Here is a 58,794-nt window from a genome sequence, read left to right on the forward strand (position 1 = left end):
TGCAGGGAGGGACTGGAATCAACCCCACTTCTCAGATGAGGAAACTGAGGCTTAGGGGAGCATTTCAGCCACGATTGCAGAACCAGGACTCAACCCTGAGTCTCCTGGGTCCATTGATCTCCCTTACTTTGCCCTGCTCTGCCCCATGGGATTCGCTCCCCAGTCGCAGCTTGGAGGGACGGCCTCTCTGTGTCACGTGAGGGGCACCAGTGGCCTCAGAGACCTGATCTGCAATGATGTTCCCTGAGAGGCCAGCTGGGACCCTGTGGTGGGGCATTGGTTAGGAGGACGGAGTTGGGACTGAGGGGCTGGGCGTGGGTTGGAATCCAGGCCCCTCCACTAACCCACGCTGTGGCCCTGAGCATGTCACTTACCCTCTCAAAGCCTCAGATTCTTCATCGGTAAAATGGGGAGAAAAGTACCTGGCCTTGCTACTGCTGGGGGATGACATAGTTTAGACTACATCAGTCAGTCAACATTCCGGTTATTATTGCCCAACTCTGTCTGACTCCAAACCTCTGGCTCTGCCCATTGCACCATCGTAATTCCCTCAGCCCCTCGCCCACCCACATGACAGCGTAAATCAGAATGTGTTCATGCCCTGCTCAGAGCCGCCTAACAGTTCCCTGGTGCCCAGAGACTAAAATCCTTGCTCTTTCTCATCCCTCCTTGTCAGCCTCACACCCTCCCACTCACTCTCTTCCCTCCCCTTCCCCCTCGCTCACCCACACCGGATTCAGTTGCCTCCATGCAGCCTGTAGCGCATGGCCTTGTTCCTGCCACAGGATCTTTGCACATCCTGTGCCTTCTGCCCAGAAGTCTCAACCCTTCATCCCCACCAAGCTGCCTCCAAACCGTCCTTCAGGTCTCAGCTTGGCTGTCACCTGCCAGGGTTGTGAGAATTCACAGGACGCAATATGTAAAGCATTTAGCCCAGCATGCACGACCGCTGCAAACAGGAGCTGATAGGGCTCAGAGATGGGAGCCCCCTCCCCCATAAGCCACACAGCTAGGAGGTTGGTGTGGGGGGTTTGCCTGAGTCAGGATGGCCCCCACATTCTTTCCCCTTCATTTTCGATGCTGGGCCTACTTCTCCAAGGTTCAGCAAGGGACTGAGCTGGAGAGTCTCAGTGGGGAGAGGACAACCAGGAGTGAGGGACATCAGCCCATTTCCCAGATGAGGAAAACTGAGGCCCAGAGAGCTGAAGGCTTGCCCTGACCGCACAGTGCCTGTGTCCTCAGTCAGCACTCTGGAGGTGGGGTGATCTTAATTTCTTGGCTTCCCTTCCTCACCTGAAAGGCAGGCTTTGGAGGTGAGACTCCAGGCTCAGCCCTATGCAACTTAGCCAGGTACCTTGACTTCCCCACCTTCGAAAGGGAATAAGGACAGTCCCCGTGTTTAAGGCTTTGAGAGTATTCAATGTAGTTGGGCCATATAAAATGCTTAGTAGGGGACCGGGTGTGGGGAGGGTGGCACCTCCCATTTGGTGTCATCATTTCCCCAGCACCCAGTATGGGACTCACACAGACCAGGTGCCCACTGGACAACAGCTTTACGATTGTTCTAAAATCTCCTGGCTGTGCGAGCCTGGGCTGGATCATTGGGAACAGTTCATGGCAGCTGCTTACCCAGAGCAAGGGGGTTTCGGCCTCAGGGCTGTGGGGCCGGGACACTGAGGCCTCATAGCCGGCAGAGTGGGAGGGTCCACACGCAGACTGGCCCGCAGGGATCTAGAGCAACATGACTTGTAAGAGCTGAAAAGTAGAAACAACCCACGTGTCCATCATGGACAGATGGATAAACAAAATGTGGCCCATCCATACAATGGAATATTATTCAGACATAAAAAGGAATGACAGATGTTCAAACCTGGATGAACCTCGAAAACATGATGCTGAGTGAAAGAAGTCCAGAATAGGCAAATCAATAGAGACAGAAATTAGATTAGTGGTTGCTTGGGGAGGAAGGTGGGGGAGGGACTGCTCATGGGGACAGGTCTCCTCTGGGGGTGATGGAAATGTTCTGGAACTAGATAGAGGTGATGGTTGCACAACATTGTGAGTGTGCTAAATACCACTGAACCGTGCACTTTAAGATGGTTCATTTTGTATGATGTAAAATTCACGTCAGTAGATTTTTTTTAAAAGAGCTGAATAAATCCAAAGCCCTTGTTTTATAGACAGAGCTATTGAGGCCCCAAGGGGGTCGTAGCTGCACAGGTGTGAGTCTGGGGCTGCCAAGGGTGGATGCCCCAGAGTCACTGGTCCCTGCCCTCCACTCACAGCGTTCTGAGGGATGCCCAAGAAGTTCCAGGGCGAGAACACTAAATCGGCAGCAGCCCGGGCACGGAGGGCTGAGGCCAAGGCAGCAGCTGATGCCAAGAAGCAGAAGGAGTTGGAGGATGCCTACTGGAAGGATGAGGACAAACACGTCATGAGGAAGGAACAGCGCAAGGTGGGTGGGCCCTGGGCTCCCATGCCCCACCCATGGGCAAGGTGGTTGGGCCCTGGGCTCCCATGCCACCCATGGGCAAGGTGGGTGGGCCCTGGGCTCCCATGCCCCACCCATGGGCAAGGTGGGTGGGCCCTGGGCTCCCATGCCCCACCCATGGGCAAGGTGGTTGGGCCCTGGGCTCCCATGCCCCACCCATGGGCAAGGTGGGTGGTCAACCCAGTAGAAGGTGGTGAGAGGCCCCTGGGTCTTTGGCCTGAAGGGTGAGGAGTCATTGGACATGGAGCAAGGGCAAGAAGGGAGACAGAGACAGAGGCAAAGTCTCATGCAAAGGCCCTGGGGTGGCCAGGACTTGGCACATTTAGGGAATGGCAAGCCCTCCACGAGCTTCTTTCTCTCCTTCTTGTGATGCCAGGGCTGGTCTAGCCTGGCAGTACCTCACTCTGGAGTGATTTCGCACCCAGGGGACACTTGACAACATCTGGAGACATTTTTGGTTGTCACAACTGGCAGCTGGAGGGTGCTACTGGCATCTGGTGGGCAGAGGCCGAGGATACTGCTCAACACCTGGCAGTGCACAGGATGGCCCCACAGCAGAGTGAGCCCGCCCGACTTCAGCAGTGCCGAGGCTGACACAAGCTGATAGATCCTGTTTCTGACCTGCTGACCTGGGGCCTGCAGGCATTTCCAGGTGTTTATAAAAACACAAAAGAGGGCAAGGATGGTTGGCTGTCTCCTACCGGGCCGCAGTGCCACACACACAGTGGGTGCTTAATTGGTGTCTGGGAGTGGTTCAGGGCTGATGTTGACCCTCTTGGCCCAGTAGGTGGCACCAGAAACCATTCTTAGCCTCTTCTAGTCCCCTGGGCTGGTGAGAGGCTCCAGCTGGGACTGTTAAAGGTTCTGGAATAGCAGTGGTGACACACCATCCCTGCATGCCCAGTTCAGGGGGCGCCTGGGCACTTTTGTGAGTTTTTCCCATTGTCCTGTGCAGGGCTGGATCCTGCCTTGTTTTTAGTTGGAATTGAATATCACTGGTTCCCTCCCCTCAGTGTCCTCCATGTTGCACTGGGTCCATGGAGGTCTTTAAATTTTCTTTTTGTCTGTCAACATTTTGACAATATAGGAAAGTTGAAAACCCAAAAGGAAAACTAATGTCTGCCAAGGATCCATTATCTAGACAGAAAAGCCAGAGACCTTTCCACAGTCCCAAAGGCAGCAGCCCAGCCCAGGGCCCCAGGAGCCCTCCCCAGGCCTGCATCTTGGGCCTCGATGTCATCCCCATCCTCTAAATGAGGAAACCGAGGCACAGACGAAGCAGGAAGTCCAGGTCACAGGGCTGTGAGGAGGGGCTGGAGCCAGGCTGGCGCTAGCTGAAGCCAGGGATCTGCCTTCTGGTTTGTGATGAGGTTTGACTAATAGCCTTGCAAGCGTCCATGCCCCAGGGGTGTGGCCCAGGGAGCATTTGCCTGTCCACTCACCTGTGTAGCACACACCTGGAAGAACACACAGGGCAGAGGTCTGACAGGCAATAGGGGCCAGACAGGCTCTCAAAGCTACTCGACCCTGTTGCTGTAGCACAAAGCCACCGTATGCAAATAGGCTAAAACTTTACCAAAACAGGTGAGGGCCAGAGTTTGCCAACCCCTGCTCTCTAGAACATTCCCAGCCCCCATGCCCCTCCCAGGCAGTCCCCCCTCCTGAGTGTTTTTCTTTTTTTTTTCCGGCCATGCTGCAGGGATTGAACCTGGGCCACAGCAGTGAAAGCGCCAAATCCTAACCACTAGACCACCAGAGAACCCCCCTTCCTGAGTGTTTTACCTGGAGCTAGTGATGGTTCTCCTTCCCCATGGGGTGGTTTTCTGGGTTTTGTTTGTCCCTCTTCCTGCTGATGGGTGAGGGGGACCCACAGTCTACACAGCACACCCGGTCCCTCTTTCTTTCCTTACGTGACAGCTGCTTTAAAAAGATACTGTTTTTATGAAAAAGAAACAAATCCACGTTTGTTCCAAAACACTAAAAAATCCCCAGCATCTCCCGCCCATGGGACACCAAAGGCTCTTCTCACCCAATGCCATACCCTAAAGGCCATGTCCTCCATTAAATGGGATCGCACAGCCAGATTTCTGCCAGCCACCAGGCATCAGCCTTGGGCTGGGCCGTAATTCATCACTCCGCCCAGAGGTTGGCATTTCGTTTCCATTTGTTCCATACTAAGCAACTCAGCAATGAGCACCTGACTCTCTGGGTTCCATCTCAGTTATTTATAAGGCTCATTTTTGATGGCTCCAGAATATTTCGCCACAGCCTCATCCTTCACCCATCACCAGATACTGCCAAGTGCTAATTGGCCTTTATAAAAAACTGCGAGCTTCTTTTTCAAAAAAGTCTGCCGAATATCAAAGTATAAACGCTCATGTTCCCGCCTCAGTCCCATGTCCCTAAGACTAATGGCCCCATTCTGCATGTCCTTCCTGAGATTGGAGCCTTCTGGAATTCATTCACTCATTCATCCAGCCCACTTTTACTTAAGCACCTACTGTGTGCTGGGCCAGGGCCTGCCTCCTGCCTCAGGGACTAACCAGATAATCGGAAGACTAGAAAACAGAGGTTTGTGGAACACAGGAAAGAGCCGTGTGGTAGAGCAGAAGGACAGAGAGCCAGGAGCTCAGGATGAGCCAGAGTTAATCAGGAAAGGAAGCTGGCAGTGGTGCTCCAGCAGGGTAGAGCAGCTAGTGCAAAGGCCCTGAGGCAAGGCCGTGCTGTGGACAGGGTGAACATGGGCTGTACACGTACCATGTGGTCATGGAGGGTGGTTGGGGAGCCTCAGGAGGACATTACCTCTGACAGATGGGGAAACTGAGACTCAGAGCACTATGGCCCTACCCCAGGTGTCTGACCACAGACATGGGATCCTAGCAGCTGTGCCCAAATAGCCTTGATCTTTAACTGCCACCCTCCCTGTCCCCCGCCACTCTGGCTTCTTTCCTATCATGCAGGCAGGTTGGAGGTCAGAGGCCCAGTATGTGTCCTCAGGAACCCCTTTTCTGGGGCAGTTAGCCCTGTCACGGGGGACACTGCAGGCATAGGGCCTGTCCCTGAGGCCTGGCGGGCAGATGGCAGAGCTGCAGGCAGTGAGTGGGCGGGTGGGAGTGCCTGCAGTACAGGGCCCTTTGGAAGTGCTGGCGGGAGGCAGCAGAATATTCCAAGCCTACGGCCACACAGCCACACTGCACTACAAAGGAACCAGAACCTCGCTCTGTCCCTGGGGCAGTGGAGGGGCAGCGGCCAAGGACAAGTCCTACAGGCCACATGTCCCCTCGACCAGCTGGCATCCGAGCCTCCCTGGGGAGCCAAGGTGGGATCAGTCCCAGCCCCTGTGACGCTCAGCTGAGAACACTTCGATGGTGCCTCCCAAGTTCTCCTGGCTCATAAAGCCAGAAGCGCTGTCCCAGCTGGCAAATGGGTACAGACCCCAGTGGCTCCTGTCGCCTTTGGAATCCAGTACAAACCCCTCCCCATGCCCTTGAGGCTCCCCATGGTACCACCTCTGCCCTCCCCACGTCTTTGTCCTCCATACTTCTCCTTCCTGCAGCCACACAAGCCTCTGTGCTGTTCCTCTGTCATGCTAGGTGGTTCCTGCCTCAGGACCTTTGCACCCACCATTCCCACCACTAAGGACTCTCCTCTTCCCCAGCTCTTTTCCTGGCTGGCTCCTCCTCCAGCCCAGGTATCACTTTTTCTTCAGGAGCCACCCACCCACTGCCTTGGCCAAGGTTTCATGTTGTTCCCTAGTCATATAGGATGGGAGCCCCCAGGTAGGCTCATCGTGCTCCCATCCGTGTCCCCTACGCCCATCACGGGGTCTAGCACACAGCAAGGCCTCCATCCACACTGGTTGAGATGGAAACTGGACCCCATGCCGGTGGGACAGGTCCACTCCTGACTCCCAATCCCCCAGGAGGAGAAGGAGAAGCGGCGCCTGGAGCAGCTGGAGCGCAAGAAGGAGAAACAGCGGCTGCTGGAGGAGGAGGACTTAAGGCTTAAGGGCAGCAAGACCCCGCGAGTGGCCACCTCCAGCAAGGTCACCCGCGCCCAGATTGACGAGACGCTCCGCCGAGACCATCAGCACAAGGAAGCCCCGGACCCAGGTGGGGGCCTCGGCCCACTCTGGAGCTGCCCTTTTACCTGATAAACAATAGGCAGTGGGCCTACCCCCTGGACTGAGTCCAGACCCCCCTCCTCACCTCCAGAGAAGCTGCCTGGGCTCTGCAAGGTGAAGGGTGGGTGGGCAGTGTCTCTGCAGGGCTGGCTCTGATCACAGATGCCATAGGCACACACGTGTGTAATTACTCTGCACCTGACCCTGGCTTGTGCTCCCCGGGGTCCCCACAGCTGATGTGGTGCCCCGAGGTGAGGAGACAGCAGCCACGTATGAGGAGCCTCCTGAGTGGTGGGCTGCAGGGAAGTTAGTCTGGGGACTGGGCGGGCAGGACTGGCCCATCCCGAAGGTAGGACTGGGCGGGGAGCTCAAGTTGCGTTTCCATCCTCCCGCATCCCTCTCTGCCTGCCTGCCTCCCTCCCTTTCTCCCCTGCTTCTTCCCCTCTGGTGTCTCTCATCTCCATGGAACTCTTCGTCTCTGCTTATTTCTCTCTGTTTCTGGTATGTCTCTGTCCCCCGGCCGCTCCCGCCCCCAGCCGAGAAAGCCAAGAGCCACTTGGAAGTGCCGTTGGAGGAGAATGTGAACCGCCGCTTGCTGGAGGAGGGCAGCGTGGAGGCGCGCACCATCGAGGATGCCATCGCAGTGCTCAGGTACGGGGCAGAGCCTAGGTCTTTGGGGTGGGGCTTGGGGCCCGGAGGGGAGCTTGAGCCTCTGGGGGCGGGGCGGGCCACGCCCCAGCCCCCCTTGACGGCTGCGTCTTTACCAGCGTGGCGGAGGAGGCGGCAGACAGACACCCTGAGCGCAGAATGCGGGCGGCATTCAATGCCTTCGAGGAGGCGCAGCTGCCCCGGCTCAAGCAAGAAAACCCCAACATGCGGCTGTCACAGCTGAAGCAGTTGCTCAAGAAGGAGTGGCTGCGTTCGCCGGACAACCCCATGAATCAGCGCGCCGTGCCCTTCAACACCCCCAAGTGAGCCTGGAACTGGGGGAGACGCCCCGTGGGCGGCCAGGGTCACGACCCCACACGCCCTTCTGCTGGGTCAGCTCTGAGGGTTACAGAGATGTCTGGGGGCCACGGCGCGTGTCCTGGGGGCTAGGAGGCATCACTGGCCACACCTCCCGCCCGAGGGTCCCTGCTCCAGTGACACCCCTCGCCCTTCCCTCACGCGCCAGTGCCCTGGGGCTGAGTGCACAATAAAGGCAGTCGGTGAGGCAGTGTGCGCTTGAAGTCTACGTGACTGGGTGGGTGGTGGGAAAGAAGGGCTGGAATGAGGTGGAATGCACAGGCCACAGCCAGAGAAGACAGGGGCCCCCAACCGCGCTCCTGTCCTAGCAGCTAGCTGAGAACTGTGCTCGGCTCCCGGCCGGGCCAGTTATCCAGTGAGAGACCTGTACCATCATCCCCTGAAAGCCTTGCTGGGGGTAGCTCAGAGAGGTTGAGGCACTGGCTCCAGGTCACACAGCACTTCAGAGGCGGAACCAGAGGAGAGCTGGAGGCGAGTTGTTGGCACCCTGAGATTCTGGTTCAGAGTCAGCAGCCAGGTCACACACTGTGCTTGGGGTCAGGAGGTGCAGGCTGTTCTGCTGTTATTCCAACACGGGAGGCATCTGGAATAACAGGGCAGGCTTCCTGGTGGAGGATTTCTTTAGAGCAGGCCTTAGTGGAAGATGAGTCAGTTTCCATCGCAGAGGCAGGGCACTGGGCAGGCAAGGGCCTGGAGGCTGGAGTGGGCAGGTGGATCCGGGTAGAAAGGAGTATCCCATCGGAGGCCAAATATCTGGGAAGGGCTGGGTGAAAGCTCAACTTAGTTCTGGCTTCCTAGAGCTTAGTTGGCCTCAGGGAGTCAGTAGAGAGGAAGGGTAGCTGGGAGATGGGCCCAAGTGTCTGGGGCAGGGTCCACACATTTACCAGGTCACTGCTATGGGCTCCCATTCAAGTGACACCCTCCCTGCACTCACAAGCCTGCCCCTGCACCTCTGGCCCTTATCCCCCTCACTCTCCACCAGCCCCCCAGCTCTGTCCCCACTATCTCCTTGTTCCCAACTTCTCCGACACAGCAGACTTGTTCCCTCTCAGGCCTATGCCAAGAACTCTATTCTCCCAGGTGTCAAGTCTCGGATGCAGACCCTCACAGATGTCCCCAACTCTGTGGGGTCACGGCTGAGCCTAAGGGAGCCAGGCTCTGCCCAGAAGTAGGGAGGTAAAAGTCTTCATGGAGGGAGGGCCTTGAAGCAGGGGAGTTCTCCACACAGACAAGGGACAGAAAAGGCTGAAGGAACCACACATGCAAAGTCCTGGAGGTCACAACTTCTGTTCAAGGTTGCGGGGGGGGGGGTGCCATTAATAATTGGGTACAGCTGAAGTGCAGTATGGCAGGTACCTGAAACAATGGTAGCTGACATAAAAACTAACCAACATATATTGAGCACTGGCTTAGTTTGGGGATTTCTCCAGGAACCAACTCTGAGACAAGGACTAGGGGGCGTGTGAGGGATCTAGGATGGACCCCAGGAAGACCCCGTGGGGGTTGAGGGAAGTGAGACAGACGGAAGGAGCCCTACAGGGAGTGCCAGTGAGCTGAATCCTCACCAGGGAGAACTGTGAGAAGAATCCACTGTGAGATGCTGTGAGAAGCATCCACTGGATGCTGGGCCCTGGCCTAGCACATGGTAATGTCATTTAACTGAGCCCCGGGGACAGCCCTGTGTTATATTGATCTTCTTTCTAGATGGGAAAACTAAGTCATCTGCCTGTGTCACATAGCCAGGAAGCACCCAGACTTGGTGAGCCAGCGGGGTGGAGGTGGGGCCTGGAATTGGGGCTTGAGGTGTCAGCCGAATAACGGGTGGAGGAGCCCAGATGGCTCCCCACAAGTGGAGCCATTTGAGCTCCCCCTCTTACCTCTGTGGGCCTTAGGCCAGGGCCTTAATGGGTCTGAGCCTGTTTCCGCCTATATAAAACAGGACTGAAACGGTATCTAATCCTAGGCCATCTCGAGAATCAACGAGATGGTGCCTAGGAAGGGCAGATACTGAAGAAGAGCTTGGCAAAGGAACCTCCTGCATGGCCACATTGGGGTATTTGTGGCCGGCGATTAGGGAAGATCGGGGACCAATGGTGATTAACTGAAGGGAAGAAGCCAGCGGAGCGTGCAGGGCCTTGGACGCCACGCTGAAGAATGGAGCGATGAATGAGACTTCGCCCCAGGGCGACGGGGAGCCATGGCAGGTGTGTGAGCAGAGTAGGAAGAGCACCGGAGCTGCGCGTGGCAAGCTCTGCTGGGGACTTGTAGGGGGACGGCTGGTAGGCCAGAGAATGAAGGTAAAACTCAGGACAGGTGCTGAGAGGGCCGCCTTCATTCCTCACACATAAAGACGACGGTAATAACGACTGTTCTGTTTCAAAGAAAATCCTCTTCTGTCGCTTTCTGGTCTCATCCCCGCGGAATCCCAGGCTCGCGCATGCGTGCAGGCAGCAGGGAATCCCCAGCTTCGCCGCAGTGCGCGGGAGGGGGCGTGAGACGGGAGTTCCGAGCGCTCCCAGCCCTCCCCGCGCGCGTTGCCTTGACGACCAGGCGGTGCCGCGGGGACGCCGGACACTCACTGCGCCTGCGCGGGGGTTGTCTCAACGCCGCCAGGGCTTTCCCGTCGTGCGCGAGTCGGGGCGGAAAAGCCGCGCCCGGCACGCATGCGTGGACCCTCGCCCGACCCCCGCCCTGTGGGCCAGGGAATCCTCACCTGCCGCAGTGCGCACTGGGGGCGGGGCGGGGAAACCGGCTCAAACTGGAGTGGGGTTCGCTGAGGCTTGGGTTGGGGAGGGAGCGAGCGCAGGGTCTTCCCCGGGTTCCCGCTCCGGCCCTGGCCGTCGCCTTGGCAACCGGGCGCGCCCGCCGCAGTGCGGGGGCGGCGGCAGCCTCGGGGAAGCCGGGCGGCTCTGCGCCTGCGTGGGGCTCCGCGCCTGCGGCTGGGGTTTCCCTTCGTGCGCGTGAGGGATCGATGCGGGGGGCGGTGTGTGGGGAGGACTGGAGAAAGTGGGCACCAGGGAAGGGGGTGAGCGCGGAGGGAGGGGCTGTGGGATAGGGGAGGATTGTGGTGGAAAGAGGAGGCGGAGTGGGTGCCGAAGAAGGTAGGGGGAAATGGGAAAGGGTGGGGGTGGTGGGGAGAGAGGTACCGGAGGAGATCGGAGGAGGGGGTAAGGAGGGAGAGAGTAGAGGGAGGGGGACAATAGAGGAAAAGGAAGGAACGGAGGAGGAAGTTGGGGAGCAGTTAAAGGACACGGTCAATATGAGGGAAACAAAGAGAAGCTTATTGAAGGGAACACGGTGGGGTGTAGAGGTGACTGGGGGAGAGGACGGACACCTTCAGGACAAAACAAACCCCAGGTTTGCTGAGCCATGAAATCCAAGTCTAAGATTTCCAGATTTAGAAAAAAAAAAAAAGGTACAGGACACACCAGTTAAACTTGACTTTCAGTTAAGCAATGAATAATTTTTAAGTATGTCTCATTCCGTGCACTGTTTTTACTGGCAGCCCTAATCTTGGTCGGACCACTTCCCTGCCCTCCCCCGCCCCCCACCCCGCCTGTCCCTTGAGCCTTTCTGAAAGCCACTGGGACCTCTCAGATGATGCCTTTGTCTCTCACCTCCCTGGTGCCCCACAGCCCTGCATACTGGTGCCCTCCCATGCCATCTCCCATCCTCCTGGCTTCGAACAACACCTTGAGGTGGAGTCCTGGCCAGGCAGTGAAATGCTCAAAGGCACGTCTCCCACAGCACCTTCAGGTTCTCCTGCGGGCGCTCGCGCTCTCTCTCGCTCTCCCCCACCCCCGCCCCCCATAGCCCCTCCAAACCCTCTGCCTTGGGGCCTGGCCCTGCGGAGGTGACATAATGTCCCCGCCATGCCAGCTGCCATCACCTCCTTCTCCCTGAACTTCCTGGGCTCCTTACTCTCAGCCTGCGACCCAGGAAGCTCCTACTCCAGACTCCCCCTCAATCTCTGGGCACATAAGCATATAGTAGACACTCGGAAAAACATTGGAGGGTAGTTTTATGGAGGCAAGTACTGGGGGGAGTACTTGATTTTTCAACACAGCTGTATTTTCCATCTCTTAGGGGCACACACCCTCTCCGAGCTTTTGTACCCTCCAGCAAAGCAATTTTCCTTTTATCCTCCCCTTGGTTTCAAAAAGTATAAGATAATAAAACATTATGGGAAAGCTAATAACGGGAAAGGTCAGCCCCTGAGAGCCCCTGGAGCTGGGCTGCCCCTCACTGCCTCCCCCTCTCCCCACTTCTCATCTTTGCTCTTCATATTTATTTCCCACTGAAACAAGTCGCACCTCCCACCTGGCTTCTGCTTAACAGGCCAGAAACTCGGTCCCATGGATCATTTTTCCCAGGGGCATGTTATTCTGGTAACGGGCTAAGCAGTCCTCAGATGGGGAACATTTGAGCCCCTGATTGTGCTTTTAGTTTCGATGTCCTAGGTGACGCCCCTGCAGAATCAGGCCCTGCGTCTTTTGTGCCATGTCCTAGGGGTGCTTTCTGGGGCAGCTCACTGGGCAGAGGGTGATGCCATCCCTTTATTTGGAGCTGGGTAGCTCCTGGGGTGGTGCTGGATCAGAGTTGGCCTCCTCCTCTCATCAGCCAGGCCCAAGTTGCGCCAGGGGGCCCCCATTCCCCTGGGGGAAACAGAAGGTGAATAAGTGAACAGACCCGCTCCCACCAGGAATGAGGACAGTAACCTAGGATGATGTTGCCAGATAAGGAACGACTCTAGGCAGGAGGTGACATTGGACCGGGCTTCTGAAAGACAATAAGAGGTGAAGAGAGCCAGGAAAGGGTGATCCTGGAAGAAGGAACAGCAGATGCAAACGCCCCGTGGCTGGACAGGGTGACAGCTGAAAAGCTGGGGTAAAGGGCCCCCACGTGGGGGCCGGACCACGTGGCCTTTCCAGGAGCGGGCTGAGTCAGGATCCTCCTCTTGGTTCAAGCAGGAGATTGCCTGTAATGTGGGGCAGGACGTGACCAGTCACATGGGTGAGGATGGAATTCTGTGGCTGCATCACAGAGAAGGGACTGTGGGGAGACACTGGGGACACATGAGCTGCGGGACTGGGAGGGGACGTTCTGGGGGACCCACGGGGCAATTGTGGGTGTTCAAGGGCGGGGGACACCCCAAATGATGCGTGCCCTGCCACCACTGGCTCGCGACTCTCCCTCACACGGGCCTCAGCCTCCCACCAAAGGCTGGAAGCCACCCCCAGGGAGGTGTTGTGTGAGGCCCCTCCTCTGTCGAGTCCCCGCTGTTCCCGCAGCCCTCCCCGTCTCTGCCTCCACAATGCAGACCCCAGAGGCCCCCTGCCGCTTTGTTCTCTTTCCCTCCACACATGGTCACGGTCACGCTGGCGGCTCCCTCTGAGCGCGGCTTACACACATAATGGGAGGGGGGAGAAAGCGTTCCCAGTCGCCCCCCCATCCGCCCCGCCGTCTGCCTCCCCCAGCCCAGCCCGCACCGCGGAATCCCCGCCTCAGGACCCCGCCCGGGAGAGCATTACCTTTCACGAGATGCTAGGGGTGGGGAAGGGGGAGGGCTATTTTTAGAATGAATGGAAGAAAAGAGGGGAAAAAAAACAACAGAAAAAAGGATGGAGGCTTGTAGAAGCCTTCTGGCTCCCAAGAGGAAAGACCCCTCACCCCAGGCCAAGGCAGAAGGTGGTGGGGGCTGTTTCAGAGACGGGGCGGGCGGAGCAGCGGGGGCAGAAGGCGAAGAGGGAGAAGACAGTGGTCTGAGAGGGCGCCGCGCTTCCTGGAGGTAAGGGGGAGAGCTGGAGGAGACCAGCAAGACGTAGCCGGCAGCCCTACAGACTCCCGAGAGCTGTAGGGACCCCAGAGGTGGGCGCTGTCCGATCCAGACACTCCGAGAAACAGACTCGGATAGGGGCCTGGGCAGAGCCAAGGTCATTGGAGGGCTGAGCCCTAGACTCAATCTCCCATCCCCTAGTGACCCAGACCTCGGGAGCCGCATTGTTCTGATTTGGCAGAGTGACCTTCACAAACCCTGCCATCCAGGCCTCTGCGGTTCATGTTCGGCGGGGTCCCGGAATCGTGCGGGAAGAGGGCGGATATCAGGATATCACTATGCAACAATAACACGGAGAAGTTTTCTGTGGTTTGTTTTCTGACCACCCCGGGTTGGGACCTTCCAGCCCGGGCAATATCACCAGCTGCTCGAAACCCCCGGGTTCCCCCTGTAACTCCAGGCCCACTCAGGGTATGTGTGTGGGGGGAGGTTATTTGCCTTCTTCTGTCTCCCTGGCCTCTGCTCCTTCCCCGGACCCCGGGAGCGGCTCCCAGAGTGAGGGGGGCAGCCGTATTCTGTGCTGCTGGGTCTCTGGGCCTTGGCCAGAGGCTCTCCCGGTCTGGGTCTCAGTTTCCCCATCTATGAAATGAGCGCCGCGGGGTAGCGGCGGCAGAGGGTCCTCTCGGCTCTTTGAGCATCCTAGGAGATTTGCTGGCACGCCCCTGCGAGGAGGGGGCTTGCGCGAGACCAGAACGGGGATTCCCGCCCCCCACTTCTAGAGCAGCGTGGCGGGGGAGGGGGTCGCGCGGTGGCAGCCTCCGGCTGCTTCTCCCTCTGCGCGGTCGGCGCCCCCTCCCCGGGCGGCAGGGCGGGGCCCAGAACGGCGGGGAGGGGGTCAGCTCTGCGGCGGCGCGCGCACACCCTCCCGGCTCACACGCCCTTGCCCGGCGGTGCACTTGTCTTCGCGCTCGGGCCAGGCGCGGGGGCTCCAGCTGCTGCGGCCGACTCCGGCCGGTGAGTAGGCAGTAGGCGGGTGGGTTACAGGGTGGAGGTCTCAGCGGCGCTCCCCTTCTCCTCGGTGGGAGTATAGGTCTGGGTTTGCCCGACTCGGGGAATTCAAAGGGGGAGCTGCGGGAGGGAAGGAAACCCCTTCCATTCTCCCCCAACACCAAGCCCCGAGTCAGCTCCAGGGCCCCCAACCCCTGGAGAAGGGGGCTCCCGGTCCCAGAATTTGGGATGCGGAGACGTCCTCCCACGGAGGAGAGGGTGGAGACATGGGCACCCTCCCGCGCCGCCCTCAGTGTGTGTGTGTGGGGGGGAGGACTGGTCCCACTGCCCCTCCCCATTACCTCCCCCTCCCCCCAGGCCTTTCTCTCCCAGTGTGTGGCAGGGATTCCCCCGGCCGGCCTTGCTGCAGAGTGGAAGGGAACCCCCTCCTGCCAGCCTACTGTGCGTTTGAGCGCCTGCTCTTTGGAGCTCACGCTCTTCTCTCTTCCCTAAGCTTCTTCTCCTACCCCCACCCCCATTGACAGGGAGAAAGGCCCAGAGAGGGTTAGCACTTAGCCAAGGTCATGCAGCTGGGCAGGAGCAGAGCTGGGTTTGTGGCTCATTAACCTCAGAACCCAGCAGATGGTGTCAGCTCTAGGGTCCTCCGCTCCCTGCATTTAACCACAGGTGTGAGGGCCCTGTCTGGGGACCCTGGAACTGGAGGAGGGTTTCTCTCACTCTCCCCAAGTCTCTCCACCCTGCTAGAGGCCCAGACAGGAGTGAATGGAGAAGCCCCACCACCACCACCTGGCTCCCTCCTTTTGGCTCCGAGGTCCCTCATGCCCACTAGCCCCCCTCCCCAGGCCTGCCCAAGAGCTTGAAGGGAATCCCTGGGACGTGGCGGGGGGGATTCCAGATGGGCAAGCCGAGCATCGTGAGCCCATAGAATAGTGTCCAGTCTGATTCACCCATCTGCTGGTTGATGGGTTCTACCATCCCCCTGCCCTACCAGGGCCAGAGTCAACTCCAAAGTCCCCCTGGCTAAAACAGGCAGCCCCTGAGCCATGCAGGCGGCCATTGGCTCCCACCCCAGACGCTGGCAAAAGAAAGGACAGCTGTGATGTTCACAGCCAGCTGAGTTTTCCCTTCAGTCCCATTCTGGGATCTCCCCCACCCCTCTGCCCCATGGGGCTGCCCTGTGTCCCCTTCTGCTCCCTCCTCCAGGGCAAGACATGGGCACTGTGGTCATATGGGGATTCTGGAGACAGCCCTGTATAGACAGCGAATACTGTGAGGGAGCTACAGTTCCCAGGGCAGCTGCAAAAAGGGGAGGATTTAGGGGCAGCCAGGAATAGAGCCAGTCAAGCCAGAGGTTCCTGACTCCTTTATCCTCACACCAGCCCATCCTAGCCTCACCCACCCAGCTTTCCCTGTGGTGAAGGAATTGGTGGGGGCGAGGGGGGGAGAGGAAGACAAGGGAGCAGCCTGAGGAAAGGCAGATAGAGCATTCAGTGTCAGGGGAAGGAAGGGGTCCTCCAGGGAGGGGGCCTGGTATGGGGGGAATGTATCAGCCAGGGTTCACCAAGGGGCATGCGGGAGGAAACAGGGCTCCACTGGACAGACAATGCCACTGATCCTGAGTTTCCCTAAAACTTACAAGGTAACCCAGCTTGTCAGAGTGTAGATCTGTTCTAAAGACCACTGCCGTCTGGGAGCTGTCCGCCCCCTGCCCTCCTGGGGCCCTGCTCCACCCCACAACCCATGTCTGGTCCTTACAGGTCAAGGGGGAAAGAAAAGCAGCCACAACCCCCTGCCAGCCAAGTGGTAGCCCAGTGGGACTGAAGGGGACAGGCCGTTTGGTGGTGCCTCATCAGGAAGACCCCTGCACCCGAGGGAGGGTGAGTGAATCGCAAACTCAGGTCACATTTGGGGGTCGGGGGCAGGGGGCCAGGAGTTGGATAGAAAAACTGGTGACTTAAGAAAAAAGTGCCAACCTTTGAAACAATACTAATAATTTAATAATTATTATTATTATTATGACTATGCATTCTAGAGCCCCCTGGAGAGTCACTGTCCACTTTCTTTGATCACTGGTGGTGGTGAACCTGCTCAGAGAGGCTCGGTGATCCACCCAGAGTCACACAGCCAGAAGGAGGGAGTTGAACTGGGTTGGAGGGACCCTAACCCCCACAGTCTCCACCACCCTGATCCCGTGGCCTCACTCCCTGGGGACAGCCCTTGGGGAGGAGCTCCTTTGCTTCTTCTTTCTCCTGCAAATGTTGATGGACATTCTGGCGTCGGCAGTAAGCTGCCTATGTGAAGAGGACAGAAGTGCCAGTCCCAGATGTGTGGGATCATTTAGTCAAGCAACAAAGACTAAGCAGTTATGGTATGCCGGTCCCGAGACTGGGCACTGGGAACACAGCAAGGACTTAAGCAGGGCCAAATATGCCCTTGTGATATGTGCTGGGAGGAAAATAAAACATGGAGATGTATTAGAGAATGACTGGGGCATAGGGGAGGCTCCTGTAGTTGGGCAGAGGGACCTCTCCAGGGAACTGACCATGAGCTAAGACCTGAAAGAGAAGAGTAGCCAGAGAGGCAAGGGCCGGGAGAGTGGCATACCAGGCAAAGGGAACAGCATGTGCAAAGGTCCTGAGGCAGAAAGAAGCTTGGCATGTCTGAGGAACAGTGAGGAGGCTGGTGTGGCTGGAACAGAATGAGCAAGGAGGAAAGTGAGGGCAGAGGTGTCTGCAGGCAGGGGCTGAGGTGAAGGAGTGGACTGCAAAACACTGGGGAGCCATGGAGGGTGTGTGAGCAGGGGAGAGACATAGCCTGATTTATGATTCTCAAAAGCCCCTGTGGCTTCCGTGGAGAACAGGGACTACTGGGGCAAGAGTGGAAGTGACAGAAGCCCAGAGAGGAGGCCAAAGGGGCATCTGAGTAGTCAGCTGGGCCAGGACCAGGGTGGGGTCTCAGGGATAGAGAAGAGTGGGCAGATTCTGGGACTGAGCTGGCCATGGAGGATGAACTGTTTGTGGCCAGGTTTCTGCCTCATGCTGAGGGACCATGGGGAGGGAAGGAGGGATTCACTGTGCCTGGGGAAATCTAGGAAGGCATCCTGGAGGAGGTGTTCTTGCCCTTTGAGCTGGGTCTTGAAGGGTGAATAGGAGTTTGCCAGTGGCCAATTGGAGCCATGCCTGGGATCTATTCATACAGATGCCGTTCAGGCCACGGGGAGCCACTGAGTACTAGGAATTAGCAGCAACATGATCATATTTTAGCAAGGAAAGATCCCTCTGGGGGCCTAGCAGAGACTGGACTGGAGCCCGAGAGGTCAGGAAGGAGCTTTTGAAATGGTCCAGGTCATGATCAGGCCTAGCAACTGGGAGCATCCAGTCAGCCATCACAGTATGCCTGGCACATTTAATGGGGATTAGCTCCCTAGCCCCTCCCCCTGCCCTTGGAGGGTCCTCGTTGCCCTGCTGAGGAAACTGAGGCTCAGAGAGGGACAGTCCGTTGTCCATGACCACTGTATGAGCTTCCAGGGGCTGCTGTAATAAATGACTACAACCTGGGTGGCTTAAAACAGCAGGAATATATTCTCTCACATTTTGGAGGCCAGCAGTCTGAAATCCAGGTGTTGGTGGGGCCACACTCCCTCTGAAGGCTCTGGGAGAAGTCTCTTCCAGCCGCTGGTGGCACCAGATGTTCCTTGGATTGTGGCTGCATCACTCCAGTCTCTGCCTCTGTCTTCATGTGGTCTTCTGCCCTGTGTGTGTGTCTGTCTTCTCATGTGGTCTTCTTATAAGAACACCAGTCATCGGATTAGCACCACCCTAATCCAGTATGACCTCACCTTAATTTAACTACATCTTCAAAGACCAATAACGTGGCCAAATAAGGTCACATTCTGAGGTCCTGGATGAACTGGCATCTGGGAGAGATACTGTTCAAACCAGAACATGCAGCAGGGCGCTGTGCTTGACGATCGAGCCTTTGCCCCAGGGCTTATGCCAAGGCACGGGCTGTAGGGATGGGGACAGAGGGGTGGCCTGGAGCGAATTTAGGTGGACAGGGCTGGGGTCCCATTGGATGTGGGGGACTCTGGGGGGGAAGAGTTAGTCTGGAGCCTTCCAGATCGAGAGTGAGGAGGGAGGGAGGAGAAGTTAAGTGTCTCGAGCAGGGATGCCGCTGCCAGCTGAATGAACAAGACAGCCCCAGGGCAGGTCCCCTGGTGGATGTGGCAGGGTCTCCCAGACCTCAGCTGCTTGTGTGAACTCCGTGCTAATGACAAAGCCAATTCCCTGCCTGCGTGTCACCCCCAGGCTCCCACCTCCTCCTTCAGAGTAGGGACTGAGGGCTCCTCACTGGGCTGCTCGCGGCAAGGACTAGGGGATGCCAGGCACAGTCCCTTCCCATCCCTCCCTGGCCTCATTTCTGCTGTGAACCATCTGCAAGGGCCAGTTGTATATATTTATTGACTCAAGGTCTTATCTTGCCCACTGGCCTGAAACCGTGAGTTTGGGGGATTTTGTGTGACTTTGTCCACAAGTATCCCCCACTTGGGGTGCAAACCCTGCCTACAGGAGGTGCTCAATAAATGCCGATAGAATAAATGAAGCTTCTCCAGGTCCCTGAATACTGGAGAGCCCAGGAACAAACCCTCTGTGATGCCTGCCCCAGCTCCCCCCGCCCCCCTGACCTTCCTGTCCCCTTCCTGCCCTCATAGTTCACAGGACACTAGGGGGCTTAACCCTCCAGGAGTTGCGCTCTGCTCAGAGCCCTCCCACACACAGCCCCGTGAGTGGGACCCCTGCTCGCCTCTGGGACTCGCCCCACCCTGTTTACTCCTTCTCTCCAGCCCCACTGGTCTCCCTTCTCTTCCTCCAACACACCCTCCTCTGTCTCACCTCAGTACCTTTGCCCTTGCAGTGCCCTCTGCCAGGTGTACCCTTTTCCAGCTCTTCTGGGGTGGCCCCTTGGCCCCTTTCAAATGTTCTCTTTTCCGAGAGGCCTCCCCTGACCATTGTAGTTAAAGGCTCCCCGTCCCCATTCCTATTTTTCTCAACTTCATGGGATCCTTTTCCAGTGCTTTTGTGTGGAAGCCTTAGTAGTCCTTTACATGGAGAGGTTTGTTCCCTTTCTCTAGAAGATCAGCTCCAAGAGGAGCAGGTTTGTATCTGTCTCAGACTCTGCATCCCCAGCACCAGACTTAGAGAAGGAGCTCAGTGGGTATGTGAATGAATGAAGTAATGGGTGGATGAATGAATGAATGAATGAGAGCGTGAGTGAATACCTTCTCCACACTCACAGGGGACTCAGGGTCCCACCTCCTTCCAGGCAGTCATTGGTTAGACCCAGGATGGGTCTGAGATTTCTGTGAATGCGCAGCTTGGGGGTGAGGGGGGAGGTGGCCAGTCTTCCCCTCCTCAGGCCACTGCCTCTGGGTCCTTCAGTTCCTGGGAGGTTCTCCCAGGTCTCCTGTACTCAGACCCATGGCAATGCCCTGAACTTGTGGCCCAGCCCTCGGGCCCCTGGAGGAGGGGGCTTTGTGTTTAGCCTCCACCCCCTCACCAGTCTGTAGGTCATTTTCTGGGGCTGAGTCCTGAGGGCCTCCCAGCTGAAGTTCACTTGCATGTTCCTCAGGTCCCTTCCAGCCGACTGTGGGCTGTTGAGGGGCTGTCTGGAGTGGAGACTCAGGTATATCCCACCCAGAGCTTCACTTTCATCCACCCCCTACCTTTGTCCACCAATGCCAGCCTTGTCTCAGAGGGGTGAGATTCAAGCAGATAGCATGGCCAACTTGGGCAGGAGGTGACAGTCACCAGATTGACTGTCAGCTCCTTGAAGAAGGTCCCTGATCCCTCAGGGCAGGTGAACCCAAAAGGGAAATAGGGATGTTTCCAGAGAGAGAAGGTAGATGCAGAGCCTACAGGGCCTGGGTAGGGTGGGAGGGCTGGAGAAGGTTCTGGGGGCTGTGGCTGATGCTTTTGTGAATTTCTGGATGTTTACCTGTTGGACTTGAATTCAGAAAGCATCAGATGCGGCAGGGACACCACAGCAGTCTATGCAGGTCAGGGTCAACCCGTAGGCACGGTGTGAATGCTTCTCGTGGGACAGGGACCCATACGGGGGCAGGCTCAGGCTGTCAGGGGACAGGGCATTGAATGGGGCACAAGGATGTGTGCCAGACCCCGAGAGAGATGTGGGTGGCTCCATCACTGTTGTGCTTTAGAAAGAGTCCCCGGTGGCCCAGGCAAGGGAACAGCAAGTGCAAAGGCCTGGAATGAGCTGAGGGGAGTCTGAGGAGGCCTGGGATGGGGGGCTGGTGAGTGCATGAGTGGGATGCAGGATGGAGCATGGTTGAGAATGCATCCCTTTAGGGTTCCCACAACCCCACTCCTGGAGCCCCTGTGGATACAGCAGGGTATGGGTAGTCCCCAGGCCTCTGCTTCCCACCTATCACAGACCTGTGCACTGTCACCATGGCTAGGCCTTCTTCAGGGTGTCCCCGACAGCCTGGGCTAAAGAACAGGCTCTCTCGAGAGGAGGGAACAGGAGTCCCATCTGCTGACCCCTGGCCATCACCTGGCTGTGCTCAGCCTCACCGCCATCACTGCCCCATGACACTACCCGCTGCCCAAGCAGCTGTCCGCTCATTTATTCATTCAGCTCAGCTATTTTCTGGGTACCGCAGAAGAAACAAAACAGATCAGCTGCCCTCAGGCAGTGATGAGCAATCAGATGTTCCTGACCTGGTCCAAAGCTCAGGGCCAGGAATAAAACAGATGGGGGGCTGGGAGAGAGATGGGGGGAAGCTGCTGCCCCCAGGAGCCCCTGGGCTGGGGAGGACAGAGCCAGACTCAGTCACCCAGGTGACAGGGTGACAGGGTGGGGACAGGGTGAGGCTGAGGTAGTGAGGCTGCCTGGAAAAGGAGGAGGTAAGGGCTCCCCACCTTCCAGTCCCCACGGCTCCTCTGAACTGCCATTAACATTGAATGAATGTTGCCCAAGGCCATCCTCAGTGCCAGGGGAAAGGGGCACCATTTGCGGGACCCCCAAAATAGTCTCCTGCTGTTCTGCCATCCTGGCATTGGTTTGGGGAGTTAGGACTGGGGGAGGGGGCTAAGTCTGAGTGGGCTCTCTCCTTCCAAAGAAGATTACCTTTGCCCCAGCGGGTACCCCCTCCACCCCTGGAGGCCCCCATACCCAACTCCGAGGCATCTTCGACTTGCCAGCATCCTGCTTCTCACCCCAAGACTCCCCCACACGGAGAGGACTTTTATGAGGTCATTTCAAGAGGGAGATGTCCAGTCACTTTGCAAAGTTGTCCCCTCAGCAAGTGCGTGGTGTGATCAGCCCCCAGGCGCGCAAATGTTGAGAGGTGGCTGGAGTTTGGGGACCTGATTTTGGAAAAGGGGTGGTTAGTTCTCAAAGGCTGTCGAGGTCGGGAGTTTTCGCTTCGCTAAGGTCCTCGCCACGGCGCGGGGCAAGGGTGAGTTTGAGGAGCAGCAGCTCGCTGGGGAGCGAAGGGGGAAGCGGGGAAATGAGGGATCTTTAAATAGAGGCGGGGCTTGCGGGGTCGCCGGGGGCGGTGCCAACCCGAGCTCGCCCAATCGGCTGCGCCGCCGGCGTCGCACCGCCCCCTCCTCTCCCTGCCCGGGCGGGCGCTCGACCCCCGGCCGGGCCCGTGGGCAGGGCGGCGGGGGATGCGCACGCCGCCACCGCCCCCGGCCCCACCGCCCCGGGGCCTCGCGCCCGCCCGCTGCTGCCCGCCCCGCCCGCGACCCCGGCCCCGGCCCCTGCCTGGGGGTCCGCGGCCGCGCGGGACCCTCTCCCCTCCAGCCTCGTCCGCCTGCCCAAGACGAGTCCCGCAGGTACTGAGTGGGATGGGCAGGGGCACACAGGGCGGCATGTCCCGGAGTGAGATGCGGTTTGGGGCAGGGGCTAGGAGGGTTTCCGTGGGGTCCGCAACCCAGGGGATGCGGCGACAGGGGGAATGTGTGTATGTGCACTGCCCGAGTGAGTAAAGATTCACGGACCCCCATCCTGGAGGGGGAGGGTACTGGGTTCACTTTGGCGGGGGCAGAGCAGTGAGTCTCCAAACTCCATAGATACGGTGGGGGAGCTCTCGGGGTGGAGGCAGTGACCCAGGACTGACATGGTAATGGCAGGAAGGAGACCCTCACCACTGGCCCCTGTATCCAGCCATTAGGGGCAGCACGGCAGGGGTCGGAAAGCCGGGTCCCCCAACTCTCCCTGGACAGAGGTCGGGTAGCCAGCACAGTGCACTGCTTGGGCTGTCCTGGAGGGTGGGGCCACAAATGTGAGTGCTGAAGGCTGGGGGTGAGCCAGAGATGCTGATGGAGATGCATCAGAGTGGAGGGCACTGGGGACAGCAGGCTAGGGCAGGCTAATTGCACCCTGTTGGCTGCTGGCAGGTTCCTGACGGGTGGTGATGAGGGGAACGCCTAAGGGATGGGGCAGTCAGCCAACGACTTGCTGCACCCACTGTCGGGCAGCCCATGGGGTGGAAGGACGAACAGATCCTGTCCACCCTGCAGAGCTAGGGCCCCAAGAGTGCTGGTGGAGGTGTGTCCTAGGGTTCTACCCCACCCTCTGCAGGGATACACAACCCACAATTCACCCACATATCCTGGAAGGTTCTACCATGTGCTACTCTGGCCATGGTTCCTGGGAGCAATGGGGTGGGCATTTGCCCCAAGGAGGCTCTGCCTTGGAGACTGATGGGCAGGGGTCACGTTCTCCTGGTCCAGCTCTGAAGGACAGATCACAGTGTCCGGTAGTATCACCACAACAGGCGTACCCATGGCTGAGTGCTAAGCATTTTCCACATGAGATCTCACTCCGTTGTGGCCACCGACCCTGCTGGGATGGCACCGAGATGCCCCTTTACTAAAGAGGTAAATGAGGAAGTGGCAGTGACTTCGTCCTGGCTGGGACACCCAAAGGTCCCTCTGCAATCAACCCATCATTTGTAAAAGAGTTCACTCGAGGGCCTTTCGGGTCTGGCCATTTTCTTTCTCTTCCTGTTGGGTGGGACAGTTCGGAGGAGTCGGCCTCCTTGCTCCCTGCTCTCTGCACACCTTCCCCCACTCCTCAAGGGCCCTCCTGGGTCCCCCGGCCCTGCTCGCCCTACAGGTTTCCCACAGCATCTTGTGGGATGGTAGACGAAGGCGGGGTTTTGCTCATCCCCTCATCCCAGCATTCAGGGAACAGAGGTCTTGTGCCCCAGACATGTTAGACAATTTGGGGAATTCCAGGAACCCTCAAAACCAAATGCAGCCCATAGGATGTTTGTTGCTTTTTAGAGGAACTCCTTGGAGAACCCAGGGCCTTCACCCGGAAGAACACACCCTTTCGTGGACATCCAAACCTTGGCTGGGGTTTCACAGGGACTTCTGGTTCTTTGGGAAATCTCTGAGGGTCCCGGGGACCCCAGCTTTAGGCCCAGGTTGCATTGGAGGGGAAGGTGAATCTGGGGAGGGGTGGGGTCTCTTGTCCCCAGGGCCCTAGGATCCCACCCGGTCTTTAGAAACGGGCTGCCCCCTTCTCCTGCGGGATCGCAGGCAGGCCACTCTGTCCTTCCATTTCCTATGAGGTCGTGGGAGGGGTGGAACAGTCACCATGCCTGTGTTCTGAGCTCTGTGGCCCCTCAAGGACAGGGCCAGGCTGGCTCCCTTTCCAAACAGCCGCTCATCAAGAGGGACCCAGGTAGATCCTGCCATCCACTGCCCCCAGACTGCACTAACTTAGTCCCTGCCTTTCCTGGCTGTGTGACCTTGGGCAAAGTGCTGAACCTCTCTGAGCCTTGTCTCCCCTCTGTAGAATGGGAGTAAGAATGCCACCTGTCTTGCTGAGTGGCAATAGGGATTAAATGTGGTAATTCTCATCAAGGTCTTGGCCCTCAATAAGCAATAGGTCCGCATTAACAACTTGGGCACTAAGAAGGCCCTCTCAGAAGCCACCTGCCGCCTGTTCACATGCCCTACCCACCCCCTCCCTGCCCAGGACACATTAGGACACGGCTGCCAGGCAAGGAGGAGCATGGTGGAAACACGGCCGAATTTGGCCTGTGTGTTGGGTGGCTGAGTCACATCCCCAAATTGCATCTTCATCGGTGCATTTTGGAAGGTCGTTTGCACCGCTCCCACCCGCTTCCAGTCCTCACTGCCAGGCCACCACCTCTCCTGCCTTTGCTCCCCAAGCCCTGGGCAGGAACCTTCTGCACCTTCAGGAGGGAAGATGGGAGGGGTGCCTGAGGTTTCCTTGTGTCTTGGGCGAGGGCAGGGTCTGGGGCCGCTGTGTGTGTCCTGGTGGCAAACTCTTAGCCCTGCCTAGCAGCTGACAGCCCTTCAGGTGGCAAGCAGGGGCTCTAGCCCAGAGGAGAGTGGCACCTGAGTGCTTGTGAGAACGAAGAGAGAGATCAGGGCCAAGGTCAGCCTTATAAACTGTGAAGTGCTGGGCCTGCAGGAGGTCAGCCCATATAATCTGTGATGTCCTGGGACCACATGGGGCCAGCTCTTATAAACTGTGAAGCGTCAAGTCACAGGTGAGATGGATGGAAGTGGGACACATTCTAAGACTCATGTTTCTTGTGTTCCTACTGTGTGCTGGCACCCTCATCTGGGGACATGTAGTGAGTGGGACAGATACTGCCTGGGGCGGGGCGCGGACGCAGGCACAGGTGGTTCTGCAGTGCATGCAGTGGTGCCCTGGCCAAGGTCACCCCTGTCCCGCCTGGCAACATGGCTCATCTTGGCGTGTCCTGATGTGACACTTTCTGAGCCTGTCACCCCAAGGAACATGGCTTCAGGGCCAGGCAGGTGCCCTGTATGTGCACGCAGGCCCCTCTTCCGGGCCCCCAGCACATGCCAGCTTGGCCTTTTCCAAGGGGACAACACTTGGCCTACAGCCCACCACTGCGTGGCTTCTTGGGAGAATCCCACAAGGCAGCCTGGTCCAGAATCTTCCTTGTAAGGAGATGGTCCCTTCACCACATGGTACCTCAGTTTCCCCATCTGTATAACTGGCCAAATCCCAGGACCCTCTTCTTGGGGGTGTTGTGAGGATTAAGGAGAAAACTCTGTGCGAAGGACAGAGCCTGGCGTGTAGTAGGTGTTCAGTAAACGCAGGCTGTGGTGGCAGCAGGGGGTGCCTGCATGGGTGGGGAGTGAGAGAGTGGGCTGGGGGGGCGGTGGCAGGGGAGGATCTGGCAAGTTGGGACCCAGGAGATTGGACTCCAGGCAGCCTCATCACGTGCGTGTCATCGTCTTCAAGGTCCTTGCTCTTTCATGTGACGCCACGGAACACTGCCCTGTGCAGGAGCAGGGGGCAGATCAGACAGTCTCCTCCTTGGTAGCCAGTTTCCTTGGTGGGGAAACTGTCTGGCCCAAGGTCACAGGACCGGGACAAGCACGTCTCCCAAGACCCTGTAGAATCAGTTCTGGGATCTTAGAGTTAAATCCTGGATTACTGCTTTGGTCCTGGAATGTGTTTGGAGATCACGGACCTCCCTCCATCTAAGCAGGAGGGAGCTGAGGGTCTCATAGCCATGGCCGTGGTCCCCAATTTCCCCCTGGCCGTTTCCCGTGACTATGTAAGTGTGTTCAGGCCTTTGGACAGCTCTACGGGAGGAACTGGAGTAGAGTGAGATTAACTTGTACAAGAGCCTGAAGGTCAGAAGGAGACAAGCCTGGATTGGAACCATCTCCCAGCTGCTCATTTACACGGCCTCTAGTCCTCCCGGGCAATCCAGCCAGCAGATTCCATCTTGAGGCATTCAGAAGTGTTTATTGAATGCCATCTGTGTGCTAGGCATTGTTCTAGGTACCTGGAGACACAGAAAAGTCAGTGGGCAAAGGTCTGATAGGAGGGTGTTCCAGGCAGAGGGCACAGCAGGTGCAAAGGCCCTGAGGCAGGACCAAGCTTGCCGGGATCTGATAATGGGTAGGCCACCGTGGCTGGAAGGGAGTGACTCTGGGGAAAGTGAGAAGGATATGATGTGTGGGAGCCAGACCACAGAGGCCTCCTGGACACAGTGAGAAGTTGAGTTTTTATACAGTGGCACTGGAGAGCCATGGGGAGGTTTGGAACAGAGGAGGGACATAGGCTGACTTGCAGGTTTCTGGAGTGGCCAATCCACGTGTCAGCCGCAGTCGGTTCCTGGCCTCTCCAGCCTCAGAATGTGCTGGGGTGGGGTCCGTAGCCCTCTGGTCCGTTGCTGAGGCCCTGACATGACCGTGTCCCCCATGCTCTGCAGGTCAGTGCGGGAGCCCAGTTGCTGAGCCATGCCGGACCCCGGGCGGCCGGCAGCAAGCCCAACCCCAGCACCCACATAGTCATGAACAGCCACAGACACAATGGCTTCGGGGGACGGCCACTGGGTGGCGGGCTGGCTGCCCTAGGCCGAGACCCTCTGGACCCCGAGGCCGGCCACCCGCCGCAGCCTCCAAATGGCCCAGGCATCCAGGTGGTGGTAGCCAAGAGTGAGCTGGCCCAGCCTTCGCCCGGCAGCCCCCGGGGGCAGCCCCAGGACCAGGAAGAAGAGGAAGATGATGAGGAGGATGAGGCGGGTAGGCAGAGGGGCTCAGGGAAGCCCCCCAGCGTTGGCCACCGTCTGGGCCACCGGCGGGCGCTCTTTGAGAAGCGGAAGCGTCTCAGTGACTACGCTCTCATCTTCGGCATGTTCGGCATTGTTGTCATGGTGACGGAGACGGAGCTGTCCTGGGGGGTCTACAGCAAGGTAGGCGTGGCCCTTCCCCCTGGCACCTCAGGGAGGCCCTGCTGGTCCCACTGGGCTCCCTGAGACCCCTTGGGCACGGGGTGGGGGGCCACATCAGCCCTAGGAGAGGGGTGTGGGGGATGCTGAGGGGTCCCTGGAGGTGGGAAGGTGGGGACCCCTGGGCCTCCTGTTGTGTCCACCCCGTGGGGGCAGCAGGAAGGCTGCAGGTGGGTCCAGAAGGCTCCAGCCGGTTCCCTCTGCCCTGCAACAAGGGGCTGCACATTGGCTGAAGGTGGGGATGGGGATGCCTCCCAAGGTCAAGCTGGGGTGGGGGGGTGGGGGGACGGGGGAGCCCCAGAGAAGGGCTGCTCGAGGAGCAGGGAAAGAGCTTTCCCTTTTTCAAGAGCGGTCAGGACCAGGTTACATGGGTCCCCAAGTGGATGTGAGGACAGAGGGAGATGAGAGCCATGTCAGCCTGTAAACTGGGAAGTGCTACGTCTGCATGAGGTCAGTTTTTGTAAACTGTAGAGTGCTGTACCCATGTGAAGCCAGGCCTTATAAGCTGAAGTTCTGGGCCCACCTTGCTCTCAGCCCAGGCCTGAGGAATAAGGACCGGAGCTTCACTTTCTGAGTGAAGCGACCAGGTTGGGGGTCAGGAGGGCCGCCTGCCCCGACAGTGTCTGTCCTGCCCTCTCTCTTTGTCCAGGAGTCCCTGTACTCATTTGCACTCAAATGCCTCATCAGCCTCTCCACCGTCATCCTGCTGGGCCTGGTTGTCCTCTACCACGCCAGGGAGATCCAGGTCAGTGCCCAGTGGGGTTGGGGCAGCTCCCCTCCCCCCAGCCACCTGGGACCCCAGCCCACCTGAGACCCCAGCCCTCTAAGACATAAAAGTATCAGTAGCCTCTTTATAGTAAAAAAAAAAAAAAAAAAGGACTTCTGTTTAGATCACTCTAAATTTCCTTGGAATGCATATCCTCATTTTAATTTTCATTGATTCTTAGGTAAAGAAGACCAACAGTGGGGGAGCAGGAGGTGGGCTGGGGTTCTGGTGCACATGGGTTGTTTCCACAGCCCTGGGTCTTCTGAGGTTTTGCAGCCATGGGGTCCAGTGTTTGTAGCACCAGGCTCCTTTTCCTAGTCCATCGGACCCTGTGTTTCAAAGATTTATCATGTGCCAGAGAGTTTATTCTCCTATTTCAGGGTTGATCAAAACCTGGTCAGGCTCCTGGAGAGCCCAGTTCAGGGCTTGTCAGGCAGGCGTTACCACAGCAGGCTGGCACCAAGGCCTGGGGACACCAAAAGGTGTGAGATGTGGGTGGCTCTTGAGTCTGGCCTTTGACCCCTGACCTCAAGAAGCCACAGTATGGCAGGAGATGGGTGTAGGAAAATCCTACCTGGGTTGCACTGTATGCAGACCTGTCAGGGGACACCCACGGTCTGGCACACAGGAGGGGTCCCTGATCTGGCTGGGGGTTTTGGGGGGGGACAGTGACCCCTGAACTAAAGGAAGCAGTTCTGAAGATACAGCTGTGGACAACAGTCTGGCAGTTCCTTAAACAGATAAACATGGAGTTACCACATGACCCAACAATTCCCCTCCTAGTTACACACCCAAGAGACACAACAACCTACATCCACACAAAAACTTGTACACGTATGTTCATAGCAGCATTATTCACAATCGCCAAAAAGTGGAAACAACCCAAATGTCCACTGACTGATGTATGGATAAACAGAATGTGGTCCATCCGTACAATGGAATACTATTCAGCCAAATGAAAAAAGAATGAAACACTGTGTGTTTGTAGCACCACAACTGAGTGGCTTAAACAACAGAAATGTATTCTCTCACAGTTCTGGAGGCTGGAAGTCCAAGATCAGGTGCTGGCAGGGTTGGTTTCTCCTGAGGCTCTCTTCTTGGCTTGCAGATGGCCACCTTCTCATTGTGTCCTCACATGGCCTTTGCTCTGTGCTCACACATCCCTGGTATCTCTTCCTCTTCTTATAAAATGACACCAGTCCTGTAGGATTGGGACCCCACTCCTATGACCTCATTTAGTCTTAATTATGTCTTTAAAGGCCCTATTTCCAAATACAGTCATACTGGGGCCTAGGGCTTCAACGGATGAATTTTGAGGGGACAGAGTTCAGTCCATAACACTCCACCCTCTGGCCCACCTTGCAAATCTTTGTCCTTCTCCCATGCAAAATGCACTCATCCCATCCCAACAGCCCCCAAAATCTTAACTCATTCCAGCGTCAACTTTAAGTCCAAAGTCTCATTTAAATATCATCTAAATCAGACATGGATGAGATTCGAGGTACTGTTCCTCCTGGGACAAAATTTTCCTCCAACTGTGACTAGACAAGTTGTGTGCTTCCAAAATACAATGGTGGAATAAGCATAGGATAGACATTCCTGTTCCAGAAGGGAGAAATATGAAAGAAGAAAGGGGTAGCAGGTCCTACACTTCTCTCAGACCTAGCCAGGCAAATTCCATTAGATCTGAAGGCTGGAGAATGATCTTCCTTGGCTCAACGCCCCACCTTCGAGGCCCGCTGTGGTGGCAGCATTGCCTTGTTGGCCCTGAGTGGTGGCCTTTTGTGACTGCCTTCTTTCACTCAGCTTAACGTTTTCAAGGTTCATCCACATTGTAGCATGTGTCAATGCTTCATTCCTCTTTATGGCTGAGTAATGTTGCATTGTGTGCAAGGACCACATTTTGTTTATCCATTCATCCATTGATGGACACTTGCGTTGTTTCCACTTTGGGTGCCTGTGAACAGTGCTGCTGTGATTGCGTGCACACAAGGACGTGTTTGAACGACTGTTTTCATCTCTCTCGCCTATATGAGATGGCTGGGTCATTGGTAACTCTGTGTTTGACTTTTGGGGGAACATCTGTGCCACGTTTAGCTTGAATTGTGGCCGACCCTGAGAACTAGGGAGTTTTGCCTTTGAGGCCATGTTTCTTGTAAAAGCCGACGGGGTTTTCGGCTGGGATCTTGCTCCGGGACCTGGTCTCGTGTCCGAGGCCCCCCTCATCCCGCCCGCCTGACCTCCGCAGCTGTTCATGGTGGACAACGGGGCAGACGACTGGCGCATCGCCATGACGTGCGAGCGCGTCTTCCTCATCTCCCTGGAGCTGGCCGTGTGCGCCATCCACCCGGTGCCCGGCCACTACCGCTTCACGTGGACAGCGCGGCTAGCCTTCACGTACACGCCGGCAGCGGCTGAGGCCGACGTGGACGTGCTGCTGTCTGTGCCCATGTTCCTGCGTCTCTACCTGCTGGGCCGTGTCATGCTGCTGCACAGCAGGATCTTCACGGACGCCTCTAGCCGCAGCATCGGCGCCCTCAACAAGATCACCTTCAACACGCGCTTCGTCATGAAGACCCTCATGACCATCTGCCCGGGCACCGTGCTCCTTGTCTTCAGCATCTCCTCCTGGATCATCGCCGCCTGGACCGTGCGGGTCTGTGAGAGGTGCGCCCCTGAACCCCTGACCCCTGATCCCAGTGACCCTGATGCCCACCCATGACTTTAGTGACCCCAGGGCTCTCCCAGCCATCACTCTGTCCCCATGACTTCTGACCCTGGTGAACCCCATGCTTACCCACAACTTCAGACATCCAAGGCCTCCCCCGAGCCATCACTCCAGCCCCATGATTCTGACCCTGGTGACCCCCCTCATACCCAGTTCCTGGCCTCAGTGACAGTCCCTCAAGTGCAGCTCCCTCATCCCTGGGACTCCAGCCCTGTGTCCCCACTCCCCTCTAGCCCCTACCCCGCACCCCTCTAGGACCCCATCCCTCTTCCTCCTCCCCCTCCCACAGGGGCCCCTCCACTGGCCCAACCTCTGGCCCAGGGTGGCGGAGGCAGCAGGAACAGGGACCCCCCCATCCACCAATCCCCCCCACAATTTAACCTGCTCTCCTTCTCCCCTCTGCCCGCCCCACCGGACTGTAGGGAAAACATGTGAGTCCTACCCTCAGCCGAACTATGTGTGCAGAGTTGCCAGCTGCCCTGCCCGCCAGGAATTTAAGATCAGCTGCCACCAGGGGAGGGAGTGGGGAGGTGAGGCGAGTGGCTAGGACCTGCCCCGAGCCCACAGGGCCCTGCGGAGAGCCTATCCCAGTGCAGCCAGGCAGGTGGGTATGGGGTCAAGCCCAGGATAGCAGGAGGCAGGCCACTCTTGGGCTATGTGCACTTGGCATCCCTGGGGTCCTTGTCACCAAGGCGGAGCAGTGGTGGGGAGAAGTGGGGAGAAGAGCTTACTAAGCTCTGGTGCCTTGTCGGGGCAGCTGGCCCCAGGGAGCTCAGACAGTTCCTTCGGAGAGTTAAGTGGGTCTGGGGTGAACGAGAAAACCATCCAAGCTTTTAAGACCCCCGTAAGGGGTCTGTTCTGAACAGCCTTGGAAGGTGCAGGGCCATCAACCCGACTTAAATATGAGGACACTGAGGCTCTGAGGGGCAAAGGGACATCCCTGAGGGCCTAATTCCTGATTGTCTCCAGAAAACCCCCAGGGGTTCCAGGAGAAGGAGGGGCCCCACTGGACCTCTCAGGGCATGGGGGTGCCTTGTCTGGGAAGGGGTCTCTCCTGCCTTGTGCCTAGCTGGGGCTGAGACTGGGCTTCCTGGGAGGTTCCTGGGCTGGACCTGCCCCCAGATCCCTAGTCCTCACCCCTTCAAGCACCCCCTCCATGACCCCTGCCTCAGCCTGATGTCGGGCTGATGGGGGTGAGGGCCTAGCTCTTTCTGTCATCAAGGTTTACTGTCTGAGGATCACACAGGGGCTCCTTGGACCCCTAACGTGCCCCCATACCAGTTCCCACAGACCTCAGGACTGAGATCTGGGGAGTGGGAGAGGGTGCCTTGCATCAGGCATCCCTGGGGTCCAGGCTGGGTCACTGCAGGGGTGCCTGGTAAGGGTGGGGAATAGGGCAGGGCCCGGGGGGGCAGCCAATCCTAAATTCTGAGCCCTCTGACACTGCTTGACGCCCTCTCGCCTGCCTCGCTCCACCCCTGTGGCTCTGTCCCACCCCTCCTCCTGCATGTTCCCCACTCCCTGGTCCTGGGTGGTCCTGTAGCACCCACCATAGCTCCAGCTGGGCCTGGAGCCTCCCCCGATGGCTGATGGGTTCCCCACTCCTCCTGCCTCCTGGGTGTGGAGCCCTGGTCTCCTGAGAGGTGGAAGCTGGTGCAGCTTGGGGCTCACATGCCTCAGTGAAAGATGGGGTTCAGTCCCTGGTCCCCCTTGTCCAGCAAGCAGCCTGGAAGTCCAGGCTGAAGGGGCCTGGAATGGCACCCGACCCTCCAGTGGGGCAGGGACTCTCAAAGCCCAGACCTGCTGGGAAGGCCTCCAACCCTCCTCCCCACCTTTTGGGTTTCCATCTCCTCCTTATCTTGAGCCCCTGACCCCAGCCCCATCTGCCTGGAACAGCCCTACCCGCCAGCTCCCCCTGCTCTGCCCCTGCGGCCTAGGAAGGAGGGGGTCAGCTGGAAAGGGCTTCCTGACCTCCCAGAGCTGGAGGGACTTTGCAGGTAGGGGTCTGAGCTGGAGCAGAACCTTGAGCCATCCCCAGACCTAGAGAACCAATCCCTTAGTCCCCCAGCCTGGGCTAACCATAGGTAGGACCAGTTCATAGCCTGTATGGCCAGGGTCCCAGGCCCGGCTTTGATTGGGACAAAACCATGTCCTTGCAAAGCCTTGGGGTCTGTCCCCCTGAATAACAAAAGTTGAGTCCCAGGCCTCTCCCCAGTGCCAAGCAAGCTGCCCCTTCCCTCCTGACTGCCAGGAGAACCCCAGGCCCAAGGTTGGGGCAATTGCCCTCCACAGATTGACTTCCCTAATACTCTCAAGCCCCAGGGTGTGGTCCTCCAGGCTCCTGTCTCCCCGTAGGGTCCTCCTCCCTCCTTGGGACCTTGCTGGCTGGGGAAGTTCTTCCTGGTGTCTGACCTGAATCCTCGCCTCTACTTCCTGCCGCTTCTGGTGCCCGTGGCCACCCGTGTTCGCCTCTGTCTGTGTGTCTGTCTTTGGGCGGGGGATTGTGTGCACATGCGTGAACACATGTGCATGCCCCCTCATGTGCGCACGCTCATGTGCATCACCCACATGTGGAACCCTCTCTGCCCAATAACCAGCAGCTTGGGGGTCAGGTGAAAGGAGAAGGTTGGAAGGGATGCTGGGGAGGAGTGGTTGCCCTCTGCCCTGTGGTACCCTCAGGAGGACCACAGGGCTGCCCCTGGCACTAACCATCCCCCCACCCTGCCCTATAGTGGTGCCCTGGACACTTTGAGCCTCCAGAGTGATCAGCTCCCTGCAGTCAAGGCCCCCGTGCAGCCAGGTGGACCCAGGGCCCTGCCTTCCTGGGGGTGTGATGAAGGCAGAGGGACCAGTGTGGATTGACTGGGCTCTCCCTGGCTCCCCCCAACCCCCAGGTATCACGACAAGCAGGAAGTGACCAGCAACTTTCTGGGGGCCATGTGGCTCATCTCCATCACCTTCCTCTCCATCGGCTACGGCGACATGGTGCCCCACACCTACTGCGGGAAGGGCGTGTGCCTGCTCACTGGCATCATGGTAAGGGCGAGGGCCCTTGCACATCCCCACTGATGGGGAGCTCACGCCGTCTCGAGGTGGACCTGCTTAGAGTTCCTCCCTGTGTCAGCCCACCCCTCCGCCACCCTGCTCCTTCCCCCTGATGTGACACAGGAGACACCCTCAGGCTTCCCGGGGACATCTCCTCTTGGGTTCTTCCAGCCCTAGATATGTAGCTTCCACTGTATTCTCCAGTCCAGATGCTGTGGTCCACTCTGAACCAAGAGTCATTTTTGCCCCTTTATGCTCTGCAGCCTGCTTAATTCACAGCCCTTGGATCCAGGGTGATGGGCTTGATGCTTCTGTGCCTCGGTTTCCGCCACTCCCTCTGCTTGTTGCAAGGACTGAGTCCGTTCATTTATGTGAAATGCCTAGAGTCATGAATGCCTCGGATACCCAGTCAATACCCTCTGAGCCCTGCCATCACAGCCCAGTTCTCCATCCTTCCCTGACTACCGGGGTGTCCTGAGCACCCCACTGGGCCCCTGGGTGTAAGGTTTATCTCTTGTGACTCCTGTGGGCCCGGGCAGCACCCCTTCTTCCCTAAAGACTTCTCAAGTCCGCCTGCTTGTATGGGCAAACTTTGGCGTCTGGTGCCTTCTCTTTACCCTGATTTGATCATTAGGTTCCCTGCCCATCCCCTCCTTCTGGAACCTTCGTTCTCTCTAAGTTTCTTTCATCTCCACAAGTACTTTTCCATGTTTTGAATTATGAATTGTTCAACGTACAGTAGGGAACCCCTCTCCCCAGCCCCCAATTAGCATGTTCATTTTGATGCCGAAAACTCGGCCTCTATGCACTGGTGCTGAATCAAATCTTGGAGTCAGAGTTTGGGGTGAAGTAGGAAAAAATTGCTGTATTGCTTTGCCAGGCAAAGGGGGACACGGCAGGCTCATGCCCCTCAAAACTGTGTGTCCCAACCCGGGAGGATTTGGTGAGGAGTTTTATACAATGGTTCATGGATGGAGCTGCTGATAAGGCTCAGAGTGTGTGCAGGGCCTGCATTCCTTTAATCTGGCCTCAGGTGATCTCCTGATGAGCTTCTGTGGTTCTTGAGGTTATCAAACTTATGACCTTCTCTCTGGAATGAAGACTGCTTCATCAAATAGTTCATCTTCCATTCGCTGGGGGCCTTAGTTCTGCAGAAGAGCTCAAAGATACTCTTATGTGTATCCTTTAAGGTGGAACCAGCACCCTGCCCCAAGGCTACACTATGGTTTCTTGGTTGCTCCTCCCTTGTCTCTGCATCCCTTCCCTTCCCTGATTAGCAACTGTTCCAAAGGCTTCTGTTGCCCAGGAGCCCCACCGGGCCCTGCTCGGTTTCAATTTGTGAAAAAAATCAATGAACACCCACAAGCCAAAGGAAGTCAACCAACCCAATTCCCCCCAGGGTCCGCCCCAGGCCACATCCTTTTCTTCATAGAGAGATGCTTTTGTTCTTGCAAAAGTACTATGCGGGGCTCCCCTGGTGGCGCAGTGGTTGAGAGTCCGCCTGCCGATGTAGGGAACACTGGTTTGTGCCCTGGTCCGGGAAGATCCCATATGCCGCAGAGCGGCTGGGCCTGTGAGCCATAGCCGCGGAGCCTGTGCTCTGCAACGGGAGAGGCCACAACAGTGAGAGGCCTACGTACCACAAAAAAATAAAAATAAAAAGTACTAGGCCATCCCCACCATGGTTTCCTTTCCTCCTGCAGAGGGAAGGGCTGTCTTTCCATTGGCTCCTCGCAGCCCCCTTCACTGCATGTAGACTGACCCTGTTGTCACCATCTCCCGAGGCCCATGGCTCTCTCCCCTCTTCACCTCTTGTCCCCTCCTCTTTGAACACAAGCTGGGGGTCCACGTCCTCCTCCGGCCCCCACTGGGGCCTCGCTTCTCCTGGCCAAGCTGACCTAGACCCTCTCAGTTAAAAGGCATTATGCCTGTTTGCTTACGTTATTTTGTGAGATTGGAAGGGAAAAAAACAAGATCGGCCACAATCCACTCCCCTACCCCCATCCCTGGCAAATGAACTTTACAAACGAAAAAAGAAGAGCTCTCATATAAGATGATGGCTTTAAACCCAGAAAACCCACAGCGAAACAGAAAAGCCATGTTCTCTTCTCTGGGATGAGGCTCCTTCCAGAAAATTAGTTCCGTGTTTACCCTGTGGCTCATTCCAGGCTCTCGCCCCTGGCACGTGCAGGAATGTTTACACCCAGGGATGTTTTTTGCTTTTCTCTGTCACCACACAGCCAGGTATCACACGAAGCCACACGTTGGTCTTTACTTTATCTCTCTCTCTCTCTCTCTCTCTCTCTCTCTTTTTTGGCCGCACTGCATGGCTTGTGGGATCTTAGTTCCCTGACCAAGGATCGAACCCGGGCCCTTGGTAGTGGCAGTGCAGAGTCCTAACCACTGGACCACCAGGGAATTCCCCACACATTGGTCTTTTAAGCCACTTTCAAATTCTTCTGTTAGACCTCTCCTCTTCTACCCTTGCCCAAGTGTGTCCCCTCCCAGTCCCTGCCCCACGGACTCACCCCCTTCCAATAGCTTATAAAGCACATATTTGCTCATTCTTGAACTTCAAGGCATCCCAGCATGGCCTCCTCTGAACTCAGTGGCTTTTGCTGGACGTGGCATCGATGCTATTGTGCGGAGTCATTGGCTGATCCTTTTCCTGGGGGCATAGTATTCCACATGTTGGTTTCCAGTATGTTTCTTTGCCCCAGTTGACAGGGCTTTTCTTGAACACAGACTCCTGAGTCTTCCCAAGACCTTCATCTTGGCCAGGAACGCATGGTGGGGTCTCCTCAGAGGGCGACTTTGTGCCCACCCTTCCCCATAAATGTTTCCTTCCATCCGGAAGAAAAACTAGTCACTCCCCTGGCCCTCAGAGGCTGAGCCCAGGTCTCTTCCTTCCTTCCATCCTGTATGCAGTAGCTGCAGGAGGAAGCAGCAGGTGGATGAGGTGCCAAAGACAGCCTCCAGCACAGGTGGGGAGCCACCTTCTGGCCCCCTCATTGGCCCCTGCCACCTCCACACCACTCCTGGGGCTGATGACACCTGGATATCCTGGGCTCCCCATCTCCTGATTCTCAGTGGCAGAAGGTCCCCCTTCCCTCCCTCCTTCTGCATCACTTTTCACTGCCCCCCACCCCTACCTCTCAGCCTTGCCCTCCCCCTCGGGTCCTCACTCCTGCCCTTCTGTCTCTCAAGTGGCCCCTAAGTGGACAAGCAAGTCCTCTCTGGCCTCTTTCCCTAGCCGGGGGACTGGCTGCCATTCAGAACATACTGGGGAGGGTGGTTGCTAGAGCAGGGAACCCATCATGGGGGAGACGTCCCTTCCCTTTACTTCCCCGCATCCTGGGACCAATACTTCGCCTCTTTCCTCCTGCAAATGCCCCACCGCAGGCAGCTGGCCTGACCCTTCTTTCTCGCCACGCTTCTGACCCTACCAGCTGAATCCCCATTACTGGTCAGCAACATGTCAGCCGGGTCTCTGTGCCCATCATCCAGACCCCAAAGCCTGGATGGAAATGCTTCCAAATCCTCCCACCTCTGTGGGCCTCAGCCCCAGATGTACATGCAGATCCTGCCTGTTTCTTGTCCTTTTTCTTATCTCCGAGCCTCACTTTCCCCCTCTGCCCAATGGGGATAAGAGTGATCCTACCTCCCGCGGTGGTTGGGGATCCAATGAACTAATCTATGGCACAGGCTCCCTGGACGTTTGATGGATATTAAGCAAGTGGGGTTGGGAGTCAGTGAACTCAGAAGATGGGATTTGCCAACCCTGCAGGTTTGGAGGGCAAATGTGAGGGGGAGGAACCAGGAGGGCTTCCTGGAGGAAGGAGGGTATCCTGCTTGCAACCCATACGAGGTGGACCCTGACATGCCCCCTCGCCCTCTTCATGCAGGGGGCTGGCTGCACGGCGCTCGTGGTGGCCGTGGTGGCCCGGAAGCTGGAGCTCACCAAGGCAGAGAAACACGTGCACAACTTCATGATGGACACTCAGCTCGCCAAGCGGGTAAGGACGCCAGGCCCATCACAGCCACCTTGCCTCCTGGTCCTCAAGGGCAGACCCTCCTCACCTTACTTCTGCACACGTGCCCAAGGGTCATGCCGCGCTGCCTGTGTGTGCCCAGACTGCCCTGGGCTGTACCACCATGTGAACACCCTTAAGCTGTGCACAGGTATCCACTTCTGTGCCCAGTCACAGCCCAGTCACGGTCCCCTCAGCAAGAGTCAGGGATTCGTGGTGAGGCAACCAGATGCAATTTATAAGCCGGATGAACTCAGCAGGTCAGCTTCTCTGTGCCTCTGTTTCCTCACATATAAAATGAGAGAGATACCGGCGTGTGTAGATTCACTGAGTTAACATTTGAAAGTTGTATGGGAAGGGTCTGGCCCATGGTGAGTGATGTGTGTTAGGCAGACACACGTGTGCACACACACAGCACAGATGTGGATGTGTAAACATGGTCCCGACCTACAGTCCCAGGACCCCAGAGGGGTATTTCCAGGAGTTACTGGAGGTTTCCTGAGCCTTCCATAGTTTTGTGCTACTCTAAGGAACTGTTCTTTCTCTGGCCTCAGGTGAAAAATGCCGCTGCTAACGTTCTCAGGGAGACGTGGCTCATCTACAAACACACGAGGCTGGTGAAAAAGCCAGACCACGCCCGGGTTCGGAAACACCAGCGTAAGTTCCTCCAAGCCATCCATCAGTAAGTCCAACACCTTTCCCACTTGCATTTCTGTGTCCACCTGGCACGGAGGCAGCCCTGGCCCCCGGGGAGGAGGCTGCAGACTAGGCCAGACAGCTCGTCATGGCCACATCATGGCCATTCCCATGCCAGGTGGTCAGTTGGTTGGGGCCTGCAGCTTCTGTGCTGGGTGGGATAGTGGGTTGGTCGGAGGGAGGCAGGTGATGGACCCAGCACTTGTCCAGAACAGTCGCCTCTGGTAAATCATGCAAACCACCCAACATAGTGGCAGGTAGCATATTTTATTCTCTGGAATAGCCAAAATGACTCTCCCCTTGGACACTGAAGCAATTTCCCCTTTTTGCTTTGGCTTCCAGGAAGCTCAGAATTAAATCTGTGGCCTGATTCATGTGATCATGTGGGATAATTAGAGATTACTTAATTTTCTCTGTTGTCCCTTTTTCCTGAGAATTATTTAATCAAGTGGTTCTCATCTTGGCTGCTCATTGGAGTCATGTGGGGGTGCTTTTTTAAATCCCACAGGCTGGGAATTCCCTGGTGGTCCAGTGGTTAGGGCTCCACACTTTCACTGCTGAGGGTGCTGGTTTGATCCCTGGTTGGGGAACTAAGATCTCGGAAGCCGCGCAGCGTGGCTGAAAATTTTAAAAAAAATAAAATAAAATCCCACACGCCATGCCCAACACCAGTTACAGTAGAGTCTGGGATACAGCCTGAGCTCAAGTTTAAGTTCCTCAGGTGAGTCCAATGTGCAGCCAGAGTTGGCAGACTTTTTCTGTAAAGGGCCAGATATTAATTATTTCAGTCTTTGTGGGCCAAAATGTCTCTGTCACAGCTACTCAACTCTGCTGTTGTAGCAGGAAGACAGCAAGGATGAATGGGTGTAATTATGCTCTGATAAAGCTTTATTTTCCAAAGCAAACAGCTGTCCAGATTTGGCGTATAGACCATAGTATGCCAATCACTGTCCACAAGAAATATGTGAACCACATACATAATTTAAAAGTTTCTAGTAGCCACATTTAAAAAAGGTGAAAAGAAGTGAAATTAATTTTAATATATTTATTCAATCTAATATATCCAAAATATTATCATTTTCATATGTGATTAATATAAAAATCATTCATTAGATATTTTAGAAAGTTTTTTATACTAAACCTTTGCAGTCTGGTATGTATTTTACACTTACAGCCTGTTTTTATTCAGACCAGCCACATTTCAATGCTCAGTAGCTACATATAGGATGTAGGGGATAGTACACATTCTAGAATTTAAACAGTTCCAAATCTTGTGGGATTGGGCACCCACATATAAATTACAGTTGAGTCACGTAGTAGCTGATTTAAAATCGAAAAAAAATGTGTTTTTAGGCACTTTTCAGAATGAGCCCATGCATTCCCAGCTCTTACATCCTGGAAAACCTCATTCACAGTTGGGCTTCCCTAGGAAAATCAGATGGATCCCTGCCCCAAGAACTCTCAGGCCAGACTTGGGGGCTGATGAATCAGAAAGCGAGGCAAACAATGTTAGGGTCTGGACTAGTACAACAGGAAGGCAACCAAGTCACCCATAGGGAACAGAGATGAGAGGCAGCACAGAGAACCCCAGTGTGAGCGGTAGAGCCAGGAAGCTTGTTGTGGGGAGACCCCAGGGTGTGGCTGGGGCGGTCAGCTCCTGGGGCACAAGAGGGTAATGGAGTGTGACCATAGCAAGATCAGGCCATGGGAGAGGAAGCTCAGTCAGCTTGACTTTAATTTTTTAATCCTATTTAATAATTTGGCCTCTTTTAAAAGAACAGCTTTATTAAGGTATAATCGACATACAGTCAACTGCAGCTATTTAGAGGGTACAGTTTGATCAGTGTTAACATATGTGTACATCCATGAAACTAGCCCCACAGTCAAGATAATGAACAGGTTCATCACTCTAAAAGTCTCCTTGAGCCCCTATCATCCTTACCTTTTAGCTAGAGAGTTTAGTCCATTTACATTTATTGTGTTTACTGTTATGATTGGATTAATTTCTCATGATAACAGTCCCTATTTCATGGGACTGTGGGGAGGTCTAAATGGAGTGATGTGCAGAAATGCCTGGCATAGTTCCTGGCATAGAGCAAGCACTCAGTAACACATGGTACCCCCAACCTCTGCTTCAACTATCACCTGTGAAACAGGGAGAGGAGTTGGTACCCCACCTGCTTGACTTTACTGTGCCCAGGTGTTAGTCCTATTTCCTCATAAGTCCCCAAGGCCCTCCTTGTTGACCCTTCAACAGTTGTTTACTGACCACTGGGTCCCAATCTAGTCTCTGCCACCTAACTGTGGGGCCTAAGCAAGTGACTACAGTAGTCCAAGCTTCATTTTCTTATCTGTAAAGTGGAGACAATGGTGACATGCCTCTTCTCCAGGAATGGAGTGTGGATCAAACAATTGGGGTGACCAGATGATTTGCCTGCACTTGCCTGTCACACAGTATTTTCTGAAAATGGGAACTGTTATTGTTGCTGTTATTACCACCCTCGATATGTTCATTTGGTCATTCCCACAAGCATTTCCTGCACCAGCTGGTGTGCCAGGCATGGGGGACACAGACATGGCTCTGCTCTGGACCTTGCCCCAAGGGATGTCCCAGAAAGTTCTTTGGGAGAAGTCGGAGGGTAGGAATTGAGGAGAGTTAGGTCTGTGGAGAAGGCACCTGCTCTGTGAGTTACCTGTGTCCCTTTGTTCTGGGGAAGGACTATCTCGTTCACCCTTAGGTCCCCCTGAACACCTCCAAAAAAACAGTGGCCTTATGAGAACAGCTGATGAAATCAAGCAAGTTTGAACTAGGGCCTGAAGGGTGGATGGGATTTGGGTAGGAAACCGAGAGGTGGGCAGGCATACCAGGGAGTGTGCACAGTTTGGGCAAAGGGGGGGAGGTGGGAATGAGCACAGTGCCAGGGAGACCAGAGGTACCACCTGCAGGTATGAGGGAGCCACGGCATCTTCTTGAGCTGGAGAGTCCCCATGATGGGAATGTAGTATGAGCAGCCAGTGAAAAGGAAACAGTGGTCTTGGAGAGGATAAACTGAGGACCACAGCATAGGTTTGGGAAGTGTACACATTTCCTAGGGCTACTTTAACAAAGTACCACAAACTGGGTGGTTTAGAACAGAATTTATGATCTCACTACTCTGGAGGCCAGAAGTCCAAAATCAAGGTGTCGGCAGGGCTGTTCTCCCGCTGAAGGCATTAGGGGAAGATCTGTTCCAGGCCTCTCTCCTAGCTTCTGGTAGCCTCAGATGCTCCTTGGCTTATAGAAGCATTGCTCCAGTCCCCCATCTTCATATGATGTTCTCCCTGTGTCTTCACATTGTCCTCCCTCTGTATGTGTCTGTCCAAATTTCCCCCTTTTTATAAGGACACCAGTTATCTTAACCTAGTTAAATTTGGAAAGACCCTATTTCCAAAGAAGGTCACGTTCTGAGGTTCTGGGGTTAAGACTTCAATATATCTTCTGGGGGGACACCATTCAACCTGTAACAGGAAGGTTCCAGAGGTGCCAAGAAAGACTTGCCCAGGGCAGGCATGTCAGTGGCTCCTTAGCAAGTCTCTGCCAACTTCCAGGGCTAGGGGTGTCTGTATCCACCTCCACTTCTCCAGACCGAGGGCTGGGTCCTCTCAGGAGTCCTGGCAACACCCAGCATGGGTGGGCCCCAAGGGGCCTCTCCGAGCATCTATCACATGTGGGTGTACAAGGGCCGAGCATCTATCACATGTGGGTGTACAAGGGTTGAGTTTGGACTAGTGAGGAGGAAAGGAGAGTCATACCTGGAAAGGTCTCCGTGGGCTGGTTTAGCTACAGAAGGGGTGGAGAGAAGGGGTGAGGACAGCCCCCACCCCCAGCCCCATAGGCAGCTGTCCAGGGGGTCAAGGTCTCAGAGGCAAAGTGGCAGACGCAGGTGCAAATCCTGCTAGGATGACAGTGGGCACCGGCTTTGCCCCTCTGAGCCTTGACTTCCCCTTCGGGAAATGGTATGGGCATAGTTTTCTGGACTAAATGCCACCTCCAGGGCCAGGAGCTTGGCACAGGCAGGCATACAGTGGGGCTGCAGGGCTGGAGGCAGCTGCATTTGCTGTGAGGCACTGCTGGAGGGAGAGGGCAGAGGGAGGACGCATCCCTGAGGGCTGGTACCACCCCCTCAGAGGCTGGACCTCTCCCTAGAGCAAGGGCAGCAGCCCCTCCGCCGTCCAGGGCCCCCAGCCTGGCCCTGGGATGGCGCACGTGGGAGGGTTGGGCATGGGCTGCGCAGGTGTGCTGAGATTAAAATTGCCTTGTGGTTTCTCCCTGCTCCGCCGGGTCCTGCCAGAGCTCAGAAGTAAGTCTCTTCCTGGGGGTTAGTGCATGTGGGCACTGTGGGTGGTGGCTGAACCGCCCTCCAGGCCCTGCTGCCGCCTGCATGCCAGGAGGGAACGGGCTGCAAGGGGGCTAACCTCCAACTTGCCCCTCACCCCCCACTGCATATCCCACAAGGTGACTCTGGGTGGGGTGGGTGCATGGAGGACACCTGACCCCACTGCAGCCTCTGCACAACCCCACCTTCCCACCTGTCCCACAGGCTCCGGAGTGTGAAGATTGAGCAAGGGAAGCTGAATGACCAGACCAACACGCTCTCAGACCTGGCCAAGGTGAGCAGGGCAGGGTGAGGTGGGGCAGCCCCCTGGGCCAGAAGGAGTTGGTTAGGCCCTCAGAGGAGGATGAGGGATGTTCAGTAAAGGACAAGGCCCAGCTCCTGCCAGGGAGGGAGGGACAGGGCTGGTGCCCATAGTATAGACAGGTGACCCAGGCAAGTGATGCAGGGCAGGCAGGGACCAGCCACCAGGGAATAAGAGCCCTGTCTGCAGGGGTCCACTGTGACCAGAGGCTCCAGTTGTTAGAGTGATGCCAGAAATCTGTATCTGTGTGTAAAATCTTTACTTTTTAACATTGGCAGCTGTTTTATCAACCTTTTTTTTTTTTTTTTTTTTTTTTTAATTTCTTGGCTACGCCATGCGGCATGTGGGATCTTAGTTCCCTGACCAGGGTTCGAACGCATGTCCCCTGCAGTGGAAGTGTGGAGTCTTAACCACTGGACCACCAGGGAAGTCCCAATTTTTGTCAGCCTTTTTTTTTCTTTTTTTTGGCAGCTATTTTACATTTTTAATTAATAGCTAATGAAAAGTTTTAATAAGAATATGTAATTAGTGGGCTAAATTGGTGAAGTGGTACTTTCGTATTTAGAAATGTCATCTACATACAAGCTCTAAAATCTAAGAGAAAAACAAATTTCTTTTGCTAGGGTTATAAGTTCAAATTATAGCATCAGGAGAAAGCTTATTTGTATAGCAATTAAACATCTTTCAGGAAATTAAAGTTGATTGCAAGAGCTCTGTAAGATCGGTGTGTCTTATAAATGGATCTATTTGTTGGTTCTAATGTCAGGTCCCATCCAATTTCCCGCTTTTTATTCATCCATTAGAAGATGTGTCAACTGACTCAACTTCAGTTGGGCAAGCTCTTAGAATATTTGTCACACTCTTCTGAACTCCCTTTTGCCCTTTCATAAATAGTTCATGTGTGAACTTTGCTAATTGGCTCCATCTCCTAATCAATTAATCAATCTGAGCCTAATTTAATATTATCTTTAGAAAATGTTAAGCCCTCTTCTATTTTACTACTTATACTCATCACATTTTGGACTCGCTCTCTTCACCATTAGCAAGAGAATGCAATTTAATTAAATACTAACGAGGGACTTCCCTGGAGGTACAGTGGTTAGGACTCTGCGCTTCCACTGCAGGGGGCAGGGGTTCAATCCCTGGTTGGGGAACTGGGATCCCTCATGCTGCACAGAGTGGCCAAAAAATAAAAAATAAAATAATAATTTAATACTAACCTACATAAACTTAATTTGAAAGGGAACATTACAGAGGAAAAAACATATTCTAGAACCCTGAAGAAATAATTCAATCAGTAGTAGAAAGAACTAATAATCCTAAGAACTAATAATCCTAAGAGCATGTAGAAATCCTTGGCCAACTAATTTGATGTCATATGAGATTACAGCTCCAAATACATATCGAATGCCTTTGAAAAATTCAGGTACTAGATATTATAGTTTGGATTATCCATATCACACTTCCTTCATTAGTACAGATGATTAAAATGTGAATTTATAAAAGTTATTTAAACCTTATAATTACAGCAGTATACTCCTCTCAAAATACATTTAATGAAGGCTTCGAAATAAGTCTTTCACTGGATTGGATTATAGGGTTTCTAATTTTTTTTAATTTAACGAGGTTAAAATGTTTTCTAATATTAAATTTTAATGCTTTCCAAGGTTGCTGATTTAATTTGTATCTCCAACAAAAACAAAATGTATATTCTAATAAAAATTTAAACCTCAGAGAGGGCCAAAAAAGAACCATCCAAGGGCTGGATGCCTCCAGATGTTACTCTCTGGCCCCGGGGGACTGTGTGACCCCTTGAGGCGGGCTGGGGTGAGGGGCTGCAGCCCTAGGGTGGTGGGGGGGAAGGGGCAGAGGCATTTGTTCATCCTCGGGTGGGGTTGGCCTACCAGTAACAGGAAAGGGTGGAAGGCATGGCTCAGGTAAAGGCTTGCGGACCGGAAGGGAGAGGCTGCAGGTACAGTGCGGAAAGAAGGAGCTGTGGGGTGGATGACCTATCTCCCTCCCACAGATCGAGAGGTTGGGGTGGGGTAGGGTGTGGCACAGCCCCTTCAGCCCTCGCGTCTGAGGCCCAGGACGGCCGGTGAGCTGCGGTCCTTCTGGAGGTCTAGCCTGCGCGGAGCTGGGCTGAGACTCGCAACGGTGGTCTAGCGCCATCTGGTGGCTAGAGCGGCATTTGCACCTAGGGCTATTCTGCGTGTCCCGCCTACCCCCTGCAACTCCCGGGCCCATCTGGACTGTGGCAGAACCAGCCCCTGCTTGCTGGGTTGTGGGGAGCAGTCGAGGTGGCAGGGATGCCCCACCACCTGCTGTAATGTAATTGTTGTGGCTGTCGTGTTGCCCGGTCTGTGACAGGGTCAGAGTCTTGGGGTGGTCACCTCTCCCCGCCCAGACTTCTATCCCCTCTCCAGTCGAATGTGGAAAGCAGGGGATAGTTCACAACCGAGCCTCCTCCCCCTCGACCGCGTCCCCAGCCTGGAGCAACACCAGTCCAGAATCACCCAAGACCACCCTCTGGCTTTACAAGCCATGCGGCTACTTCATCCCCTCATGGCAACTCTGGTCACATCCGCTGGGCCCCAAGACCTCCCTTGACCTTCCCCTGCTCTGCTGGCCCCAAGCCTGGCACTCAAGACCTGTGTCTCCGCTCCCCTCGCCTATTCTCCCACTGCTCCCTGGGGCCCAGCAAGATGCCTTCGGCTGGGTTGGGGGTGCACTCACAGTTGCTCCTCACTTGGGCCCGCACCCAACCTGGGCCGGTCTGCCATCTCTCTGCAACCACCCCTCCCTCTCTCTCACCTGGCCTCTCCTCTCTCCCACCCTCCCTGTCTCTGACAGACCCAGAATGTCATGTACAACCTCATGTCCGAGCTGCACGCCCAGCACGAGGAGCTTGAGGCCCGCCTGGTTGCCCTTGAAAGCCGCCTGGATGCATTGGGCGCCTCCCTGCAGGCCTTGCCGGGCCTCATCGCCCAAGCCATACGCCCGCCTCCACCACCCCTGCCTCCCCGGCCTGGCTCCGGCCCACTGGACCAGGTGGCTCGGAGTCCCCCACACCGGCGGCCACCCACGGCCCCTTCAGACTGCGGGTGACGGCTCTGCCTGCCACCAGACTCCTCAATCTTGGCCATCGTGTGGCCGCCACCTCCACGCCACCCAAGAAGCCCTGTACAGTGGCGCCTCTTGGAGTTCAAGGAGCTGAAACCGAGTTGGACTGATTGGACTGGGGCCCGCCAGACTGTCTGGTCAGAGGGCAGGGCCGTACGGCAGGGGCAGGCCACCACTGGCTTCCTCCCTGATTGGAGCTGGGAGAGCCCGGAGCTTCCTCTGGTCCTCTGCCACCCCCAACCCCCGGCTCTCCCCAGGCTCCCGGTGGGTGCGGAGCAGCCAGGAGAGGGGTCCTTGCCAGTTCCAAATAAAGCAGGACCCACCCACTTGCTGCCTGTTGTGCGTGGCTGGGGGACACTCATAATCACAACATGGGAAGTAGATACCCGGCCCTGGGGTTCCAGACCAGATGTGGGGTCAAGGTGAGCCCATCCCCATCCCCATCCTAGGCAGGTTGTCTCCCGGGCCTGAACTCAATCAGAGACACCTCCCTGAGGACATCTGCGCCGGTCCCACCTGACACCGATTGAGGGACCCTGCAGAGAGCACGGCCCAGCCCTGGCCTACAGGAGGCAGCAGAGAGTCAGCACTTCCAGCTGGCTTTGCTGGAGCACCCACTAGGGGCCAGCGGAGCTGTGGGTCATGGTCCAGTGGGGGAAGTGACATGAGTGAGGAGGGCCATTCAGTCTTCGGCGGACATGGATTGAGCACCTGCTGTATACAGGCAATGTAATGTAAATTATCACACTGACTCTTCACCAGAACCTGACCAGGGTAGGATGGGGCGACTCAGAGAAGTCAAGCCACCTGCCTGGGGCTACAGAGTGAGGAGGGAGGGGTGAGCCAGGATTTAAACTCAGGGGTCCATAGGCCAAAGGGAAGAATGGACTTGGTGGAGGGCACTCCATGGGGAGGGGAGTGGTGTGATCCTGGGGTTTGAGGGCCCCTCTGGGGCAGGATGGAGGGGAAGGTTCTAGACATAAGTAGAATCAAAGGGTCCCTCCAGGCCTTGGGCTCGGAGTGCTGGAGTCAGGTGGCGGAGGCAGGCAGATGCTGGGCCCTGGGTGGAGAGGGAGGCTAATCTGGGTCCAGCTGAGAGCCCAGGCTCTGGCAGCCTCCGATAAGGCCATGGGCCACCTGGCTGGAAGTGATAGGTGGGGCACAAAAGCAAGAACGGTCTGGGGAGGTGTCAGTGGGCTGTGGTCAGATGTGAGTTCGAGTCCTGACTCTGACACCGGTGGATGCTTCTAGGCAGTGGCTGCCCCCCTGGGGGCCTCAGTTTCCTCTTCTGTAAGATCGGATGCCGAAAATAGGGCACAGTGCTCACCCTTGGGAGCACCCAGTCTGACGGAGGAGGCATAGTAAACACACAGCGGTCACAAACACAGCGAATAGAGCCGTAAATAAATAAGTCCAGAGCATGACTCTGGTGACATTTGGGCGTGGGTGGGTGGAGAGCAGATCTGGGGGAAGGGCGTTCCTAGCAGCGACAGCCAGTGCAAAGGCTAAGAAGCAAGACCCGAGCTTGGTGTGTTTGCGGAACAACCAGATGGAGGCTGGGGCGGCGCCCGGTCCAAAGGTGCCGCGTAGGGGACGAATGAGTCCACAAGACAGAGACCGGTGGCTGCCTCCGCTCCGCGCCAGCCACAGCCGCCCCCACCCGCTTCTGACTCAAAAAAACAGGGCCCGCCCCGCCCTGGGGGTAGCAAAGTCAGCCGCACGGACACGCGGGCGGCACGTCCCCGGAGGCTCGAGCGCGTCACGGGGGCTGACGCGGAGGACCAGGAAGTCCGCCAACTACGTGCCGGCCGGGCACGGCGGCGCCCGCACAAAGTTCGCAGAAGCAAGAGAACGCTCGGGGGCCGCCCGGCGCGGCGAAGACCAAAGCTGAGACCACGGAGGTCTGCAGACGCGCCCCAGCTGTGCGCCTCGTCGCCGGGTGCCCAGCGGGCCCGCGCCGGTGCGGCAGCCCCGCCGTGCGCCCCGGCCCGAGCCATGCGCCCGGGGGGCGTGCGCAGCTTCGCGCTGGAGCTGGCGCGGGACCCGGGCGGCGCGTACCGTGGCGGGGATCGCCTGTGCGGCCGGGTGCTGCTGGAGGCAGCGTCGCCGCTGCGGGTGACAGCTCTCGAGGTGGCGGCGCGCGGCGGGGCGGTCACCCACTGGCTCGAGGGCCGAAGCGTGGGTGTAAATGCGGTGTCCAGCGACTTCGCGGCCGCCGAGACATACCTGCGGCGGCGGCAGCTGCTGCTCCGAGGTGAGCCGCTCATCCCCCCAACCCCGAGCCAGGATCCCCCGGGACCCTCTACCCAGGTCTGGGCGCCCCTCTCCAAAGCCAGCCTTTCGACTTAGAGGCTGTGGTCGGGTGACCCTTCTCAAGATATGGAGACCTCCTCCTCAGGTTGTGGACCCTCCTACAGGGTGGGACACCCACCCACCTACCCCCCTCCAAAACCCTCTTTTCCAGGAACTCCTCCTAGGGTCTGGGCGCGCCCCTCCCCTCCAGAGCTGGGACGCCCTCGACCTAGAGGCTTTGCTGTGGGGAGCCCCCCCTGTATGGAGTCTGGGGGAATCCCTTGGTGGAACTGGGAGTTCCTCCTCTCTGGACCCTAGGATGCCACAGTAGCCCCAGGCCTGGTGTCTCTGATTCCCAGAGAAGGCCCCTGTCTCACGCCCTGCCAGTGCCCCTTACCAGTTTTTACAGGAAGGGTTGTTCGCTGGGTTGGGGGTTCTGGTGGTGGTTGCAGGTGGATGCAGGGTGGGACTGCATCCCAGGCAGGGAGAAGACTTGGGGTGGGGTCACATCAGGCTGGGAGTCTTAGGTGTTGGGCATGTCCCTACCTTGCTCTGAACCTCAGTCCTCCACCCTCAGGCCATATAGCCAGTCGGGAGCAGAACAGGGCCAACAGAAAGAGTAAGTCTGTGCCCCAGCACTGTGCTATGTGGCTGAGGAGGGTGTTGGCCTCTCTGGGCTGTCCTGGCCACCTCCTCTTGGGGAAGGCAGACCTCACCATACCCATCTGCAAGATGGGCAGAAGCAGGAAGCAGCTCGAACCTGGCTCCCCACCCGCAGCCCCCTTTTTTCCAGCAGTGTACACACTAGATGCTTTGCCTACAGGCTTGCAAACTTGTCCCAACGCCCCCCAGGTGTGGGGACTCTTGCCTGAGCAGCTGTGGAAACCGAGGCATAGCCGGCAAGGGGTGAGGCAGGAAGGGGCCCTGTAGTTACTTCCCTTTCCCTGTGACTCGAGGGAAATTGGGGCTGATCTCACCCTACAGTCCTCCTGGTCCCACTCACTGGTAGCTTCCTTAAGATACTGGAGGGGTGAAGCTTGTGGAGTTGCTGTGTGACCTCTAGTGAGGCCCTGCCCCTCTCTGGGCCTCTGGGGACCCATCTGTGAAGCGGACTGAGGGCACTGGCTCAGAATGAGCCTTCCTGGGACTACCCTGGCTGTCCAGTGGTTAAGACTCTGGGCTTCCACTGCAGGGGGCGCGGGTTCCATCCCTGGTTGGGGAACTAAGATCCCTCGAGCCGAGTGCGGTGGGGCCAAAAAGAAAAAACAAAAAACAAAACAAAACAAAAACCAAAAGAAAGAGCCTTCCCATCCCCCCAGGGTCACTCCATTCCCCACCTCCTCCTGGGCTTATAGCCTCTTGTCCTCTTTCTAGGCTCTATTTGGCCCTGGGAGAAGGTCCCGGCCCCTTATTTCAGCCCCAGAGCGCCCTCCTCCGGTACCACCCCCCCACCCAGGGTGATCACTGAGTGGACAGCCTCTACCCCTCTCTTCCGGCCTGCCCTTACCCCTATCACTGATGGGTTGTGTCCGTTTATGGCCGCCGCCTGCTGGGTGTGCCTTGGCCTCAGGGGGTCCCGGTGTGGCCTGAGCCAGACTCAAAAGGGGATGGCCAAACTATGGGGTGGGTTCAAGCAGCAGTACATCCCCCTGTCACCAGAGGGCGCAGGCGCTCCGCAAATCGCGATCAGTCAGCTCCCATCTAGGAAACCGTGCATATGGTTCTTCTCCGAGGAGACCGAGGTCCAGAGACGGGTTACCACCCCAAAGGCACACCGCAGCCTTGAATCCGGGGATTCCGTGAGCTTCCCCGGTACTCGGCTCTGTCTGTGAGGGGAAGAGCTAGGCCTAGAGTAGGAGTTTGCGGAGGCGGGGGAGGGAGGACAGGTGCTGAAAGTTTGGAAAGGAACGTCGGGGCAAAAGCGCTGAGGCGCAGACGAGTGGCAGTGTGTCAGGAGCGGGCTGATGACTCGGGAGAGAGGCTCTGGGAGGGGTCGAGTAGGGGCTACACCGTGATTCATGCACAACCCTCTGAGGTCGGGAATGATTTTCTTCTGGCTCTACAAACGTGGAAACTCAGGCGCCAAGTGGTTGTCACTAGCCCGGGTCAGCCAGCTGAGCGGGTTTCAAATCAGAGGAGGGGGCAGTAGGCGCCCGAGTGGAGGGAGGCCCCATCCACTTCTTCCTCCCTCCCCCATTGCACAGGGCGGGGGAGACTGAGGCCCGAGGTAGTTAGTCCTAGGCTTTCAGGGCCTCGATTGGGGCCTGGCTGTTAATACACCCTTCCAGCTCGGGCTGGACGTGCATCGAGTCACGTCTGCAAGTGGCGGCCGGTTGACGATTAAACCGACGGCAGAATGCTCTTGCTGGGTGACCTCAGGCCCGAGTCCTCCAGACCTCAGTTCTTCCTCTTGACCCCCGGAGTCTGAGGGATACTTGCTTTGTCCCGCAGTGCTTCAGCCTCACCCCAGGGTCCATTAGGGTAGAGGGCAGCGGGTCGCGAGCCGGGGCTTTTGTTATTTTGCTCCACGCGTAGGCGGGGCCACGCCTCTCGCCGCGCCATTGGCGTATTCCTCTCCGGGGGCGGGACCTGCGTCTCGCCCCGCCCCTCCCTGCCGTATAAATGCGGCGCCGGCGCAGGCAGTGAGGAGTTTCTGGCCTGATTAGCTAGTGCGCCTGCGCGCGCCTGGTGGGTTCGCGTTCTCAGGCTGCAGAGTCCGCACCTCGCGCCTACACGTCGCGGGTTCGAAGCCAGGGACCGCGCGCCGAGAGTTCGTATCCCAGCCGCGATGCTGTTCGACAAGGTGAAGGTGTTCGTGGTGCAACTGGATGGTGCGAACGCGGGCGCCGAGCCCGTGTTCAGCGGCGGCCAGGCGGTGGCCGGTCGGGTGCTGCTGGAGCTGGCGGGCCCGGCGCGCGTGGGCGCCCTGAAGCTGCGCGCGCGGGGTCGCGCCCACGTACACTGGACCGAGTCGCGCAGCGCGGGCTCGAGCACCGCGTACACGCAGAGCTACAGCGAGCGCGTGGAGGTTGTGAGCCACCGTGCCACACTACTCGCGCCAGGTACCACCTGGGGACCCCTGCACGGCGCGTGCTGCGCGCTCCGGGAGCCCCTCACAGCCACTGAGCCTCCCCTTCTTGCTCCTACCTGCAGACACCGGAGAGATCACAACGCTGCCTCCTGGACGCCATGAGTTCCCATTCAGCTTCCAGCTGCCACCGTAAGTCAAATGGGGTGGAGGATTGCAGGGGAGTGCCTAAATCTGCAGCCCCTTCCAGGTTTGGGACTCCACTGCTCGGTATCTGGGGACCCCCGAGCCGCAAGATTGTCTCCCAGGGGGGCCCCCCAGGAGTGCCTCGTGTCTCTCATCCCCGAAAGTCTTTGGGAATCTTCCGCCCGGGAGTCTGTGGATCTCACCCACTGAAGCCCCTTCCCTCCACCCCCAGGACGCTAGTGACTTCATTTGAAGGCAAACATGGCAGTGTCCGATACTGCATCAAAGCCACCCTGCACCGGCCCTGGGTCCCTGCCCGCCGGGCAAGGAAGGTGTTTACTGTTATCGAGCCTGTGGACATCAACACACCGGCTCTGCTGGTGAGTTGCTGCCCTTGGGGAGGTAGGATGGGAGCATCACAGGCAGGGTCCTGGCTATTTGGTGACTGGCTCCTCACTCCCTTCTCATAGTGGGGGTCACAGCTGAGCCCTGGCAGGGAGGGAGGCAGGTATGGGAATGCCTGTGGAATCCAGTGGAGCCAGGTGCAAGTCCCAGGGGCACCAGTTGGCTGTGTGTTTCTGGATGAGTGTCTCGCCTTCTCTGAGCCTCCTGTGCCTCCTCCATGAAATGGGACTCAGTCAGAGCTTGCAATAATAATGGCTTACTGGGCTTCCCTGGTGGCACAGTGGTTGGGAGTCCGCCTGCTGATGCAGGGGACACGGGTTCATGCCCCCGTCCGGGAAGATCCCACATGCCGCGGAGCGGCTGGGCCCGTGCGCCGTGGCTGCTGAGCCTGCGCGTCCGGAGCCTGTACTCCACACCGGGAGAGGCCACAACAGTGAGAGGCCCGCGTACCGAAAAAAAAAAACAAACAGAAAACAATAATGGCTTACTAAGCGCTCATTACGCACTAAATGCTTGGCTTGTTCACTTCGTTTTCAGTTTAATGAGATGAGTCATATTCCTGGATCCATTTTACAAATAGTTTCTAGATTGTTAAAAAGAAACTTGGATACTAGGCCCTGCCCCAAATCCTTCTTTAGCTGAGGGTGGTTTAGAGGCTTCAGGGGGTCTGTGGTTGGCACAATGGGATGCATTTCATGTCCTTTCCCTCCACCCCACCAGGCCCCTCAAGCGGGAGCTCGGGAGAAGATCGCCCGATCCTGGTACAGTAACCGTGGCCTTGTCTCCCTCTCAGCCAAGATCGACCGCAAGGGCTATACACCAGGTAGCAGGTGGGAGGGGCTGGACTGGGAAGAAGGCCCGTGTCAGGGTTGCAGGTGGGGAAACTGAGGCCCTGCCATCCCACCCTACAGGTGAGGTGATCCCCGTCTTTGCCGAGATTGACAACGGCTCCACGCGCCCAGTGCTGCCACGGGCGGCCGTGGTCCAGACACAGACCTTCATGGCGCGAGGTGCCCGCAAACAGAAACGAGCAGTGGTGGCTAGTCTCTCAGGGGAGCCTGTGGGCCCCGGGCGGCGGGCACTGTGGCAGGGCCGGGCGCTGCGGATCCCTCCTGTGGGTCCTTCTATTCTGCACTGCCGCGTGCTACATGTGGACTACACCCTCAAGGTAGAGTATCCTCGGGGGCTGGGGTGGCTGCGTCCGCTCTGTCCTCCAGGCTGAGGTTCCCCCCGTCCCCCACCAAGGCCTCCTGCTATAGAAGGAGGGTGTGGCTGGGGCTGCCTGGGCACCCTCTATCATGGCTCCTTCCTCCAGGTCTGCGTGGATATCCCGGGCTCATCCAAGCTGCTCTTGGAGCTGCCCCTGGTCATCGGCACCATTCCTCTACATCCTTTCGGCAGCCGCTCGTCCAGCGTGGGCAGCCATGCCAGCTTCCTGCTGGACTGGGGACTGGGGGTCCTGCCAGAGCGACCTGAAGGTGATCTCTCCATCCTGCTGTGGGGGGCATGGGTGGGCAGAGAGGCAGGTGCCTGGCTGACTCTCCGTCCCCCAGCCTTGATGCCCCCATTTGTAAAAGTGCTCAGTAACAGTCATGTTGGGAGTATGAATTCCCCCAGAATCCCAATCCAAGGGCGCACAGCTCAGCAGCCCCAGAACTGGCACAAGCCAGCTCCCAGCCACTGTCCCCAATTCTGGGGCTGCCCGCCTCCTCTACCAGCCTCACCCACCCTGTCTCTCGATTCCAGCACCTCCCGAGTACTCAGATGTGGTGGCCGATGAGGAGGTGGCGGCCTTGGAGCAGAGCCCCTTCCGACTACTGCAGGACCCTGACGTGGGTGCTGAAGGCCCCTTCTTTGCCTACATCCAGGAGTTCCGCTACCGCCCGCCACCCCTGTACTCCGAGGTGAGCTTGGGGGGTTCAAGAAGCCCCTGTGGCTCTCCAGGCCCTGGGAGCCAAGATGAGAGTAGAGAGCCACAGGTGAGTTTTAAGTAATGATGGAACTCCTATATACCCCCATACAGGTGCAAGGGCCTGAACCCGCCTTGCACCTTAGTCTGTTTCAAGGTGTCACCCCCGGCCAAGTGCGGGAGTGGAGATGAGGAGGGTGGGGAGGCGTGTTTCTGAGCCTCCAGGGCCTCCTGAGACTTGATGGGATCATTTCCGCCCCCCGCAGGAGGATCCAAACCCACCTTCAGAGGCCATGAGGCCCCGCTGCATGACCTGCTGAGTGGCAAGTGGAAACTTCAAGGGATGAGGTTGTACACGTGCTTCCAGCCAGCGTGGACATGAGTGAGGATGGCTGGGTCAAGAGCAGACCAGCCTGACTGCACTGAAGTTGGGGAAACCGAGTCTCAGAATGGGGCAGGGCCATTCCAGCATCACACAGAGCAGAGGAAGAGCCAGTCTGGAGTCTGACATATCTGGACTGGTTCTCATAAGGTATCAAATGCCCACCATAAGATCCGAGAGACTGTTCAACCTGTCTTTGCCAGCCTGTGGTCCCCCAGAAGCCTCCAGTCTGGGAGAGACAGAGCCAGACATAAACACTTCCAGGCCCACAGGACCAGAGGAAGGGACCAAGAGCTGGGAGAGTCCAAAGGGAGCAGGAAGGCTTCCTGGAGGAAAGGGCATTTTAGCTGAGGCTTTGGTGCATGAATGAGAGCTCAGAGGGCAGGCAAGCAAGGGGAAGGAAAAGTCTAAGAAGGTCAGAGCCGAGTGATGTGTGGAGACTGCCCCCTTCATCTTAGAACTGGGGCTCAGAGAGCAAGTGCCTCAGTCGAGGCCACACTGCAAGGTCCGGCAGGCGAGAGGACCCAGGAATGAGGCATTCAGGGAAGCAGGTCATCAGAGCTGTGTGGGGCAACAGGGCAACAAGGGCAGCGACTCCAGCCTTTGAAACCTTTGAAAGCCAGAGATTCCTGGCCCAGGCTAGGCTTCCTGGGGGTCCCCTCCACACACTCCAGGACGTGAGAGCTGTCTGGGTATTGTATGGCCCGAGAAACCCAGGTTCAGAGTGAGACAGACAAGACAAGTTCCATCACTTGCAAAATGAAGATGTGGGGCCCCTTGTTGAAGAATTCAGAATTTCAAGACGGGGACAGCAGAGCATTAAACCAGGCTGCGGGGACAGAGGTCAGCCTGGGGTGACACAGCAGGGCCAGTGTGCTTCTTCTGGGCACCCCCTGTGTCCTGGAGGGACAAAACATAATGGGGCAGCTGGACAAGCCCCCAAGTGCAGAGTCCCAGCCCAGGCTGAGGCAGGACCCTTGCCTGGGACTCCACATTTCCGTTAAGCCTTAAATTGTTCTCTTTTGTACAATTATTTTTTAAAAATAAAAGCACGGAGGAAGAGACTGTGCTTAGTGGTTTATTGCCCTCAGGTGCCGAGGAACCTGGGGTGGCCTTGTCCACCATCTTGAGTCTGGATCTCAGATGGAATTCCAGGCTGAGAAGGGTTGAGGGGCCCATTGTCCAGAAGGTGAAGGTGAGACCCAGGGACACATAGGGAGACAGCTCAGGCTGGCGCCGGATGCTTTCACCTTGTGCAGTAGCAGAAGCTGGGACCGTGGACGGTGGAGGGCAGGCAGAGGCCTCATCTGTCCTCACAGAATGGAGATGAGGGGCAGAGGGGTGCCAAAGGCAGGAGGAGCCCTATCTATGCGGTCTTTCCAGTGTTGGGCCACCATCACCTCTAGCTAGTTCTAGAACATTTTCATCAGCTGCTAAGGAGATCCTGTCCCCATTAGCAGTCCCTATTCCCCCTCCCTTAGCACCAGGCAACCACTAATCTGCTTTCTGTCTCTGGATCTGCCTGTTCTGGATATTTCATGTAGATGGGATCATAGGATACGCGGCCTTTTGTATCTGGCTTCTTTTTATTTATTTATTTATTTTTGCGGTACGCGGGCCTCTCACTGTTGTGGCCTCTCCCATTGCGGAGCACAGGCTCCGGACGCGCAGGCTCAGTGGCCATGGCTCACGGGCCCAGCCGCTCCACAGCATGTGGGATCTTCCCAGACCGGGGCACAAACCTGTGTCCCCTGCATCAGCAGGCGGACTCTCAACCACTGCGCCACCAGGGAAACCCTTGTGTCTGGCTTCTTTCGCTTAGCATATTCGGAGGTTCAACCACTTTTGTTGCAGCATGACTCAGTGCTTCAATCCTTTTTATGGCCAAATAATATTCCATTGTGTAGATGAACCACATTTTATTTATCCACTCACACCCTGTTGATGGACATTTGGGTCGTTTCCACCTCCTAGTGGTCGTGGCTCATGCTGTTGTGGCCGTGCTTGTACGAGGGTTTGTTTGAACACTCACAGGGCTTTAAGGCAGCCCTAGCCGTGTGGAGGTTGTCATTTTTCTGGAGTTGCAGGTGGGGAAAGTGAGTCCAATGGAATGAGGTAACTCTCCCAGGGTCTCACAGTAAGGACTGATGGAGCTGCCACTCAAAACTGCCCCTGGAACTCTGGGATCCATACCCTACAGGCCATGTGACACCCATGCGACACTCCCTGACAGCCTGGGCTCCACCCCAGACCCTAGGCCACACCCCATTTGGGCAGGACCCAATTAGACCACCCTCTGATAGCCCTGGCTGTGCCCACCAGCCTTCCCAAGGTAGTGAAAATTAACTAGCAGCCCAGAGTAGCCATGGGCAGGGCTGAGGGGCAGGGACAAGGGGTGGACACTGGGAGCTCTGGGGTCAGGCTTTGCTCTCTGTGTGATGATGGGCCGGTCACTTGTTTCTGAGCCTCAGTTTCTCCATCTGAGACTCTGGAACACCTCCTCTCCACCAATCTAAATTTGGGCACTGATTCCCAGTGATTCCTAGTTGTGGGGTTCACCCAGCCCTCCTAGTCCAGCAGCATCCACCCTGGGCTGCTGATCTGCCATCAAGCTTGGAGCTTGTCAGACTTGGGGTTCCTTGGGGCCTGGCAGCAGAGAGGAGATGTTCCCTTAACACAGTCACCCAGATCCAAGACGGCAGCTTCAGGAGGGGCTGAGTTTCCCCTCAGCTGGATTGTGGGAGACACAAGATCCCAGTTTCCAGATCCATGTTCCCAAACTAAGAAGAGTCTTAGGTGTTCATTGCATTAGCGGGTGCGGGTACAGTTCTATGAAAGGTTCCCCCAGGGGGCTTGGGAGGACAAGCCACCTCATGACCCCAGGACTCCTGCGTCTGCAACTATCTGGAACCTGATCCCTAAAGGAGGCAGATTTTCTGGTTCAGATAAATGACAACCAGGATGGAGCTGGCCCAGGCAGCCCAGAATTTGGGGAACTCCCTGAACATAGAGAGGGGCCCACAGAGTGTAGAGAAGGTGGCCAAATATTCTTCTAAGATAAAATCCCTCCCCTCCTTGGTCCCCTAAGACCACCCACCCACCTCTCCCTCCAGCTCCCCCTCCATCCCTGGCTGCTACTCAAACACCCCAAGCTGGTTCCCACCTCAGGGCCTTCGCAAGGATACCCCAACCTAAAGTCACCACCCCTCATCACTCCCTCCCCCATCCCCCTGTCCTGATGTTTTCATAGCCTTCATCAGTCTCTGAAATTCTTATTTAGGTATTCACTTGTTTGTCTGAGACCTTGAGGGTGGGGCTGGGTGAGGGCTGTGTCCCTGGACCCAGCACGCAGCAGGTATGAGTGACTGGAGGGGACTTCCCATCTACTCTGGTGTGAACAAAGACTGATGGGAGTGGGAATGTCACTGCCTCAAGCTTTTTCCCAGGACCCTCTAGGATCAGACCTGTCACCGGTTCAGAGTCAATGCCAGTTCTCTGTCTCTCACTACTGTCTTTCTATCTCTGCCTCTCTCACCATCTTTGCCTCCCCCATCTCCGCCTCACGTTGTTCTCTCACTGTCTCTTTGGCTGTTTTTCTGTCACTGTCTCTCGTATCCTCTATCTCCTCCTGTCTCTGACATACCATCTCTGCATCTCTGTCTCTCTCGCTCACCATCTCTCTTGGTCACCATCTCTCCATCTCTCTCAGTCTCTGACTCTTTCACCGTCTCTGTCTCCTGCCCTGGCCGGGCCAAGCCTGGGGCATAGGGTGACAGGCAGGCAGGGCGCCTGCTGCTTGTTTTCTACCCTCACTGGCAGCAAGCCCAGCCGGGCTGCTGTTCAGGAATCCTCCAGCCGCCCTGCTCCAGCCACCAGGCTCAGCCACCACCAGCCTCTCCTCCCAGCACATTCTGTCCTGAGCAGGGAGTGCTGGGGCTGGGCGGGCGGCGGGCAGATGTGTTCCTGCCTGGCTCCAGTTACAGGACAGCCCGTCCTGGTGCCCCTGCTCCCCACCAGTGCTGCCCCCTGACGCCTCCTCTCCTTGCTCTGGGCTTAGATCTTCCTGAATGGGACCCTCTGCCAGATCATCCCCACCTCAGGAACTTTGCACGTGCTGAGGCTTCCCCCTGGAGCTCCTCTCCCCAGGACGTCTCCCTTATAGACCTCCCTGTCCCTAGACCAGAGTCTCCTCAGTTGGATCTTAGTTCCCCGACCAGGGATCAAACCCCTGCCCCCTGCAGTGGAAGCTCGTGGAGTCTTAACCACTGAACCAGCAGGGAAGTCCCATATTTATATGTTTGATTTACGTGTCTATTAG

General features: G+C 56.8%; 3 protein-coding genes across 7 annotated transcripts in view; all 3 read left to right on the forward strand.

Moving 5' to 3' along the window:
• Positions 1-7,831, forward strand: part of CCDC124 (coiled-coil domain containing 124) — a 10,476-nt gene extending 2,645 nt beyond the window's left edge. For both annotated transcript variants that reach the window (XM_060092164.1, XM_060092163.1), the window contains exons 2-5: positions 2,286-2,455; positions 6,414-6,603; positions 7,151-7,265; positions 7,382-7,831. In XM_060092164.1, coding sequence (XP_059948147.1) covers positions 2,297-2,455; positions 6,414-6,603; positions 7,151-7,265; positions 7,382-7,589 — 672 coding nt within the window. In that variant the 5' untranslated portion in view covers positions 2,286-2,296 and the 3' untranslated portion in view covers positions 7,590-7,831. The remainder of the gene's footprint in view (positions 1-2,285; positions 2,456-6,413; positions 6,604-7,150; positions 7,266-7,381) is intronic.
• Positions 7,832-22,232: 14,401 nt separating this feature from the next.
• KCNN1 (potassium calcium-activated channel subfamily N member 1) lies at positions 22,233-46,259 on the forward strand. Of its 3 annotated transcripts, none has more exons than XM_060092167.1 (10): positions 22,258-22,283; positions 26,690-27,172; positions 27,858-27,953; positions 30,223-30,641; positions 33,597-33,738; positions 37,653-37,763; positions 38,333-38,460; positions 42,806-42,814; positions 43,055-43,124; positions 46,005-46,259. In XM_060092167.1, the coding sequence occupies exons 2-10, from the start codon at positions 26,771-26,773 to the stop codon at positions 46,257-46,259; spliced, it is 1,632 nt and encodes a 543-aa protein (XP_059948150.1). In that variant the 5' UTR covers positions 22,258-22,283; positions 26,690-26,770. The 3 variants fall into 3 exon arrangements, with proteins under 3 accessions (XP_059948148.1, XP_059948150.1, XP_059948149.1); XM_060092166.1 differs by lacking the exon at positions 22,258-22,283 and adding an exon at positions 31,125-31,133 and having other exon boundaries at positions 26,771-27,172; XM_060092165.1 differs by lacking the exon at positions 42,806-42,814 and having other exon boundaries at positions 22,233-22,283.
• Positions 46,260-48,041: 1,782 nt separating this feature from the next.
• ARRDC2 (arrestin domain containing 2) lies at positions 48,042-55,540 on the forward strand. 2 transcript variants are annotated; one of them, XM_060092169.1, is made up of 8 exons: positions 48,042-48,528; positions 51,720-51,786; positions 52,013-52,160; positions 52,906-53,008; positions 53,097-53,353; positions 53,501-53,663; positions 53,932-54,089; positions 54,361-55,540. In XM_060092169.1, exons 1-8 carry the CDS (start codon positions 48,270-48,272, stop codon positions 54,412-54,414), a joined length of 1,209 nt encoding a protein of 402 aa, XP_059948152.1. In that variant the 5' UTR covers positions 48,042-48,269; the 3' UTR covers positions 54,415-55,540. The 2 variants fall into 2 exon arrangements, with proteins under 2 accessions (XP_059948152.1, XP_059948151.1); XM_060092168.1 differs by lacking the exon at positions 48,042-48,528 and adding an exon at positions 50,401-51,628.
• Positions 55,541-58,794: the final 3,254 nt, after the last annotated feature.

The sequence above is a fragment of the Mesoplodon densirostris genome, chromosome 3 (genome assembly GCF_025265405.1).
Source record: "Mesoplodon densirostris isolate mMesDen1 chromosome 3, mMesDen1 primary haplotype, whole genome shotgun sequence".
Taxonomy (NCBI): Eukaryota; Metazoa; Chordata; class Mammalia; order Artiodactyla; family Ziphiidae; genus Mesoplodon; species Mesoplodon densirostris.

What these genes read in the sequence shown, in the direction of transcription:
- KCNN1 (XM_060092166.1), top strand. Translation starts at nt 26,771, where the DNA reads ATGAACAGCCACAGACACAATGGCTTCGGGGGACGGCCACTGGGTGGC. An exon ending in CCTGGGGGGTCTACAGCAAG is followed by an intron (nt 27,173 to 27,857) that starts GTAGGCGTGGCC and finishes CTCTTTGTCCAG; the next exon opens with GAGTCCCTGTACTCATTTGC. An exon ending in ACACTCAGCTCGCCAAGCGG is followed by an intron (nt 37,764 to 38,332) that starts GTAAGGACGCCA and finishes CTCTGGCCTCAG; the next exon opens with GTGAAAAATGCCGCTGCTAA.
- ARRDC2 (XM_060092168.1), top strand. Translation starts at nt 51,355, where the DNA reads ATGCTGTTCGACAAGGTGAAGGTGTTCGTGGTGCAACTGGATGGTGCG. An exon ending in TGCCACACTACTCGCGCCAG is followed by an intron (nt 51,629 to 51,719) that starts GTACCACCTGGG and finishes TCCTACCTGCAG; the next exon opens with ACACCGGAGAGATCACAACG. An exon ending in CCTGCCAGAGCGACCTGAAG is followed by an intron (nt 53,664 to 53,931) that starts GTGATCTCTCCA and finishes TCTCGATTCCAG; the next exon opens with CACCTCCCGAGTACTCAGAT.